Below are 71,116 nucleotides of genomic sequence, written 5' to 3' on the forward strand. Positions count from 1 at the left end.
AATCGAACACTTCCTGGAAAAAATGGTGGAGGAGGTTGAGGTAATTGGTAGCGTACTGCTTACATCAAAACCGATGACACCTTTAACTGAAAATGAACTTCAAAATTACAATTCCACTGAGGTGTGTCCGGTATGTGATCAAAGTTTCACTGATGAGAACAAAAAAATATTCCACCACGATCATTTCAGCGGAAACTACATAGGTGGAATTTGCAACACGTGCAATCTTAAAACCCAGAAACCTAAATTCATCCCCATATTCTTTCACAACGGAAGCGGATATGATTTTCACCACCTGGTGAGACATCTTGGCTACGATCCGAAACGTATAGGTGTCTTGGCCGAGAATGAAGAACGCTATATTAGTCTCAGCAAGCAAGTGTTGATTCCGGGAACGAAAAATACAATCGAGATGCGCTTCCTGGATTCGTATAGATTTCTCTCTGCAAGTCTGGATGCTTTAGCGAACAAACTCACCGACGATCAATTTAAAATAACTAGAGCTAGTTTTCCCAACGTAGACATAGAACTCGTTAGACGTAAAGGGATTTATCCTTACGAATATGTTAGTGATGGTTCTAAATTTAACGACGACGCTCTTCCACTTCCAAGAGAATTTTACAGCAGACTCAGAGAGAAAGGAATCGCGGAAGAAGAATACCAACACGCGCAACTCATGTGGGAGAAATTAGAATGTACGACACTCGGAGACTACCACGACGCATACTTAAAACTGGACGTGACGATACTCGCGGATGTTTTTCAAGCGTTCAGGAAAACGGCAACGAATATTTATAAATTAGATCCAGCGTATTTCTACAGTCTACCGGGATTAGCGTGGTCGGCAATGTTATTCCAGACAAAGGTCAAGCTGGAACTGATATCGGACGTTGACATGTTGCTATTTATCGAAAGAGGGATACGAGGTGGAATGGTGCAATGCGTACAGAGACATGCGAAAGCTAATAACGTACACATGAAAGAAGATTACGATTCAAATCGAGCATCGAATTACATCTTCTACGCTGACGTTAATAATCTCTACGGACATGCCATGGTTCAAAAACTTCCTTACGGGGGATTCGAATGGTTAGATCCCACTTCGATAGATATTATTCATTTCGACGATAGCGAGTGTGGTTTCTTCGCAGAGGTAGATCTCCAATTCTCCGACCACCTGCACGACACGTTTTCGGATTTGCCTCCGACTCCCGAAATCAAATGTCCACCCGACTCGGTTCAAGACAAGCTTTTGTTAACATTGGACCCTAAACAGAGATACGTCGTCCACTACAAGAATCTCCGGTTTTTGATTGGGAAGGGTGTTCAGATAGTAAATGTTAGAAGAATACTAAAGTTTAAACATTCCACGTGGTTAAGACCTTACATAGAAACTAACACACAACATAGAACAGCTGCCACTTCCGATTTAGACAAGGACTTCTTTAAATTAATGAACAATGCGGTGTACGGAAAGACCATGGAGAATGTTAGAAAGCACGTAGACGTGAAATTAATTTCCGATAAGAATAAATGTCGGAAGTGGATAGCCGATCCTAGATTCAAGTCGAGAAAAATTTACAACGAGAATTTGGCACTTTTCAATCTAGATATAAAATTGATGAAATTCAGAAAACCAATTTACGTTGGCGCAACGGTTCTCGACTTGTCGAAACTTTACATGTTCGAATTTCATTACGACGTGATGAAACCCTTCTACAATGATAAAATATCACTTTTGTACACGGACACCGACAGCTTCATTTACAGCATACAAACACCTAACCTATACGAAGACATAAAAAATCCTTCCATGCTTGAGTATTTCGATACTTCTGCGTATCCTCAACCCAACAGATTTGGGATTCCATCTCGTAACAAAAAAGTCCTAGGTAAACTGAAAGATGAATGTAACGGTGATATTATTGTCGAGTTCGCGGGTTTGCGTTCGAAGATGTATGCCATGAGAACAGAGAGTAGCGTCACGAAGAAAGCAAAAGGTGTGGGCAAGAATACGGTGGAGAACAAACTCACCTTCCACGATTACATCGATTGCCTTTACTCACAATCGACGATACTAAGTATAGAACAAAGAATCCAAAGTGTAGACCACGTGATTACAACAAACGAAGTTAGGAAGGTAGCATTAGATCCGCACGACGATAAAAGATGTATTTTGTCTTGTGGAATCCACACGTTGCCTTGGGGACACTATCGTTTAGAAAATAGTAAAAATTGTAGGCAATGCAATTGAAAAAAAAATAAACTTAAATAACTATAACTAAAATAAAAAAAAACTTTGACTGTCTCAAATTATCACATACACAATAAAGAACTAGCAAGGACAATGAATCTCTTTGGTTTCCGAAAGCAAACAATGGAGACTGTACACCGCAAGGCAGATCATGAATTTCTACCTTCCATGTTATCTAAACTCAACGGCCTGTTGATCAATCAATTTTCAAAACATTGCTCTTCTTGCTGGAACAGGGACGATTTCGGATTCGCGACGATCGACGTGACGAGGAAACCCAACGACGGAAAATACAGAAACAAAATCAACGACTTTCAAAACGTTGCAACGTTGTGGAAGGTGAGTTTGTTCTCCACCGTATTCTTGCCCACACCTTTTGCTTTCTTCGTGACGCTACTCTCTGTTCTCATGGCATACATCTTCGAACGCAAACCCGCGAACTCGACAATAATATCACCGTTACATTCATCTTTCAGTTTACCTAGGACTTTTTTGTTACGAGATGGAATCCCAAATCTGTTGGGTTGAGGATACGCAGAAGTATCGAAATACTCAAGCATGGAAGGATTTTTTATGTCTTCGTATAGGTTAGGTGTTTGTATGCTGTAAATGAAGCTGTCGGTGTCCGTGTACAAAAGTGATATTTTATCATTGTAGAAGGGTTTCATCACGTCGTAATGAAATTCGAACATGTAAAGTTTCGACAAGTCGAGAACCGTTGCGCCAACGTAAATTGGTTTTCTGAATTTCATCAATTTTATATCTAGATTGAAAAGTGCCAAATTCTCGTTGTAAATTTTTCTCGACTTGAATCTAGGATCGGCTATCCACTTCCGACATTTATTCTTATCGGAAATTAATTTCACGTCTACGTGCTTTCTAACATTCTCCATGGTCTTTCCGTACACCGCATTGTTCATTAATTTAAAGAAGTCCTTGTCTAAATCGGAAGTGGCAGCTGTTCTATGTTGTGTGTTAGTTTCTATGTAAGGTCTTAACCACGTGGAATGTTTAAACTTTAGTATTCTTCTAACATTTACTATCTGAACACCCTTCCCAATCAAAAACCGGAGATTCTTGTAGTGGACGACGTATCTCTGTTTAGGGTCCAATGTTAACAAAAGCTTGTCTTGAACCGAGTCGGGTGGACATTTGATTTCGGGAGTCGGAGGCAAATCCGAAAACGTGTCGTGCAGGTGGTCGGAGAATTGGAGATCTACCTCTGCGAAGAAACCACACTCGCTATCGTCGAAATGAATAATATCTATCGAAGTGGGATCTAACCATTCGAATCCCCCGTAAGGAAGTTTTTGAACCATGGCATGTCCGTAGAGATTATTAACGTCAGCGTAGAAGATGTAATTCGATGCTCGATTTGAATCGTAATCTTCTTTCATGTGTACGTTATTAGCTTTCGCATGTCTCTGTACGCATTGCACCATTCCACCTCGTATCCCTCTTTCGATAAATAGCAGCATGTCAACGTCCGATATCAGTTCCAGCTTGACCTTTGTCTGGAATAACATTGCCGACCACGCTAATCCCGGTAGACTGTAGAAATACGCTGGATCTAATTTATAAATATTCGTTGCCGTTTTCCTGAACGCTTGAAAAACATCCGCGAGTATCGTCACGTCCAGTTTTAAGTATGCGTCGTGGTAGTCTCCGAGTGTCGTACATTCTAATTTCTCCCACATGAGTTGCGCGTGTTGGTATTCTTCTTCCGCGATTCCTTTCTCTCTGAGTCTGCTGTAAAATTCTCTTGGAAGTGGAAGAGCGTCGTCGTTAAATTTAGAACCATCACTAACATATTCGTAAGGATAAATCCCTTTACGTCTAACGAGTTCTATGTCTACGTTGGGAAAACTAGCTCTAGTTATTTTAAATTGATCGTCGGTGAGTTTGTTCGCTAAAGCATCCAGACTTGCAGAGAGAAATCTATACGAATCCAGGAAGCGCATCTCGATTGTATTTTTCGTTCCCGGAATCAACACTTGCTTGCTGAGACTAATATAGCGTTCTTCATTCTCGGCCAAGACACCTATACGTTTCGGATCGTAGCCAAGATGTCTCACCAGGTGGTGAAAATCATATCCGCTTCCGTTGTGAAAGAATATGGGGATGAATTTAGGTTTCTGGGTTTTAAGATTGCACGTGTTGCAAATTCCACCTATGTAGTTTCCGCTGAAATGATCGTGGTGGAATATTTTTTTGTTCTCATCAGTGAAACTTTGATCACATACCGGACACACCTCAGTGGAATTGTAATTTTGAAGTTCATTTTCAGTTAAAGGTGTCATCGGTTTTGATGTAAGCAGTACGCTACCAATTACCTCAACCTCCTCCACCATTTTTTCCAGGAAGTGTTCGATTACATTTGGCCCGCGGTATATATATGCTTCATTTATTTTATCACGTCGCACAACAACATAGCCGAAACTATTGGGTTGATGAAGCTGGTACGGCGTTGTGGAGGAAATTTCAGGATCCGGTTCGCAGTAGGAGAGTGGTTTGAGGAACGCCTCGAAATCTGCGACGATGATTGCAGGATGTTCCAACAATGCCTTGTGCATTTTGAATTCTTCGACTTCGTTCGTTTCGGGCATCAACATTCTAGCCGGTCTGTTGTCACCACAATAAATTTTATGTTCGGCAAGTTTCTCCAGAGCAATTTGACGACTATGAAGATTTTGATGATCACGTCGGTCACGATCGTCGAACGTGGTTAGGCATCCCGGGCAAACTTCGATGTTGTTTGCATGCTTGGTTGATTGACTTCTGACCAAACGTGATAGTGAACAAATTAGCGTATAGTGATGAACATCCTCGTTGGAAATTAGAAGAAGATTAATCACACAAGCATCGTCATCGTCGATATCGCTTATCCTGACGGGGTGTACAAGATATTTATCTGACGTAAAGGAATATACATTAATAGCGATGCGTTTTCCTGCACGATTTTCGAACTTTGTTATATCCGACAATGTCACCGGGTATTCGATGTCAGACATTACACTTTCAAATTCGGACTCGTATTGCTTGTAATGATAAATCCGTTCTGGATTATTTTTGCAATGAACAGGATGCAGTGCAGCCAACACACACCAGAGAAAACACTTGTTATCGCTGTTCTGTATATTTAACACAGCCCTCTTGTGTTGAATGTTCGGTGGAAGAGGAACGTAGCTAGATGCACGAAGAGGCGAGAATTGGTTCACGTAAACGGTTAATGTGTGAGGACTTCCACACAGAGACCATCCCGACCCTTTAGCCTCGAAATCGTCATGTTTCTTAACCAGCTCGTTAGAAACTTTATAATAGAAGTTGTCCAAATTTTCGACGTCAGCAAAATAAAAAGTCTGATTTTTTGTACGATGATAAAAAATACTCGTTGTGCCATCAACTTTCTCGTATTCGGAAAACAGAACAACGTATACTTTTATAGAGTTGTTTTCAAGTTTATCTTTCAAAATATTTAGTACAGATGTTTTCGTTTCATCCAAGAAACTAAGGATGTCACGGCCTGGTTCTGACTTAATTGAAAAATCCTGGAGTTGGTCGTTGAATGCAGATCTAATTGGTTTGCGTTCATTGGATAATTTAATTTGCTTGGAATTGGAAGCTTCGGTTCCTGGATCATCGATTTTTCTTTTCAATGTTCCTTGTTCGGTCGATGGTTTGCAAATTTTGAGGTGTTTACTTAAATTTGTAATGCTAATCATCTTTCCGCATCGAGCACAAGACTTAGAAGGTGACGAACGATTAATTCTCGAACCTGTTTCGCTACATCTTGCCCTGTGTACCGATAAATTGTTCCTTGAGATTAGCTTCCCACAAGTAACACATTCAGTTTTATCATTTTTACGATTGAAACTGGTGGTGGATGCCATTGCTTTTTCGAAAATCACAGAAATCAAAAAGTCTAGTATATAGCGATACAATTTTCAGGTATGTTATTTATATAGAATTTCTTGAGGTGAAATAGAAAATGCACGATCACGTCAAAATTCAATCTGGTCGAAATTACTATGAAAAACCACGTGAAACACCTTTGAACTTGAAATAATAGATGGTATGTAGCTTCAAAGAAAGTTAAATACCTATTTTTTTTACAAAAACGAGGAGCGCTGCAACAGGACGTCCGTACTCTTCGACTGCTCTCACGAGACTGACTAATCTGCAGTGTATGCCGTCTTATATAATAAAAACGCGGACCATATTGAAAACACCTGTAATAATTAACCAATCAGAAGACGCCACGTTAGATATGACTCATCACATTACGCCATAACTTGTTGCAACATGTTGTGTAATAGTTTACTCCCTTATAGTTAATACAACAAAGGGCATTAGATATGAGTCATCACAAAGTTACGTAATAACTTGTTGCAAAAACGTTGTGCAATAGTATACCCTTATAAGTAATACAATTAAGAGGTATTTAATATGAGTCATCACAATGTTAGTTACATGGTTCTAGTTAGGATGATGATTTTTTTTTTTGGTTTGTTGGATAGGGGTTGAAGAAAACTATTTGTTGTAGTGACCACAGTATTGTTTTTTTGTTTTTTTTGTGTTTTCTGTTCTCTTACGAGAATTAATATAAGTTGCCATAGAACCCTCCAATTCATGACTTAGGAAAAATCTGTTTGCGGATTCATCACGTACGCCTATACGTGAGTAAAATGTGAATAGAACCTATGTTCGGAAATCCAAAATGGCGACCGGAAGTGGGATTATCTTGGAAAACAGTAAGACTTAGGAAAAATCTGTTTGCGGATTCATCACGTACGCCTATATGTAAGTAAAATATAAATAGAACCTATGGTCGGAAATCCAAAATAGCGACCGGAAGTGGGGTTATCTTGGAAACGGTAAAACTTAGGAGAAATCTGTTTGCGGATTCATCACGTACGCCTATATGTGAGAAAAAATATGAATAGAACCTATGTTCGGAAATCCAAAATGGCGACCGGAAGTGGGGTTATCTTGGAAACGGTAAGACTTAGGACAAATCTGTTTGCTGATTCATCACGTACGCCTATATGTAAGTAAAATATGAATAGAACCTATGCTCGGAAATCCAAAATGGCGACCGGAAGTGGGGTTAGGGGCCAGGAATCTTAAAAAAAATATTATTTGTTTGTTTGTTTGCGTCACAATATAGGCGTGCACGCGCGTGTGTGTGGCACATCGTTCCCGAGAGAGAGGTTTACAAAGGTCACGATATACAAACATTTGACCGGGGCTTGGAAAATTACGATAAGGTGCATTCATCCTTCAAGAATAAGAGACTGCATTATTTTCTCATCATGTTGTGTCAGCGCAATAAATGAGGCGCTGAACATAGAAAAAAAATAAGAGTTTTTGAGGTTTGGTGAACCTCAATTAATAAAAATAAGTTTTTGAGGTTTTGGTGAGCTCCAAATAATCAAAATGAGTTTTTGATGTTTTGGTGCTGTTTTCTACACTGTGAAACATCGTCAGCGCAATAAATAAGGCGCGGAACGTGGAGAGAAAGTGGGTTTTTGAGGTTTGGCGAGCCTCACCGAGCCTCACCGAGCCTCATTTTCGGTTCCAGAACCGGCTTAATTGCACTACTAGTTATCTTGGAAACGGTGAGACTTAGGAAAAATCTGTTTGCGGATTCGTCATGTACGCCTATATGTAAGTAAAATATGAATAGAACCTATGCTCGGAAATCCAAAATGGCGACCGGAAGTGGGGTTATCTTTGAAACGGTAAGACTTAGAAAAAATCTGTTTGCGGATTCGTCACGTACGCCTATATGTAAGTAAAATATGAATAGAACCTATGTTCGGAAATCCAAAATGGCGACCGGAAGTGGGGTTATCTTGGAAACTGTAAGACTTAGGAAAAATCTGTTTGCAGATTCATCAGGTACACCTATACGTGAGAAAAAGTATGAATAGAACCTATGTTCAGAAATCCAAAATGGCAACCGGAAGTGGGGTTATCTTGGAAACAGTAAGACTTAGGAAAAATCTGTTTGGGGATTCATCATATACACCTATACGTAAGAAAAAATATGGATAAAACCAATAGTGTTCGGAAGTCATGCAGGTTTGGACGTGACGACGCAGTTCAATAACATAGGTTAGACCAAAAAAAAAACCTTGGTGATTTTATTTCGAGTAAAATGTTGGCAACACTGCGAGAAAATAAGGCTTATGTCTTACAAGAGCAAACTATTAAGTCGAGCCTCACCGAGCCTCACTTCGAGCCTCACTTTCGGTTGCAGCTCTGTCTTTATGGTTCTACTCTAAAGTAGGTCAAAGCACGTAGAGGCTCTCGTGTAGTTTAGCACGAAAAAAAAATAAATAGGTTAAGTTATATCACGTAAGATCGTGGCATTCGTACCAAGTACGAGTGGGAAAAAAAAATAGGAAATTTTACAAAAACATCGCTAAACGCTAAAACATCGACAAAAATTTGTCAAAATATGTCAAAAACTGATTTTCAATTGATAAAAAAGAGGCTACAAATGCATACCTACCAAGTACGAGTGGGAAAAAAATGAGATGCGGTGAAAATTGCACTGAAAAATCGTCAAACGCTAAAACATCGACAAAAAATTGTCAAAATATGTCAAAAAGTGATATTCAATTGATAAAAAAAGAGAATACCTACTAAGTACGACTTTGAAACAACCCAATTACACTACTGTTGGTGCTTTGTTTCAATTCTTGACTCTCATTTTGTAAACCAAAGTGAATTAATGTGGCCAATGAGTTGGGCATTTGGCCTGGTAATATTTATACAGGCCACTCCACATCTTGATGATTACGCGCTATCTAGGTACATATACTTATGTATGATAATAATAGATTGTATTTATATTAAGATTTTCTACATAATTTTGACGACACGTGAATATAAAATCCTGATGGTTTTGTTTTTTTGCTTATTTTATGCTGCATTTCTACCCGTTTAGGGTAATCGTGACGATGAGAGTGAATGATGATTACACTTGATTTAATTTTTATTTTTTAGCGTCGCCTTTCTGCCGATTTTGGCTACTCTCGACGATGAGGATGAATGATGATACGATGAAATTGATGAAGACACTCAGAAACTACAGCTATGCCCAGGCGGCCGGGATACGAACCCAGAGCCCCTGGCGTCGTAGCGCTCTCTGCTAACCACTCTGCCACCGTGTCACGGAGGTCGGCGTTAGGACAATCGTGACAATAGGGATGAATGATGATTATATGAAATGTATGAAGGGACACAAAGAAATACCAACGCCCAGGCCAGGATACGAACCAAGAATATTGTTTGCGGTGGCGGCGATTGGGTTCCAAAACCGGGGGACCAAAGACTGTATATTTCCCTTTGTAGATAAGATTTAGCATAGCCTAGTGCAGGGGCAAAAGTGGCGAAATGTGGGGGGCCAACTGCCCCCCACCCAATCGCCGCCACTGATTATTTGCATTCGATCATTCAACGTGATCGGCCACCGAGGGGGCTACAATCCTACTGAAGCATCAAGTTGTAATGTTTATTAAACCAATTTCAAATAATATTTTGATGCTCTTTTGAGGTATGATTTCTACAGAACAGAAGTGAACTCATTACACTAGCCCCGTCTAGTTCGCTGCACTTCTTAACAACAGTCACACCATATATCCTGAAATGCTTGCTTCCCTGCAAGGCGTCATGTGTGTTGCCTAACTCTACGATGATGGTAGAAATTGCCATTGAAAATTTGCTATTAAAATCCACTCATCCCAAAATTTTCCCGACACCCGTAAAATTCACAATGGCTTTACACTCTTCTGAAATAGTCTCCCGTACTGAAAATTTCGGATTAATTCCTGCAATCAAATATTTACTATCTCAGATAGACCGGGACTAAAAGAATAGATGAATGCGTTCAAAATCTTGTGTTTCACAATGAGAATTACACCAATATTGGGTCCTTTACGCAATACAGGAAGTCTGGCTGTTCTTTCCAGCTTCCCTTCCACAAGGTCAACAGCAAGTAAATGGGACAGAGAATAATCTCGTATTGCGGATACAAGAAACTTCACCACAATAAAACGTTCGTTGGGTTTAGGTCTATAAGACTGGGACTTCTTGGCTCTGGAAGTGAAATCATATTGTGGGTACTTACAAAATTAAAATGCATAAAACGTTATGTTAATAAAAGTGAATGAGCGATAATCAAGTCGAGATACAGATACTGTAGTTAGTGTTCTGGGACATGGTTGAAATGTTTAATAGGCTTACGTAGCCTCGAAACTATTGCTCATATCTAGACAAAAGCAAAAGTTAACCACAAGAAGATTCACGTTAATGCTCTAGAAGGAATTCGAAGCATATGTCATTTTTCAGATTTTGAATATCTTGCGAGTTTTACGAAAGGAGATGAAATTTCAAAAATGTATTCGCTGGCATCGGCCAAGAGTCCAGCCGAGTCTTAACGTAAAGTGACGTAACTAAATATACTTGACATCACGTTACGAATACTATTAATTAACGTGCAGCTAAACAGACTGATGCCTTGCAGTAATCGGAATAGAATTAGCGCAAAAGTTATGGAGTAATGAGAGGAATGTGTGCAATGTTGTTACAAAATGCTCGCAGTAATACTTCAGATATAGCATAACACCGTGTGAAATGTGAGTGGTCAGCGTTAATGAAAACGGTTAAACTGTTCAAGACTGACATAAATTTTAAATGGAATGCACGGGTTGTTTGTCCTCTTAAAATTAATGTCGAGTAAGACTACGTCGGCTTCCTTTTTTTATATAAAAAAAATAGATCACCAGTGCAGAAACACAACTATCTATTTTTAAACTGACGATATACCTTGTCATATTTCCATACTTTACACTGATTTGGGCTTGGATATATATTGTGAAGGCCCGAGGATATAACATCAACTTGACGCCCTAATATACATTTTTAGTTACAACTTTTAGGATATGTTTTTGTCAAAAGGTTAGTTACATATTTCAAAAATCTATTCCCCCCCCCCCCCGTTTTGTGGCCGTTCTCAAAGCACTAGCACTGCCTCATTGCACTAGCGCACGAAGGATTTTCTTTCGGGGGGCTGGAATTGTAAAAGTGGACATCCCATAGCTGATTTCTAGGTAGCGGCGGGATAAACCATAAAATATTTTGCAATTACCATTTTTAATCTTCGTTTTAAAAGTTGTACAAAAGCAAAAATAAATGGTAATCGGAGTTTGCACGTACCACTTTGTTTCTTTGCAGAGTTCTTTAGTGTTTTCATTTGAAAATTTTGTTTTTGTCAAGATTTCGGGTGAGGCTGTAGTACCATCAGCTGCGCCACTGCGTACGACAGTGCCTCATTGTAATCACAACTCTCTATTCTTATTATCCCCACAACCACAATGCATTATCACGATCCGACATGTAAATGCAGCGCGAGATATTGAATCTAGGTGTGCGGGGCTTACGAGGGCTGCTGGAAGATTCTCTGCAATCAATATGAAAAAATACATGTGAAATTCTGGGAATGGCTTTATTGTTTTTCAAAGTATTCACCCTTAAGATCGATACACTTTTGCATACGCACAAACCAATTTTGAAAGCATTCTTTCCGCTCTGAAGCTGATACCTCAGATTCCGCTTTTCGGAATGCGTCAACAGCTGCTTCAGGCGACACAAATCGCTCACCAAGCATCTTATTTTTCATGTGTGAGAACAAAAAGAAGTCATTAGGTGATAAAACAGGTGAGTACGGACAATGAGTCATTAATTCGACATTTTTACTAGACAAAAAAACAACAGTTTGGTGTGCTGAGTGGGAACTGGCGTTGTCGTGGTGAAGAATAATGCGACGATTTGGGTTTGTTTTACGCAATTCATTGATGACCTCTGGCAAACAAATTGTCGTATACCACTCAGCATTTACAGTCCTTTGATCTTCTAAGGCTATTGTTGCCACATGTCCGGTACAACCGAAGAAACTAGCAATCATTTGCTTGGCAGCCACTCCTCGAACGAACAACTTTTGTTGATTTAGGCTCACTTTGAAACTACTGTGGATTGCTGTTCAGTTTCGGGTTCGTATGAATAGATCCAAGTTTCGTCCCCTGTAACGATATAGTACATCAAATTTGACTTGCCTTAGTTGAATTTTTTTAGCTTTTCTTAACACCAATTTACACGAGCCTGTTTTTTAGCTTCGGTCAAGTTGTGTGGGATCCAACAGCTTGAAAGTTTCCGTACGTTCAGATGACCATGCAAAATCGTATGTATTGCTTTCATGCCAATGTTCAAGGATGCCTGAATCTCACGGAATGTCATATGCCGATCTCTCTCAATCATTTCACGCACAGCATCAACATTACCGGTAACAACAGACGTGGATGAACGACCTTCACGAAATTCATCACTGAGAAATGTGCGAACACGCTGGAATATGGAAAACCAATTGTACTCAGTCCTATTGCATGGTGTTTCATCCCCAAAAGACAAATGAAGTCGCTCGATGAATTGTTTCAGTCTTAACTACATTTGAAATCATAAAAAATCATTGCCCGAAAGTGTTCACGAGAAATTTCCATTTCTCACACGAAACTAATACTTTTTTTATATATATAAAAATATTTATTGGTTGTGGGCAAAATCCATGCACCAGTTAACAATTTATCAATTGGTATTATATGTATGCACTTAATATTTACACACAATTATTCCTTTCATAATAAATAGTTACCAAATTTCATTACACTTTTACATAATTATATTCGACTTATTAAGATATTTTGTAATAATATAGAATACCGAGGACTCTGCGTACTTTCGACGTGGGCTTCGGCTACGTCTAGTACGCTCGCATGCGTGACCTTCGGTCACGTTCTGGGCACAATAATGTTATAGACGGGGTTCCTCAATGATCTTAATGACTTTGAAAATGTCTGCATGTTGTATTGGATGATGGGAAACATTTGTATAGGTTTGAAAAGTTTAGAAAGTAACTTTATGTGTGTATGGGCTCTAATAAGGTACAAATATTGAAATTATTATTGTCTATTTTCTTCATAATGAACTGAGTAAGTAATAACCGTTTCAAGATAAGTAGTTGGATGTTTTGCATAAACGAATTGAATAGCGACTAAATTGAAAATGCAGTATTTACGTCTTTTGTCATTTTCACATTTTTGAACGCAAATGGATAATAACTGTTTTCCGTTATTCCCCTCAAATTCCTACCTTGCCTCTGTAATACATTTTGATGCTCGTTTTTTGAAATTCGAAAAGTCTAGCATAATTCCCTTACAGTAGTTTTCGGAGTGAAAATAAACTTTCTTTAAGTTCCCTAGCAACGTCCGTTTCCATGGACAACAACAGGCACGTCAAGCTCTAATGAATTGCATGTCATTATACCCCCTAAACATTTAATTAAAACAAGCACGATGTAGATATTTACGCATTGAGTATAACAATATCTGGGCTGAAACTCCGTATTGTGTAGATGTCACCCTTGTTTGAGCCACCTTTTCAAAGCCAGGAGCCCGACCTTGTGGCCGAGTGGTTAGCACATCGCGCTGCGACACCAGGGGTTCCAGGTTTGAATCCTGCTCGGGCTTGGTTGTTTGTGAATGTCCAATCATCAATTTCATCATTTCATCACTCATCCCCATCTTCGCAAATTAGCCAAGAGGCACAAAACGCGAAGTAAAATAAAATAAATCAATCCAATCCAATCCAATCAAAGCCAGGAGTTGCTTCATCTGTGTGCTATTGATCTGTGAGAAATATAACGTATCTCGACAATTAAGAATTGAAGGAAACAATGTGTGCTGCAAAAAATGTCCGTGGCAACGGTTGCTAAGGACGTGAAGAAAGGGCATTTTCAACCTTAAGGAAGGGCCAATTGAGCGATTTTTTAATTTTCTCGGCCTTTTGGGACGATTTCATGGGGGGTCGTAATCGGGCATTTTTCGCCTCCGGGGCTTCCTTCATGGAGAACATTTATGTCAGTGAGTCAGTGGTGGGATTGGAGCTATATATATATATGGGACTCGCGTACTTTTGACGTGGCCGTTGGCCACGTCTTGTACGCTCGCATGCGTGACCTTCGGCCACGTGGGGGTAATCATATTATAGATGGGGTAATATGTCTGCATGTTGTATTGGATGAAGGGGAACAAGTGTATAAGTTCGCTAATTTGAAAAGTTTCGAAAGTTACTTTATGTGTGTATGAGCTCTAATAAGGTACAAATATTCAAAAGAGTATTGTCTAATTTCTTAATAATAAACTGATTAAGTAATAACCGTTTCAAGATAATTAATTCGCATAAACGAATTCAATAGCGACACTAAATTGAAAATGAAATATTTACGTCTTTTGTCATTTCCACATTTTTGAACGTAATTGGATAATAACTGTTTTCCGCCATTCCCCCCAAATTCCTACCTTGCGTCTGTAATAAATTCTGACGCTCGTATTTTGAAATACGAAATGTCTAGTATAATTCACTTACAGTAGTTTTTGGGGTGAAAATAAACTTTCTTTAAGTTCCCTAGAAACGTCCGTTTCCATGGTGAACAACAAGCACGGCAAACTCTCTAAATAAGTGTTTGTTATTATACCTCTAAACATTTAGGTAAAACAACCACGATGTAGATAATAATTTCGCATTGAGTTTACCAATATATACGTAATTGTATCTGGGCTGAAACTCCTTATTATGTAGATGTCACCCTTGTTTGAGTCACCTTTTCAAAGCCAGGAGTTGATTCATCTGTGTGTTGTAGATCTGTGAGAAATATAATGTATCTCGACAATTAAGAATTGAAGGAAACAATGTGTGCTGCAAAAAATGCCCGTGGCAACGGTTGCTAAGAACGTGAAAAAAGGGCATTTTCACCCTTAAGGAAGGGCAAAGTGAGCGATTTCTTAATTTTCAGCCACGTTGTGGACGCAATCACGTTATAGATGGGGTTCCTCAATGATCCTAATGACTTTAAAAATATCTGCATGTTGTATTGGATGAAGGAGAACAAGTGTATAAGTTCGCTATTTTGAAAAGTTTAGAAAATAATTTTATGGAAGTGCTCTAATATGGTACAAATATTCAACGCATTATTGTCTATTCTCATAATAATAAACTGGGTAATTATTGTCATTTTCAAAATAGTTAAGATATTTCAGATAAACGAATCGAATAGCGACACTATATTGGAAAAGCAGTATTTATGTCTTGTGTCATTTTCACATTTTTAAATGTAACTAGCTGATTACCCGGTGTTTAATGAATTCTAACTATAGCGTAAAATGTAACTAATTTTATTTACAGCTATTTAAAAACACAAGTACAGTATACAAATTATATAGTAATATCTTTTAAAATTCACTATAATATAAATTTAACAACAATTTATGAACGACATTTTTAGTTCCACCCCCAAGAGCAAGAATAAATAAATTAAACGGCATTGGGAGTGTAACTATTCATCTTAGCGGCCACGAAAACCATTGATTCCACTCTAATATCGGACGTTTTACATGTCAGCCACTTCCCACCCCCACCCCAAGGGGTGTCAAGGGTGTCTTGGAGTTAACGGCATTGGGAGCAGTGGCGCAGGAACGGGGGGGGGGTACAGGTGTACATTTTACCCCCCTAAATCCTTAGCCTTACTGTGCATAAAGTGGACTTAAAAAACACCAACTCATCTTACCCCCCTAAATCCGTAAATCTCCTTGTACCCCTTGTACCCCCGTTAGATAATTTGACAGACGCAAGGTGCTACTGTTAAAATAACATATTTTCAATTCCCTCAATAAAAAAGGTTTAGATATATTGTTTATAACTTACAAGCATTATCTTACTTACCACAAAAATTCAAACCATTGTAAACTTATTCTATTCTACATTGTGCTTGCTACTATAATGTAGTTAGTTCTTGGAAACCTCTTTAAGGAGATGGAAATTGTGTAAAATTTCTATGAAATATTGGAATCCGATAAAGTTTACTCTCAGAAAACCACACTCCAGATGAATGCTCCTTTGCGAAAGGGGGGGGGGGGGTACACTTTTCAAAAGAAGTTGTCGCGTCGATTCAAAGATAATATATATATATCTTCATCAGAAGAGTATATGACTGACCTTTTCTTTTGAATTTCAAATGAAATTTTCCGAAACGAAATACTTACACAAACGAGATGACACATAAAAAGGTAAAGTGTTCCCCTGTGCATAGCACCACGCCATGAAGGCGTATAGGGGGTGTGGGGGTAACGCCCCACACTTTCTTGATCCGGTCGTGAGTGGGGGTGATGTGATCAGCATCACGCCCCTGACCGCCTTTACCCCCCAGGGTTTCCCCCAGGTACCCATGTTATTCGACGCTGGGTGTGCGCCGGGGCCGCTTCCACCGTTAGAAAAGTTCCCGGATTTGAACCGGCCGGGGATCGAACCCGGGACCTTGAGCATGGTAGTCAGGCGCGTTACCGACTGAGCCACCGCGGCCACCGATGATAGACCAATTTGTGGGGTACAATGTACTCCTGTACTTCACCCATACTTTTCATTACTTTTTAAGACAGGGGTCCCGGGTTCGAATCCCGCTTGGGCTTGGTTGTTCGTGAATGTCCATTCATCAATTTCGTCATTTCATCACTCATCTTCGCAAATTAGCCAAGAGGCACAAAACACGAAGTAAAATAAACTAAATCAATCAATCAATCATAACTTTGTAAGAGGAAAAGCTATACTTAAACCTATATATTAAGAGATTTTTGAACATAGAGATGATACTGAGACAAGAAAAGCCTGTGTTTCCTCTCAAATTTCGAAACGAGACTGAAATAAATATCTGCAAAATCAAATCGAGGCGATACTTGATGTCCTAGATGATCTCGTTCGAAACTCTGGTATCATATTTGAAGAAATTGGTAAAAATAAATTTAAATTACTGTGTGTCTTATCCAGACATACCGAGTGTATAATTTATTGACTTTTTTTTTAAAATGTCGTGTATTTTGTTTACTGTAATTGCAAAGTTAATCCATTAGTGACAATTGCGAGCCTGTGCTGCCCGGTTTAATCTATTTAGGATATAATTAAGTATTTCGACGGTTCACAACATCGAAAAAGATATAAAGCAGAAAAACGTTATTAAGAAAAGTTCTTCTTTAATGACATATACGTTGTAAAACTTTGAGTGGTGACACAATACTAAACATTTCTTGGGTCAGAACGAGATATATCGCCTTGTAATTGAAGGGTCCAACATGAACAGGGCTTTGGATTCCACTTTAAACTGCAGATTCAGTCCCGATTAGCCCAGGAAGTGAATATACATAGAATACGTTTTAACAACTTCTGAGTGGACACCGAAACTAAAGAAAAGCACGAACAAGAACGAGAAGGACCTCACCACACAGGAGACGAGATGAGGCTCTGACAATTCTCGACTCGTCTTATCTCGATATCATGCCTAGGTAAAACGAAAGGTTTCCCTTTCCTAGACATTAGAACAGGGTGCAATTTGTGATTTTATCAAAGGACGAGAACTTACTTTTACCTAAGTATTAGACATAGTTCTTAGAATTGGACATTAATCGCTTAAAATCTAATTTTCATATCGAATGCAACACAAACACAACGCCATTTGAACTTAAACCCTAAAGTCAAACTGGAAGAAAATTACATTAGTCAAACGAATGCAGGAGATAAATGAGACTCACTGCAGGTCCTATGGTTTGCCAGTTGGCTTGTCAATGGCACAGTGTTATCTAGACTTGCTTCAATTTCTTGCATTTTTTTCTGCATGAAAGCAATGCACTGGGGGTATAAGGAAAGTAATAATATGTTTAAAACTTCTAAATGGCTGGTAGATATTGGTAGATTTTGAATTGAATTCACAAGGTCTTTGAGCGAGATGAGAAATTTTGATTGAGTGATTTGGTTTATTTTAATTCGCATTTCTGCCACTTTTGGCTAATCGCGAATATGATGATGAGATGATGAAATTGATGAAGGGACACTTACAAATAACACCCATGCCCAGGACGGGATTCGAACCGGGGACCTCTGGCGTGGTAGAACGCTATGCTAACCCCTCCGCCACGGAGGCCGGCGAGGTGGGAATGTTTTGGATTTTCTTTGTAGATACGAAAATCTTTAACCGTGATGCGCACATGCTTTTGCTTACATTAAAGTTCACCTTTTCATGTAAACGAGGAATTGACAAGTCACCTTAAAACACGCATATATATATATCTGCATTTAATACTACTACATACGAAAAGAAACCTTGGCCGGCTCTTCATATTGTCCACCGAAGATTGAAAAGAAGAAAAGAAAAAAAGAAAACAACTTTCGAGCGTTTGGCTTTCCTTGCTTGCTCAGAGATCTGAACTATTTCGGTTTTGTATATGTAATTATAGTACTTTCAGTGCTTCAAGAGCGTCATTATGTACAACTAATTATGTTACAAATCACATGCATAACTTGGTGTGGGCAAGAGGGGCACTTACCCCCCCCCCCAAATATTCAGATTTATTGAAATTTACAGGTTTGGGGACCTGAAGAGCAAAGTAGCAATATTTGTGATTTCGCAAACGCCACAGTTATTTAGCAATTGCGTAATCCTGGATGCTGATTTTATGAGATGGAAAACTTTTAGTCTCTATTCCACCAAAGTTAAGCCCCAGGTTTGATTTGTTGAATGATTTGTGTTTCTTAAGTCTACTTTATGCACAGAAAGGCTAATCGGGACTGGACCTACAGTTTAAAGTGGGATCCGAACCACTGTGTGCCTCCACCAGGTATCGAACCCGGGATCCCTTGATTACAAGGCAATGAAGCTACCACTGCGCCATCGGGGAGACCCTCCCAGGTTTGATTTTAGCTCCTCAAAATTAGACCCAATGTCTTATTTTTCCCTCTCAAAATTAGGCCCCAAGTCTTGATCTTTCCCCTTCAAAATCAGGCCACAAGTCCGATTTTATCCCCTCAAAATTAGGTCCAAGTCTGATTCTGACCCTCAAAATTAGGCCATAGTTTGATTCTGTCCACTCAAAATTAGGTCCCAAGTTACGCCCATGTTACAAATAAATGCTTTGTCAAATGTTTTACAAATATTCCAGACTTAGACCTTTTACGAGTTGATCGGGAACCATCTCAACTCAGTATTTTTAAAAAATACAACACCCTATAGATGTCTGAGGAAATACCGAATACATTTTTCACATTTCGAACTAATGATTTTCGTTTCGTTAAATTCAAAATGAGCCCATGAACTTATTTATGCAAATTTTTAATTAAAAAAAAACAACAGGAAATTCGTGTGCTGTTCTAAAATGGAATATTTCCCATGCCTTCACATTATACCTAGGTACTACCTTTGAAGTAGTATGCATAGCACCCTAATATTGGTCGTTTTCGATTATATTTACATGTCACACCCTTCCCATCCCCACCCCTAGGGGTGCCAGGGATGTCTTACCCCCACAGTATTTCATTCCGGATTGTAAGTCATATGTGTACCAAGTTTGGTCATCGTGAATGTCACCAATTAGCTTAGCGACTCCAAAAACTATGGATTCGACACTAATCTTGGTCATTTTTGATATTTTAATTTTCACCCCCTCTCTTCCCCCATCCCGACAGGTGATGAACTTGAAGTGGAACGATATTAGGAGTGTCACTATTCATCTTAGCGACCCTGAAAACTATGGATTCCATACTAATATCAGTCGTTTTCGATTATTTTTACATGTCACCCATCCCCACTCCTAGGGGTGCCAAGGGTGTCTTACCCCCACAGTATTTCTTTCGAGATTGCAAGCGATACGTGTTCCAAGTTTGTTGAAATCGCTTCAGCCGTTCGAGAATTATGCCGGAACAAACATACACACACATACGTCCATTTTTATATATCACATTTTTTAAAAAAAATGTTTTCCGTCATTTCGTACGCTCGGCAACGTTGGTTCGCTTATATGGAAAGTTTTGAACGTAACTTTGTGTAGTACAAATATGAAAAATATTCAAAATTATCTATTTTCTTAATAATAAAGTTAGTAAGCAATAATCGATTGAAGATAGTTAGTTAGATTTCTTGTATACACAAATTCAATAGCGACATTAAATTGAGAAAGCATTGTTTACGTCTTTTGTTATTTTCACATTTGTAAACGTAATTGAAAAATAATGGTTTTCCGTCATTCCCATCAAATTCCTACCTCTCCTCTGTAATAAATTGTGATGCTCATGTTTTGAAATTCCAAAAGTCGAGTATAATTCACTTACAGTAGTTTTCGGGGTGAAAATAAATAAGTTCCCTAGCAACGTCCGTTTCCATGGACAACAACAAGCAAGCATACATGTCATTATACCCCCTAAACATTTAGTTGAAACAAGCACGATGTGGATATTTTCTCATTGAGTATAACAATGTATACGTAATTGAATCTGGACTGAATCTTCTTCTTATGTAGATGTCACCCTTGTTTCAGGCACCTTTTCAAAACCAGCAGTTGATTCATCTGTGTGCTATTGATCTGTGAGAAATATAATGTATCTCGACAGTTAAGAATTGAAGGAAACAATGTGTGCTGCAAAAAATGTCCGTGGCAACGGTTGCTAAGAACGTGAAAAAAGGGCATTTTCAGCCTTAAGGAAGGGCCGATTGAGCGATTTTTTAATTTTCTCGGCCTTTTGGGACAATTTCATGGGGGGGGGGGGGTCGTAATCAGGTGTTTTTCGCCTCCGGGGCTTCCTTCATGGAGAACATTTATGTCAGTGAGTCAGTCAGTGGTGGGATTGGGGCTATATATATATATTGGATGAAGGTGAAGCCAGTAAACAAGGCAGTGTCAGTGGCGCTTGATGTCCACTCCTGTACAATTCCTGCAAAAATGGTTCTCTGTAAGTTTCATAAAGTTTGCATTGAAATATAATATGGTTCGGAGTTGGCCTCAAATATACTTTACTGAAGTTAATATCGAAAATACACACAGAACGAAGGATAATGACGAACTGTGTTGAACCCCCCCCCCCTCTCTTTCGTTAGTGCTGGTTACAGTATGAGGTCAAAACAGAGCTGTAGCCATAAATTAGATTTAACAAATCAAATTAGACTGATAAGGTATAGAAGGGTACGATTCTAGAAGCAAAGAGAGGGCCGAACAACAAAGAAAAAGAACAATATAGGTTGTTAGCAAAGAGATATATATAATTGGTCAGCAGCAACAGAAAAAGAACTAACTACAACCATTTCACGTATTGTGGAGCTTGTTAATATTTTGTCCCACTTTGTAAAATAATTAATTTTCTACTCTATTTAGAAGATAGTACATATACTTTCTTAACTACAAACACGCAACAAATGTACAATAAGAAAGCAAACAAATCTATTTCTAATTTGCAACACGCAGCTGATCAGATTTCATTGCGAAACGAACGTTTATCTTTGTACATTAATATTATAATACAAGACCAATCGTTAGAAGCTATTGTCGATTCTGGTAGTTTTGCTAATTTCATTTCCAAACATTTGTTAACTAATATTATTGGCAACTTCACACTGAGTCCGTTATTAAATTCATATACTTCGATATCAGGTGAAAGATTGTGTTTATTAGGCCAATTAAGCTTAAAACTTTACTATCATGGAAAAATGTATATGATGCCTTTTGTTGTTGGCGATAAGATTAATACAAATATATTAATTGGTAGAGTTGGAATGAACATATTATTTGGTGATTGGCGCAGCAAACTTCTAAATGAGTTTCCTGAAACTGATTATATTCAAAATGAAGATTCTACACATGCTTGCTTAGGTTTGGAATCAAAAGATTCGCTACCAGATGCTTGTTCGAAAATTCAGCGTTCAGGAATAATGGATACTCCAAAGAATTGATGATATAGGTGAATGTTCACGAACATCAAATGTGGTCCCGGGTTCGATCCCCGGCCGGTTCAAATCCAGGAACTTTTCTAACGTTGGAAGCGGGCCCAGCGCCCACCCAGCGTCGAATAACATGGGTACCTGGGGGAAACCCTGGGGATTAAGGGGGTCAGGGGCGTGATGCATATCACATCACCCCCACTCACGACCGGATCAAGAAAGTGTGGGGCGTTACCCCCACACCCCCTATACGCCTTCATGGCGTGGTGCTATGCACAGGGGAGCACTTTACCTTTTACCTTTTTTATAAATACAAATAAGAACGAAATAGGAAACACTCAGCAGACAGAAATCGGCGCGATTAGCAAAAAGTGGCAGAAAAGCGACGCTAAATAACAAAAACAAAAACAACGGAAATGGTTCAATTTTCGCGGCTGCATCTTCGCATGTTGGTAAAAGATGTCTGCAACAGAAGTGTTGGATCTGCAATGTTGCCACGTCCAGGACGAAATTGGCACAGTAAAACACGGTTCTCTCACCAGGCTTGTCGAAATTCATGAGTGGTAGGGTGAAGGGGCAGTGCCAAGACAAGGGAGAGAGTTTGGAAATAGGGGTGGATATGGGATTTTGGTTCAGCTGCCATAGCAAATACATTGATGCACCTGGCTGAGGACAAAAGTGCACCAGAAACTCCAGTTCATCAGATATTGAAATAATTTATTTTGAGTGCATCAACACTCGAGATATTTGCATTCGTCACAGTATATAGGAACCAACCCCTTGATCGACTGTTTGATTTTTATATTATAGGCATATCAGCATATAGGCTATTTTGCCAGTCAGCGTTTTACTTGAGACCAGAAACCACATCATCAACAGCTGAATGCAGGAGTTTTTCTGCAATTTTTAATCTGGTTTTGATTGATTTGCTTTATTTTACTTCGCCTTTTGTACCACTTTTGGCTAATTTGCAAAGATGGGGATGAGTGATGAAATTGATGAATGGACACTCACAAACATCCATGCCCAGGCCAGGATTTGAACCCGGGACCCCTGACGTCGTAGCACTATGTGCTAATCACTCTGCCACGGTGGCCAGCACAATTTTTAATCTGGGTGAGAGAGTGTAAGTGTATATTTAGAATCTTCAAACTCTATGCACGGAAGCAGCAGTCATTATCCAAGATGACAGTAAGTAAGTAAATGCACATATAGGACGACTCCATGTGCATGTAATATGCAGCAAGAAACATTAAGCTGAAATTCGTGTGTGCACATAAATATAAATCAAACCATGTTAAAATTGCAGGTGTGCCATTATTAGTTCAAGATTAAACAACGAGAACTTGGGCGAAAAGAAGTGATTTGTCTTCCCCTACCATCCTACCCACTTTCAACTATATAGCTAGCTACCCAGAGTCCTCCATCAATTCAACATATACGTACATAGCTTACAAACCAACGGTTAAAAATAACAGATAAATTTGCCAAGCCAAATCACATTGAATACGTATACAGGTGATACAACTGCATTGGGTAAAAAAAAATACCTATGCAACCTGAAATTCTGGTATTTGAAAAAGAAAATAGCATGTACAAAAAATATGAAATCATGTCGTCGCATCAATGTAATCAATCATCAAGTCACTTTTTTAGTGCTTCACTTTTCTGAAAATGTTCCCTTGCTTTTATTCCCCTTCTACCGGATGCATTCATTTATATAATATGTATAACCTACTTCCATTTGCCCCAGATGAAGGATTGAACCCAAACTGCACAACAAGTTTATCTTCGTTAAAATCACCTGCTGCAATATCCTCGACAACAAACTGCAGCATTTCTTCCTGAACTTCAGATCTCTTGATAACAGTCTTTGAAAAATGTTTGAAATGGTACGTTTACAATTATGGAACTTCCATAGAAGAACATAGAACAAAAGAACTACCCGTCATGACACAACTCACAATAAATAATTTGCTAACTACGAACTGTTGTTATCTTCAATGCAATTTGAAATTTTTGTTGCAGTTCAGCTTGGAAAAAAGAGGAAGAACAAGTAGGTAGAAAATAAAACAATTTCTAGAGGCACATTTTTTGACAGAAACACGAAATGTGATATAAAACATTATAATAATGGTCATTTTCATGTTTTCGAAAGGTGTGAAGTGCATTTTCCTACCATATTTTATTACGGAATGATTCGAAACGAACTGCAAAATTTAGTGTTTATTTACTAACATGACACTTTCTGAAGTCTGAATTAACCTTGCTAGTTAATTCTGGTTTATATTGGTCGAGTGGGCAGGAGCGTTACTTGCCTGTCTGCTCGACGCGACCCTATGTCGACCTATGTCGAGTAATTGTTTACACACTTTCTACTTGAGTCGAGCAAAGTGCGATAGTGGCTGCAGCTGTTTGGTGCTCTTTTGACAGAATTAACCCATTCCCATCCATGGTTGCCACTGTTGGTGAGTAAAAATAAAAAAGGTCTGAAACTGTTTACACAGGTTTTTGTATATGTATATTATTTTACAAGAAATGAGTACAGTAATACATGAGGACATATCTAGATGAAAACGAACTTGCTTTCGACAGTTGATAAATAGAAGAAATATTTCTGGTGTGTGTGCCGTTTTTCTGAAAGAACTGGGGTTGGAAGGGGCCATATGCCCCTTGTTTCTTCCTATAATTGACACTGCATAAATTCTGCACACACACATGCACATGTAATGGAATGTCCAGAATTTTCGAAAGTGGTGTGTTATGTAGACTTTTTTTTTTAGTAACCAGCCCTTATTTTGTCATTGTCCTGCCCTCCTTTTTTATTTTTATAACAAGGCAAAAGAAGGTGGTATGATCCCCCCCCTCCTCCTCCTTGTGCACGTCAGTGTTCAAAGTACACTTCAACAAACTTTATGGTGTCGGACTCTGACCACCTCCTTCCTATTCATGGTTGAATTTTAAAAGAAATACAATTAATAAGCGAACTTACAATAAGGTTGCCTTTATTCTACCACAGCACAAACTCTACTGTCCTCGGAGAGCATTTACATTGATCGAGTGGTCTGTCAAGTCTGCGCACGACTGAAAAAATCATTGGGGAGGAAGCAAATCGGTCGAGTTGCTGTTCTCTGTGGACAGCCACTTGACTGTCCTGACTACTGGAGCGAGTACTGGCTGCAGTAGTACTCTCCCCAGTTGTTTACACAAGGATAGTAGCTCGTTTTACCCTATTTGTTCCAGCTACTCTCCCATCTTCTCGACTAATGTAAACCATGCTTTAGGCAAATCACGGAAAATTGATTAATTCTGCTGTAAATATTTGAGAAGCAAAAAAAATGGACTCCTTTACACAGGAATAAAATGAATACTCTTGATAACTACATAAATGTATATATCAGAAGGGAAATTCTCATTTTGTGTAATAAGTGTAGTTTTTAAAATTAAATGTAGGGTTATATTCACCATTGTAACACCCAAATACGATTTTATATACTGCTTTTGATCCTGAAATGTACCCAGTTTTGTACTGAAATCTCGTTCTTTTATTCATCATAAATATGTGGCTCTAACAATTTCTTATCAAGTGCTGAAGAAAAACATAAAACAACTCACACTAAGCTGTATGCAATTATCGAAAACCACACATAAGCCACCTGAATAAACGAAAGAAGAAACAATTCTTAAGAATGCTGATGAAACAAACATAATGGACATTATCTTTGTACAGACTGCAGCCAGTTCAGGAGAATAAATGCAGATCAATGATTTCCTGTTGTGTACAGTAATAGATGTCTCACATCAATACCTAACATTTGATTGTTGTTGTTGTTGTTAATTTGGTGTTTTAAGTCCACTTTATGCACAGTAAGGCTAATCGGGACTGGACCTACAGTTTAAAGTGGGATCCGAACCACTATGTACCTCCACCGGGTATCGAACCCGGGACCCCTTGATTACAAGGTGACGACCCTACCACTGCGCCATCGGGAGGCTCACCTAACATTTGATGCTCAATATGACATGACATAATATGACATTCCAAGAGTTAATAGTGTTTTTGGTTGAAAATAGGTTTTAAGAAATGGTGCAGAAAAAAATTAGTACCCCTTTGCAACACCCTGGTATCAGTATCAGAATGTATCGGTTGGAATTTATTTACCGATACTAGCTGATACATTCATGGCATTTTGGTCTTTCATGAGCTCCACAAAAATGCTGCAAAACACTTTTTCGGAGTCTAATTATCCTGAAAACTATGCAAAAGTTTAACTTCTTTTCATTTTATACCTGTTTTGTGTGAAAAAATAATAATTTTGTGATAACATAACATGTAATTTAATATTCTGATGTAATTCTTGAATATCTTAAAGCAAAAATTTTGGTAAAATGATAATTATAATTAGAGTAGAGAACTTAAATGCTAATATTACCTGATATTTTGAAAAAAAAAATAATATTACAATTTTCAAGCATGTATCTGTATCGGTGGGAATCTATGAGAGCATAGCCATCAATATCGGTTCAAAGTGATTTCAGCTCAGCCCTAGTATAGTGTTACTTTCTGTTTTGAATGTTCACTAAATGACACAAAAAAACACATGGAAATACTAAAAAAAAATATATGTAATAAAAGCAATACATTTTAAATTTTTAGTATCATTTATTTACATTGAAATACATCATCATATACTTAAGGCTGCTATTTTGAGTTTGATTTAGTAACAATTCTATTTCTCTAATGCACCAACTTCTTTCAAAATATCCTTTTTCTTGTCGAAATAATCCTTAAACCACGCTATATGCTGCTTTTTCTCATCTGCAGTGAAATATGGGTTCTTGGAGAGGCCAACGCACACAAGCTCCATAAAATGTCTTATTGGTCCTAGCTTTGGACACCATGGCTGCAAGTGTCTCTCAAGAAACACATGCTCGTGAAAACCCACTTTTGCTTCTTCTTCCAATCCTGCAAAACAATTGAAACAAGACAAAAAACCTTTAGTGGATGGAAGCTTTGTGTGCCAGATCTCCAGATGAAACCTTTCAAGCACACAGTTTTCAAACTTTTCGCGAAGTACAAAAAAATTTGTAACTTGAGAACTAGTAATTGTCATAGATAAATGAAATGTATACATTGTGCCTCTCAATAATTAATGTTATAGGAAGAAGAAAATTGAAATATTTTTAAAAATACAGGCCTCCACAATAAGCCAAAGTAAATGTAAAATTGTAGCATGTAGCAGTGGTACATTCCTACAACAATGCAAAGTTATGTTGAAAACAAGCTGATACTTCTTGTGAAAAAAAAATAATAACAATGTACGAGGTCAGACAATTAAGTAATGAGACAGATTTTATATTGTGAAAAGGAAACAAAATAATTGAACATTGATTGTTTGTTACTAAAAGTACATCCCTCCTGCATCAGTACAGCAATTGGCACGGTTGGCCAACGATCGATACGACATTTGCAAGTCTTCATGTGGTATGACTTGAAGATTGGACGTCACAACCTGTTGGCTGGTCCTGTGTTCATCAAAAGTGCGTAATTTCAGCAGCAGCTTCACTTTCGGGAACCGGAAATAATCACAGGGGGATAAATCTGGGGAGTAAAGACGATGATTCAACACATTCACTTGTTTTTGGACTAGGAATGCATAGACAACCACTGCTCTATCGGACCGTGCATTATCGTGGAGTAGGAACCAACTGCCCGGTTCAGGATACTGAGGTCTGATACGGTGAGTTCTCATCCATAATCATTCCGAGCACTACAATAGTAACAACCAATTACACTTTCACCTTCTGGAAAAATTTCATGATGAATAATGTCTTTGCTATCATTAAAACACACAACATTGTCTTTACCCTTGGCTTTGAGAGCTGCATTTTCTTGCCTCTTGGTAAATTTAGTGACTTTCATTCAGCGATTTGTTAGTTCGTACAAGGACCGTAGTAAAAATGCTCTGTTTTGTCCTCCACAATAATAGAATTCAAGAAATGTTTATTCCCGCAAGCAGTTTTCAGAATGTCCTTCATGAAACTTGATGTTCACTCACTGCTCCATAGCTATTACGTGACGACACCCTTGCACCTCCTTCATGGCAGCATAATTCCCAGCATGCCTATCGCAAGTTCATGAGGTGTTGCCAGGTTGTGGATTATGGACCATACTACATCAGGAACACGTTACTTCAGAGATAGAATGCACATGTGGGACAATATAAAATCAGTCTCATTACTTAATTGTCGGACCTCGTATAAGAGTGGTAGTGTTGCCAGCTTACGAAACAATTTCCGGAATTCCAATAGTAGCAATGTATATATTTCAGTAGAAAACTTCTTAAGGGCATGCGATACAATTTCCACGAGAGTCTTCCCAAGCCCTTCTGTCCATGGCAGTGTGCCAACTTTGCTCTCTTGGAGCCAGATCTGGCTCTTTCGTGCACTCTAGCCGGACTCTGTTGCCGAGTGGTTAGCACATCGTGCTGCGGCGCCAAGGGTCCCGGGTTCGAATCCCGCTCGGGCTTGGTTGTTTGCGAATGTCCATTCATCAATTTCATCACTCATCCCCATCTTCACAAATTAGCCAAGAAGCACAAAACCACTAAATCAATCAATCAATCTTTCGTGCACTCGTTCGGCTGTGAACTGGGATGCCCACCCTCCGTGCCCCACTGCCATCTCTGGTTCTGACCCACATAGACCACCTTTCGTCATAATTATACATTTTGCACGTGACGTGATATTGTTATATTGGCTGCATCACCCCATTCTCTCTTATCTCCCCAGCTACTTCTTTATAGCGCAATGTTAGACGTGAAATTGACATAATATTGTCGTCAGGGAATTCTTTACTTTCGATTTTATACCACCATTGATGGATTATTGAGATGGGCGATGCCGTCGGATCTAGATGTTGAAAACTAAGAATAAATTGTCATCAATTTAGAGTTAACGATAATAGCAGTGCCCCACCCCTTTGACAACTGACATTACCCTAGAATAGGGTGACCATCCGTACTGATTTTCGCAGTACAGTCCTTTTTTTTTTTATTAGCTGTCCTGCAGAATGCGAAGCCATGTATAAAATTAAGATATGTCCTTTCTTTCACATATGTCCTGCGAAATGTCCTGATTTCTACTCCGGTCTCCGAAGTCCAAATATTTATTTTCTATTTATATTTTCTTTTGTTTTTTCTATGTCAACAGTTTATGCACTACTTTTCATACTTTTCTGTTGTGGTCGAGCTGGAGAGAATGAACATCCGGTTAGAACAATGCGTAGTTACCACGGCAGAGAAGCGGTTGTAGACAGTTGGGAACAAAAGGGTCAGGTAGCGCCGATCTGTCCAGTTGTTGCGGGGTGTGTAGATTGGAAGTCTCGTTCCTGAAGTGCACGTCTTGTATTTCAACACTGTCGGGTGAAGATGCCTCCTAGGAGGAAATTTGCATTTAATTCAGAACTGAAATCTCTTTATCCATTTCTTAAGAGAGGCAAAAGCGATAGTGATGTTCACTGTGAAAAATGTTCAGTGAGTTTTCAATTGCAAACAGTGGAAGGTCTGAAATAACACTACATCTGCATGTCAAGTTTTAAGGAACAAGTGCGTTCATTTTATTCAACTTGTATTGAATATATTAAGCAGTGGTCCTCTCCCCTTTCTGAAATTACTGTGTTGGATTGGGTAAAACTGGATTCGATGATCGAATGGGACAGAGTGCAAAATAGCGTACAATTTTTCAACAAATGGTCAGGAAAGCAACTTAATGATTCTTATCTCTTTGATGAAATTTCAAATGTAAGAGTGTATGGTACTCTTGAAAAACTGAAAGCATGGAACACTGCTCAAATGAGAGTAGATGCAGAGATGGGTTGAGATATTCAAATATTTTCAGGAAAAATGTATTTCCTTTTATCAGATATTTGATATTGTAGAGTTCAGTTTGTGCCTTCAAGCCACAAATGCACCCACTGAGAGATTTTTATCGTTAATGAATAGCATGTGGACTGCTGAGAAATCTCAATTGAAAACTGAAACTCTGAAACACCTAATAATAACTAAATATAATTTCAGTTGTACCTGTAGTGAATTCCATGATATGACTATGGAAAATACAAAGTTATTACATGCTATTCACTCGAAGCAAAAGTACAGAACCATTAAGGATGATACTTAAATATTGGTACATTTGATTATGAAATATTTGTTAATTTGAAGTTATTGGAATTGTTTTCAAGAAGTGTAAGTGACATGTTCTCAACAAAATTTTGCTCACAACTATAGTTTCTTTAATATGTCAAATTTTAAATACATTTAGTTTTCATTTTTGTTTTATGCCACTCATATACTTTGGGGATTCGTCAAATAAAAGAATAATTATTTTTAAAACTTATGTCCTTTATGTCTTTTTTTTTTTTAAGAAAGTTTGTCATGGTATGTGTGTGTACTGTTTTTTGCTGGTAAGGATCTGGTCACCCTACCCTAGAAGGCACTTTATCCAGCCATCATAAATCTAGCTCCATGAGAGTCAGTTTTAACTTCATTTAAGGTGAAATTTAGTTCTTTTATGTCCATCAGGTTTGGCAACAATGCCAGGAGGCAAGGAAAAAACGCATTGATCATATTGGAGTATGATTTGATTCATCCTCTTGTGAATATAAAACTTCCGATGAAATAGAAAGAGATGTCAACAGGAAGAGGGCAGTTTGAAGATGAATTTCACCAGCGGAAAAGTCTAAACTTCCATTTGATTAGCCGTAACTTGATGTTGAAGTTGATTCCTCATAAGGAATACATGGGATTCCGAAAATTGTTATTCATCATATTTTTCAAACATTGTGTCCAGCTTAATAATCAACATAACAAAATGTTTGCACTTGCAACATGGAGAGAAATTCATACTCTTGGATAGACCCAGGGTTTGTTTTAGTAGCAGTGCCCATTCGGGCGATACTGAAATAAATGCACAATTGGTGCGTAATTGTATCTCCTCACCTTCTCCTCACCTTAAGTCTCGTGCCGGCAACATATTTGTTAAAACACACAATCAGCATGATAAAAAACACTTTAGCAGTTCTTCTGAGCTTTCGATCCCATCTCGGAATCATCATCAGGGCTGGTCGAGGGGCGATGGAAGAGATGCAGTTGAAGTTCCGCTATTCACTGTGTTTGCCGGAAGATGTCATTGCTGTCTTGCAGTTTTTGACATAAATTGTAATTATGGTATATCATGGTACAACACTTAAAAATCCATCTCCCCCAGCCAACAATCCAAACATACAAGTACTTACCAACACTGCAAGAATGCAACAACATCTTCCGGCAGACACAGTGAGTAGCGGAACTTCAACAGAGAGTCTTCAGTCGCCTCTCGACCAGCCCTGAAGAATGATTCTTCTCATGTTATTTACTCTTTTAAAAAAATGGTCACTGTTCTTAATTCCTACTTTAATTTTAGACTAGAAAGTGTGATCACGTTCACTTCCTCACCAAAGAAATGAAAGAAAAGTAGTTTGCAAAATCACGTTGTTTGCTTCAGTTCGTGGCTGGTGACCAACATTATGTATTTCACGATTATTTTAAACCATAAAGTTGCTGACCAAGGTTTTTAATATGGAAACAATGCTTAATTATATTACCATGACTCTATTTTGACCTAGTAGTCTACTCAGTGGGCTACCAAGCCAACGTCTTGACTCCACCACAACTTAGATATGTATGTGAGCTATAATGTAGCCAAACGGTTAGTCCACTTGCCTTTGGTGGAAGTTGAATTTTGGTGTTGACCCAGAATCATGAGAACAATTGGGGAGCTTCTTAAAAAGAAGTAGTGCTCCAGTCTCCAAAGCAGACCACACAAGCAATGGGACTCGATCTGCACTAACCATGAATCACCCCTTGGCATGCACTGGCTCTCAGAAAACTGTTCACCATGGAGTTTGGCTTAGTTTAGATATCCATGTAAATTATGTATATTTCAAGCATATACTTCATAACCTGTCAAATAGCATATGCAAATATGCAATTTTAATCATACACATAATAAGAAGCTATACCTAATAATATCACAATAATACAGGGTCTGACAGAGGAGTTAGACGGTTTTGAAATGTGAATAACACACCTAATTTTCAAAGGTACAGAAATGTATTACTACAGAAATACAGGTTATTGTATGCCAATTGCCATGGCAATTCTTTATGACTTAAAAAAGATGTCCTTCAAGTGACTTCCATTTACGTGTACAAACATTCGAAGCCTCTCCCAGAAGTTGCGGACTGCACGTTGCAATATTTCACCATCAATGTTTGCAATTTCATCTCTAATTGCAAGCTTCAGGTCATCTAATGTACAAGGTTTATTCACGTACACTTTGGATTTGAGGAATATCCACAGAAAAAAATTCACAGATTGTAAGGTCTGGTGACCGAGGAGGCCAGGGTATGTCACCAAACCGGGAAATGACATGTCCTGAAAAAAGTTGACGAACAACAGCCATAGAGGATCTAGATGTGTGAACCGTTGCTCCATCTTGTTGGCACCATATGTCTTGCTGATTTATACTACACCGAAGCCGACGAAGTTCTGGTAAAACGAAAGTATTCATCATTGCGATATAGCATTCGGAGTTCACCATCACACAATCCCCATCTTAATCTTCGAAGAAATGAGGGCGGATGACACCAAATGCAGCTACACCACACCACAACATACCATCACTCGTGAACTGTGAAGCAGCTGTTCATGGGCCGATGACACCAAATGCAGCTACACCACACCACACCATCACTTGTGAACTGTGAAGCGGCCGTTCATGAAGCTCCTGCGGGTTTTCGTTTGACCAATATCTAAAGTTTTGCTTTTTTACAGATCCATTTAACAATTGGGCTGAAAAGTTCATAGGCTGACTCATAGATGGCGTTACTAGAATTAAATCCATGTGATTTTTACTTAGTACTAACCTTCAAAAGATACGTGTATAAATTTCACAGCTGCCGGATAATTAGTTCGTGAGATATAGGTAGCATTGTGATTGAAGCAGCTTTTGTTATTGTGAAAAAATGGATAAAAAAGAATTTCGTGTGTTAATAAAGCATTGCTTTTTGGCGAAAAAAAAATACTGTTGAAGCCAAGGCTTGGCTTGATAAACATTATTCGGACTCTGCACCAGGAAAATCAACCGTTGAGAAGTGGTTTGCTAAATTTAAACGAGGCGAAATGAGCATCGAAGACGATGCACGCAGTGGACGTCCCAAAGAGGCTGTTACCGACGAAAACATCAAAAAAGTCCACAAAATAATTTTAAATGATCGTAAAGTGAAGTTGATCGAGATAGCTGAGATTATTACATAGCGTTGTTGGAGCGTTTAAAGGATGAAATCACGAAAAAACAGCCCCATTTGAAGAAGAAAAAAGTGCTGTTTCATCAAGACAATGCACCGTGTCACAAATCAATGAAAACGATGGCAAAATTATATGAATTAGACTATGAATTGCTTCCCCATCCACCATATTCTCCAGATCTGGCCCCCAGTGACTTTTTCCTGTTTGTAGACCTTAAAAGAATGCTCGCTGGAAAGAAATTTAGCACTGATGAAGAGGTAATCGCAGAAACTGAGGCCTATTTTGAGGCTAAAGAGAAATCGTACTATAAAAATGGCATCGAAAAATTGTATGACCGCTATAATTGTTGTATCGCCCTCAAAGGCAACTATATTGAATAATAAAATCGAATTTTGTCAAAAAAATATTTTTTACTATGTTAGCCTACGAACTTTTCAGCCCAACTGTTAAATGGACATGTGCCTCGTCACTCATAAGAATAATCGTTTCCTTGGATATTTGGAGCATCCGTTCAGCAAATCTTTTATGATTGACCAAGTCGTCATCATGGAGCTCCTGCATGAGCATAATCTTGTAAGGGTGAAATTTTAGATCCAGATGTAACATTCGTCGTACAGAGCGATCTGACATCCCGAACGCTACAGCATGCTAGCTGGCCAACCATCTTGGGCTCCTAACGATAGCTTCCCTTACTCGTCCTATGTTTTCTGGTGTCCTTACGGTTTGAACACGGCCAGGTGGTGACCTATTCATAGCTGATGCTGTCAATCTGAAGTTCTGCACCTACCTGAGGATAGTGTTGCAGCTTGGTACACGCCCATGCCATGCCACATGAAAATGATGTCGAAAAAGATGCTGCATTTTCAATACAGATTCTCCAGTCTTGAAGAATCCCTCCACAACAAACGCTCTATGTTGCACATTCCAGGACTCCATGCTTACTGGGCTGACTAACAATTAAGCAGACCACCAACTTCTCACTGGATCGCCAATTGTTGATTTGAATTTATTTAAATTGTTCAAACGGACAAAGCGCTGACTCAAGCTCTTACATAAATCATTTAAAAGGAAAGGAAAAAGGGCTTCGAATGTGTATAGAAGTAAATTGAAGGCATAACTTATTTTTTTTTAGACGAACTGTCGCGGTAATTAAAAATGGCATACAATAACCTGTATTTCTGTAGTAATACATTTCTGTACCTTTGAATATTAAGTGTGTTATTCACATTTCAAAACCGTCTAACTCCTCTGCCGGACCCTGTATAACACGATAATAAGACTGTGAGCACATCATTCAGATTCAATATGATGGTTATAATATCGCCAGCTAAATATAATACTATGTTGTTGTATGGCAATATGCACTGACTTCGCAGGAGAGTTTATTAAAGTTTGACATATGTGGGTCTTGAATACACTACTACATTTGCGCAAATATTTTATTAAAGTTGATAATTCACACCACCTGACAGCCAAATATGTTGTTTCAGTGGGTGATGTATTAACTTGTAAGGAACACAATAATGTCATCAATTCGTCTACAAAAAAAGTGGGTACTAAGTTTCTATGTAATTATTTACTACCAAGTCTGTCATTTCCCAAAATATGGAAAAGTGGAAATAAGACAAAACAGCATCCAGCCAGCTATATATTGGATTGCTGCATATTTGTACCAACAAAAATTTTGCATAAAATACAAATTTTTTTAAACATTACAAAAATCATTGAACAACTCAAAACTAGAAAGCTGTTTATCATACTGAAAAATACATTGGAACTGCAAACATGGTTTCCACATTAGTGTTGGGTAATTTAATTACGACAGAAGTTTTAAGAAACAGAATATATAAGTATATTACCTTGCTCATTATTGATTGGAAACTTCCATAATTTTCCTTGTTCGGTCCACAAAATCATCTCTTCAAATATATTTGCAGGAGGGTGAGTGACTGACATCTTCATTTCCCTCTCTCTCAATCTTTTCCAGGTTTTCAACACAGGGACTTCAGGCTGCTCTCTCTTTTCCTGCGGATCCTTGGTGGTGAAGATGCCAAGAGGTTTCGCACCAAAGAGATCAATTCTACCCATTGAGCTGCAGGTAACAAAATATACATAAGAAAAAATCAAAAGACTAGTGGTGTTACCTTTTGAAAATTCTGAAGATGTCAGTAAACTATGCATCAGGATTTGCACAATGAAGATTTTTTCCCAACAGTTAATTTTTTAAGTCCACATTACTCACACAGAGGCTAGTAGGGACTGGATTTACAGTTTCAAGTTCAAACGGAATTACTGTGAACAATCTTGCCTCTATTTAGGAGATTGATTGAGGCAAGGGTCTAATCCGGGATACCTGCCGGTTCACCCAAACCGATAATCTTTTGATTACCTGGCTATCACAACTCTCCATAGGGCAAAATTTTACAAATCCCTATTATTTCCTGTTTTCAGGAGTGTTCAGACCCTAGTAATCATGCACACAGAAGGTGAGAGGGCGGCTTCCGAGAAACTGGTGCAATAGGGCACAAATTTGAATCCTTGGAAGCCTAAGTTTCACACCTATTTCTGGGGTTGGCTTTCGGGGTTCGTGGTTTTGCTTTAAACACTAAAACTACCAGAAAGGTACACTAAGAGAACCCCAATTTTTTTTAAAAAAGTAAATGTTCCCTGGTGCCTTCACCAGGAATTGAGTTCAATACATATTGATAGCCATTACACAACTGGTGAAGTCCTCACTTATTGGTTCACGTGCTAATAAACTTGCATCTCCTGAGGAATATACTTGTTTGAGGGGGAGATTTAAAAATACGTGTATATAAAAGAAATAATTAGGGCTTAGCCAATGCACATACAGTACCAATACTGACACACTTACAGTTTCCCAGTGATACCAATGCTTATAAATTGTAACAATTAAAACTTGCTCAAAATATTAATATTAGTGTGCAAGTATTTCAGAATACACCTATATGAATTTACCAGTTTTGCTTTAAAATTTTTGAATAGTAAAATACCTGTTACACAATCACAAAATTAAATTTTTCACACAACACTGGTGCAAAATCAATGGAAACTTTGAATTTTGCATAAGTTTCAGGATAATTTGACTCCATGAAAGTATAACATGGCATGTTGTAAGACCCTGGGTAAAACCAAAAGTATTGATTAATATTGGTAAATATATTCCAACTAACACACACCAATACCAAAACACTGGCATTGGTATCTGTTCTGCTCAGATATAATTGTATCATTTATAGAATGAAAGGAAGTTATTGTTATCCATTGCTGTCTTTCTCAAAAAGGTGTTGGTCAAAAAACATGCTACTAAAATGAGGGTTGGCAAAATTTGTGTTAAAAAAAAAAAAAAAAGTTTTTTGGTTTAAATATGTTTTAATCAAGAACAAAAAAGGATGTTTTAAACAAATAAAATGTTTAAAACTTAATGTCAAGGAGAATTATTTTCTTAGAATAATGGTTGATAACGAATCTGTTAAACATCCAAGGAAAGACGGTTGCTTCTAGTAAAAAAGTAAACACTTGACTACTTCTTAAAACACCTATTTATTTACTCGTAAATCTCATATGTAAACTGTTCGAGAAGGTTTAACTATTCCACAGTTGCCAGGCCCAATTCTATCTCCCTTGTAGCTAATCAATTTTCTGAAATATTGCATTTTATTGTGAATGTAACAACATACATTCACATTAGAAACAATGTATGTTAAGTCCAGAAGAAAACTGTTTCAGCCATATACATTCAATTATAAAAGTGTAAAAAAAAAAATAGACATGTGCTTTGAACACTTGTGTTTTCAAGATGCCAACCCTGACTGAAATACATATAATTACTGCAATAGAATGTTAGATGACACAAGAAGTATAGTGTGTTTAATTTGTAAAATAATAACTCAAAGGAATAAATATATACATATATTCCAATATGTAATATGAAAACATTGAACAATATTCAATGGAAGTTCTGTTATGTCAATTTGTCAAATAATAAATTAAAAGAATAAATATATACATATATTCCTAAATGAAAATGTATTTTCCATGGTATTATTCAAAATGTTGAACAATATTTGAAGTTTTTTCTGTTTTGTGTGTCCGCTAATTTCTGTCTCACTACATTGTCAAGGAGGGAGGGGGGATGGAGAGAGAGAGAGTGTGAGAGTGTATGTGTAAGTTAAACCTACATAGGAAATGAAACTACTGCACACATAATTTCAACGTATGTTGAATCTTAAGACCCCAGTCCAGTGAGCCGCAAGTCCGCCCCTGTCCCAGAGGGCACATGGCTCTGGACAACATTATAACATTACATGTCTTGTAAATGAGAGAAAGGTGAATGAACACACAAACATTCAAGCAAACTGTACAAACCAAAATGTATGTACTACTGTATATTCATTTAAAGAAAATAATTACCCGCTACGGGAACATTGACTGGATCTGAAATGCACAAAAAACCACCAAATTCAAATGCCCGAACACAACTCAGGCTCCCCGCTTAAGGGGTTAAGAGAGGATTAAATAGTACCAAAAGGAATAAGGAAGAAGATATGGTTTATGTCTACGCTTATTGCCTGCGGTGAAACAATCATCTTCAATCATCTGATGTTACAGTGCAAATATTGTGGAATAATCTTTATTAAAAAATGTAATATGCAGTGCGGTATTTGAAAAAAATCAATTGGGGGATATTCCAATAACTTTTTAAAAGCATAAGGTTACATTACAATAAAGCATGCCCCCAAGAGATAAAAAATTTCTACGAATATCATCTTGGTTATTAGTGAATTACTTATTTGTATGCTTATAGCTCAAAGTGCGACTTATGCCTAATTATTAAGGATGAGCCGATGTCGATGTGTTGGTTGGAATTTATAACCGATACCTACCAATAATTTTCCAACATTTCAGCCTTTCACTTTCTGCAAAAGTACCATGAGACACTTTCGAGGAGTCTAATTATCCAGGAAGTTATGCGAAATTTGAAGTTCATTTTTATTTTGCACCAATTTTATGGGAAACAACTGAACTTTGCGATAACGTAACATGTAAATTAATATTATGACGTAATTCTCAAATATTTTCAAGCAAAAAACCTGGTAAGTTGATGAATAATTAGAGTTGAATTCTTATACACTCATATTAATCTATATTTTGAACAACTTTTAATTATTACAAATTTCAAGCATTGGTATCGGCGGGAATCAGAGTGTGTGTCAGTATCGGCACAGCCCTAATAGTTATAGGATTCACTTCTTCATAAATCAAAATTCAATAAGCCATGCACAATTAAAGAGAAATTATCTATCTAATTGTTACAATTTTAGTTTATTTTTTAAAAAATGTTGTGGTGTTACTTAATTTGCATCACAACTTGTAATCTATGCACATGTAATATCTTAAAAAAACAATTGTTGCATTTTTAACATGTACGCCTGTTAATTCTCTTTCAGTTACAGTAATAAAAATGCAACGTTCTGACTGATTATATTTTTATAATTTCAAATGGTCAATTTCAGTCACTGAAATCTCATAACTAATATAGACAAATGAAGAACAATGTGTGACAAATATAAAGACTATGCTGTACATTCTACTTACGCACGAGGCTGGGGTCTCCTAATCTGTTGTCCCAGTAATTCGTCCGTCACACTCTTAACTCCCTTGTAATCTTTTCTCGCACCTAAGATCTGACGAACTTGCTGTGCTCTACTTGGTACTTCTGAATCTGGTTTACTGGTGTCTACTTTCATCTGAGTTAGAAGATCTCTGATAATAAAATGAGTCACATTATTAAAATAATAATAAGAATAAGAAGAAGAATAATGACAACTTATGATTACTATATAAATTGTAAATATCCATTTAAGAATTATAGGAAGGGCACAGAAAAATAAAATAATCTGAATCTAATCTATAAATGGAAGAATTCAGAAGCAGATGGCCGATGAGAAGATTTGATTTGATTTTGTGTTTTAAAACCACTTTATGCACAATAAGGCTAATCGGGACTGGACCTACAGTTTAAAGTAGGATCCGAACAACTTGTGCCTCAACCGGGTATCAACTCGGGACCCCTTGATTACAAGGCGACGACGATCCCGCTGTGCCATCGGGGAGGCCCGATGAGAAGAAAATGCATCTCACAAGATTATAAAAGAGCTGCAAATTTGAGAAGTCTCCACCATATATGTAGCGCTTTTATTACCCTCTAGAGGTTGGATGGTCAAAATTCCAATCAGCGCAAGTATTACTGTTGAGGGATGGTCGATGTACCGACCAGAAGCATGCTGCAGCAATTACTGTGACGTGCCATTTCTTGAAAACTAAGCACGATATTTCAGTTCTGTCTTTTTTATCTTTAGTATACATATGAAGGTATGACATACTGTAATTACAAAACACTATATCCATTGTTACTATTACTAACAAAGAGTACTTTGTTTCCCTACATTACCCCATAATACGTGGATGGATCAGAAAAAAAAGTTACAACAAGCATTCTGTGAATGCACGAATAAATGATAAGTAATTGGTTTACCCGGAGGTGTAACAGATGGCGTCATATACGCGTGACGAATTTCGACAACTTTACATTTACCTTCAGTGGCATAGTAGCCGATGCAATGGCGAGACGCTTGCATGATTGGTCTGACGTGGAAGTGAATGTTGAAAGTGTTATCAGTAGACAACATGTTGCGAAATGGTGTATGTCATTTGACTGGCCATAGTGCACACAGTTGCTGCAACATTTCAGGTGGGAAGTGAGGGAACCCTCCCCCCACCCTCCCAATACAACTAGACTTGGCCCACAGTGACTTTTCCCCCCACTAAAAGTGCATTTGTCTGGAATACAGTTCTCATCCGATGATGACATCCAGGCAGATGCCACAGTGGTTCAATGAGCAGGGACATGATTTCTACCAAGATAGCATCAACAAGTTGGTCCAGCGGTCTGATAAATGTCTCAAATGCCTTGGCGATAACGTGGAAAAGTGATGTGTGTGTGTAGCCTTCTTACAATACATCATCAATTCAAACCAGGCCATACTGTGTTTTTCATTTGTTGTTGTAACCTTTCTTCTTGACCCATCCACATATTATGGGATAGATTTATATAAATGGCTCTAATTTCTAAACTACTCATCTTTTTGAAAAAATAAATTCTACATGTAACAATGAGTAAAAATCAACATTTTAAGGAACTTACGACAATTAAGGGGCAGGGGGAAGCGGTGACAAAAGGCCCAAAGTTTGAGATTTTCCTTAATTACGCAAAATTTCTGAATGCCGTAATTTCAAAGAAACTTTTCATGGTTGTAGGAATGTACCACCACTACATACTTCACCTTTTCATTCACTTCAGTCTATTGAACAGGGGTGTGTCTTATATCATTTTTTTAAAAAAGAAATGTGTTCTTTTTCATTTTACACTAATTATTGGGAGGCACAATGTATAAATTTTCCCCTCCCCCTAAAAGCCCTGTCTTTAAGAAAGAAAACAAAACCAATTTGATATCTCTACACCAATTAGTTCCCGAGCTAAGATTTTTTCCTCTACTTCGAGGCAAGTGTGAAAAGTGCATGCTTGAAAAGGCTCTGTTTGCAAAGTATTTTACCCTTGCACGAGGCACTGCTGTGTAAGGGTTAACATAGGCTCATTCCATGTCAAACATTGAACCTTAAGGATTCAGATTTTTTTTAGATTTTTTGTTTATACATTGCAGCTATCAAGAGGACAAAAACTGTCAAATTTCAAATTTTTTCTACTCTTAGTTTTTGAGTTATTGACTTTCAAAAAAAGCAAAAATCCAAAAATTTGATGACATTTTGAAATCTTTAAACAGCTGTAGATCAAAAACTATTTGACCTAGAGAGCTCAAATTGGAGTCATTCTCTTCTGCTTTTAATGAGCTTTAATTTGAAATGCAACATAACTGTGGTATTTCAATTTTTTAGTTTTTAAGAAACTTAAAAAAATGTTCTTTTGAAGATCCCAAAAACACCATTTTTATTTTTTTTAAAAATAATATATGATTTGAAGACATCAATTCATTATTTGTGAGCAAAATTCCATAATGGGATGGCAATGGGTTCCTATGTAAATTAATTATTTGTATTGTAATGTGTGCGAAATTTGCTAAATTTGTTGACTTCTGTGTTATAACCACAATTATATGCTGAGTGGTAGATGTTGAAATCTTCATATTAGTCTATTTTATAATATTTGGAGTACAAATAACATGAAAATACATAAAACTTATCACTTTTAATATCAGGCAAGCAAAATTGAAAAATGTAGGAGGGGAAGTCATTAAATAACAGGAATTTTATTTTAGACTTCATGGAGATTTATGCACAAGGAAAATTTGTGTTTCAGCACTCAAAGAGGTTCCTTAGCAACACGCCATAAAGGTGTAGTGACAATGGAGAAGTATGCGCTTGCACAGTAGCTCGTACAGCATGGTCTCTCCACTGTTGACTTGCACCATAGAAGAGCTCCAAAGATCTATATGTATAGATCATGGAGTGACACTAAAATGACACTAAAGCAGATAGCCCAGTAGACGAACAAGGAACCCATTGTAACTTTCTTATCCAACTTGCTTGCAACTTTATGAACCAGATTGCAGAATACTGTTACATGTACAGAATTAATGAAAATTTTGTATAATTATGGGTAGTTTTCACAATTCTGAAAACACTGAAAAAAATGCTGAATCATAACAGAATATTATATATAGGGCTGAGCCGATACCGACCAATACTTTTCCGTTTATTGCTCTTTCACGGGTCTGTAAAAATACCGTGCGATACTTTTGCGGAGTCTAATTATATTGGAAATTATGCAAAACTTTAAACGAAAAACTATATTTTGTGATTACATAACATCTATTTTCATATTCTCATGTAATTCTTGAATATTCTAAAGCAAATTTCTTGATAAATTGATGCACATAAGTGGAAATGAATATTTACACACCAATATTGTCAATATTTTAAACAATCAGTATCAGAGGGTATCAGTAAGAGTATCAGTTCAGCCCTAATTATACACTAAACACATTTTTATTCACAGTAATTTGCAAAACAATGGAAATTTAATTTTCTAGATCATTTTATGTTTCCCATGAATATATGATGTTTTATGTGTATGCAGTGAAAAATACTATGAAAATAGAAATTTTACAACCGTGTATTTTTTGTCTTGCCTCATTTTTTGGTGTACTGTTATGTTTGCCATAATTTTAATTCACTACTCATATGAAAGCTAATTTTATTTTCAATATCTTTAATTTGATCATTTACAAAAAAAAAATGAACTTGTGAATCAAATTAACTGGGGATTCTACCACCATATTCTGTAATGTTAAGAATAAGTATGATTGAATACTCCAACATTTTAATTCTGAGTTCAGGTTGCTCTTTGAAAATGCAAATTTTAAGGAAAAATAACACCGAAAAAAAAAAAATAAAACCCAGTTTTTCAAAATAATAATAATAAAATAGCATGGGAAAAAGTCAGGTTCCTATTCATAGAATATCTGGACTTTTCAATATGGTAACCTTAAAACAAAATTTCTGAGCAAACATCAACAATATGGTGGATAATTTTTATATATACAAAAGAAGGAAGAATGCATTTGTAAGAAATATTAAGTTTTAAATGTCTTTGAAGCTATGAGAATGTAATTACACTCTTTGTAGTGTAGGGAGAAGAAAGATGGCCATGAATGAAACTTTCAATAAACTGACAAAAGAAGCAATGGAAATAAAACAAAACATGAAATGTACTCTGAAAGAAACAATAATAATAACAATAAACACGTGTAGATACACATGAACTTGAATATCTAGAACAATTAACAGTACGAAGAAAATGCACGAAGAGATTAAGCCTAAGAATAGTAGTTGCAAGTAAGATATATTATGCTAATAAAAATTTGCAAACAAACAATCAAAAAGTAGTTATATTCTTGTTATTTAGTAATGCTTTTCTGCCACTTTTGGTTAATTGTAATGATGGAAATGAGTGATGATTGGATGGATTGATGAGAGGGCTTAAAACTGGAGACATTGAAAGTCGACCACTTAACAAACTTAGCCATTAGGCTAGCAACAATCTAAAAGTAAAAAATAAATCCTGTTGATTTAACCAATACACCCACAGCTGTGGAATATGGACTAAGGGATAATAGTTTAAAGGCCCTTGAAAAAATAATATGGAGCAGAATACGTTGATCTACAAAAGATCAAAAGGGAATATGAAGTCAAAACAAATGAGCAACTAGAAAGACCAATGAGGTTACAATCTCGAAGAATCTGATGGTTACGACCTGCGAAAATTACATAATAAAATAGAGCATAAGTAAATGGAAACCATAGTCAGAAGGCTAAAAAGAAGACCAACGATATGGTAGGAACAGGTGTGGAACAATATTATCAAGCTACATTAAGTGAATTTTCTTATTTTCAAATATTTGTTTGCAAAATGAAGCTTGTTGATAAATTGCAGCTGTTGAAGGATTTTTTTATGTTAAAAAAAATGTTCTACAGTGGTACGGGGGTGGAAAAGAGTTCAGAAATACTAAGGCAACCTAACTGAAGTTAGTCCAGACACAAATCCTACCAACCTTAAATCTACTGTTGGCTCAGTTGTTTCCTGCTCCAAGTCTGCCTTGTCATCTTCTTCTGCTGCAATAGTCTGTGAGGTAAGTTTCTGCAGTAACTCCGATTCTGTAGTTTTCACATCTCCTCCAATACTTTCTGCAACCTGTTTGGTAGCTGTCAGCAATTCAGGCCCTAAAAATCGCAATAAGTAAGTGCAGCTCAAATAAATAAATAATGGTCCTAAAATAATCATGTTCAACAAGTTTCCTTATTGACACTATGTATTATGTGAGTGCAGGAGTAAATTTAACAACTAGAATGTGTAAATGTAATTGACAGTGTTCATAACTGCACATAATAGGCCAGTTCCAACATAAAAAGAAAAAATGCACAACATTCATTGGTATTTTAAAATAAAAAGAATCCTATGTTAAATTCTGTACCAATAATGAAAAACAAACAATGTGGTTAGCGCACCAGATTTGTTGTATATCACAGGTATGTGCGAATGTCTGCAGGATTTCTTCCAGGGAGGGGCAGGCAAGCAAGGTATTTTTTTTTCCAGGGGGCAAATGAGACACATTTCCTCCCATGATAATGTTGTCCCATAAAAAAAAAAAGAAAACAGAACTGCTCCAGTTTCAAGTTGTCATGTTCCTGCAATGCCCTTGCAATAATTAGCATATATTACTGTGACTGAAATGAAATTGTAATACATAATTTTTATTTGACCTTCATTTTCCAAGGGCATGGAATTCTCCTTCTGGATGTCCATGTAGGTATGTTGTAAGCTCAATCTCGACAACTAGTAAAAAAAATACATTTGTTCATTTGAAGACAATAAAAAGATGATCTCTGAAATGTAACGTTAGAGTAGATATTAGTAATTTAGTAGAAGTACTTGAGATAGGAAAATGTTCAAAGAACCATTGTCACTAACTTTCAATGTTCTTACTGCCCTTGCATTTACTTAGATAAAATAGTAGATCAAGTAAAATACTGACGAGTGCGCACACCACCTTACACTGTGTTCATCAATATAATCATAATGCTATTTTTTTTTTTTTTTAATGAGAACCAGTTTTCTGCACACTTCAAAAAATAACTACATACTTTTTCCAATAAACGCAATATTTCCAAAATGAAACAGATGAACACTTAATGTGGTCCTTAATAATATTCTGCAGTTGATACTAGTTGTGTGTCTGATTACCATGTCGATGAGTGGTTCTTTCGAGTTTTTCAGAATATCAATGTTCTTCTTGAAAGTTCGCATAACCACTTTTTGTACATGCAAAATAATCTAACAGTTATTTTTAGTGGTTTTTATTTGATTTTATCTGCAACGTTTTGTTCTGGTTTCCCAGAACGTTTTCAAGCTACACATACAACACAACCTCACACCAGAAGGTCAGTGCCACCAGAAGGAGGGGAGAGAAGACCAGAAGAGTAGGTTACAGGATGGAGGGGAGGGAAACAGCCAGCTATAACAATTGGAAAAAAATGTGGAAAAACCAGTTTCACCTAGGAGGAAATAAGCACACACATTAATTCCTTAGAAATGTAGAGTGACCAGCCATGTGAGGTTGTGTAGTTGTATGTGTAGCTTGAAAAAGTTCTGGGAAACCAGAACGAAACGTTGCAGATAAAATCAATTAATAGCCACTAAAAATAATTGTGTTAGATTATTTTGCATGGTTCTTTTGAGGTTCACACAACCTTAAATAAATGTTCCTTTTCAGAATTCATTCTCTGAATATAAAAAACAAGTGACTAACCTACAGCTTCTTGTATCTCTTTTGGCGGTGGAGGTTCTTTTGGTTTTTCTTCATCCTTTTTTAATTTTCTACGTTGCATTGGTCTGGCTAACTCAACATTATTTGTAATGGCTGTTTTAGGCTGCTCCTACAGAAGAGAAATTCATATCAATGATGCTAAATAAATTTTGATTATAACATGCCAAAAAATTTGGCTAAAGAAGCATGTTGTTTCTGCATTTTCCCTATTTTACATCCTTTTTCTGCTTTTACATCTTTAGGTTCACCATGACAATAAGATGAATGACAATAAGACAAAATTGATAAGGGGCACAAACAACAACATCCAAGCTACATCTTTAACCTAGAATCTTTGCCAATGAGATCATATATCCATTTCTCAAGGTGCTTAGCAACCGAGGTGGTTCTAATAAGTATGTGGTTAGATAGGTAAATTATATGTGATTTATGTAATTTAAATAAATTAAGAATTTGTATGTACTTCATGGAGAACATATTAATAAAACTATTAATATCAGAGCGAAATAAGTGATGAACAAAAAGAGGAACAATTCATTCTGAAAAATAACTTTTTGATTTATTAAATTTGCAATTACAGAATATAAGTACAACTTGAGTAAATATCTGAAAACAACAACAGTTACTATGTGCCCCTAAAATGGCCACCAGATGTAAAATGAGACTTGTAACAAAAATATTATCAATGTCAATACTCCCGGAAGTAAATTATTTTAAATAAAAAAAAATTCTTACACCACGTGTCAGAACAACCATATCTGACTTAACTTGGAGCAAGAATGTTAAAATCGCAGTACAAATAAAATTAAAACTTACCACTGGTTCGGACAAACTGTGATTTGTGTCATTTAGCTGCTGTGCATGCACAGTTTGTGTGAGTTGTTTGAGAGAACGATCGTGCAACAGACTTGTACAATTAGTGTTTAACTTGTGATTTTAGTGGGATTGTTTCATCCAATACATTGCATTACGCATACATCAAGTGATTCAGGTCTAAGAGTTCTTCTATACATGTTTCATTGTACCACAGAAGCATTAAACTATGCACCAAAGAGCTACAAGTGGGAAGAAGAGAGTCTGCTCATGTCCTACCCCATCATGCTGCATTTCATTACACCACTGATGATGCCACCCTTTTGTGAGAATTTTGAATTTCATGTCTGGATCGTACACATGCTAGAATGTCAAGGGTCCTGGGATCAAATCATGAGTGTTCCAAAGCAACGATAAATAAGAAAATCAAGACTGCAGAGTCGTTTTTACATTTCCAACATTTATAAAATTGTATATAATATCTACGAGGGTTACAGCAAAAGTCATGGCAACAATTTTTTCCCACGATAATGCGGGTCAGGCAAGAAATTGTAAAATATACAATTGGAAGGTTACGATATATGCTAATGTTTAATAAAACATTGTGTGAAGTTTCATCTGAAGAAGACCCTGTTAGAGGGTGGAAACGTTACGTTTTAGTGTATATATTTTTTATACTATACATTTTGCCTTGGTCAGTATTTTAATGTTTTATTAACATGGAAACAAGGCTTAACAGTGTTAATGTTTAATGTATGAATTTTGAACAACATAGAGATCTGTATCAAGATAGAGAAAAAGGCAAAATAAGAAACATCAATCGTTCGTTACAAATGTGTTGCATGTCGGCAGTTGCTTTTCTCCCATGCCCAAATGCTGCTGCCCACCTCACAACAGTTTGGTATGGCAGAGCATCATTTCCTAAAGCTTCCACAAGCTCAATGTGACATTCTCTCGCATTCTTTCCACGGAGAAATGCTATTTTCACATAAGAATGCTGATTACACCGGATCACAATCATCCTGCATGATTGTTAAACAAGCACTAACTTCCCATTTCCCTCAGTTCAATGTCTTGGCAGCTACTGCCTGCATTATCGTGGAAAAAAATGGTTGCTGTAACCCTCGTAAATACTTTAACGTTTCATTTCAGTCACAACTCAAGATTAATATCATTTTCACCTTAATTTGCATCATCAATACAAATTTAAGGAGAAAATATTGAAAATGCACACCATAGGAAGGAGGTGCATATTTACTACCATCAAGTACCTTTGCCATCGACTGCAACAAGGAATTCAACTTCTGTACAGCTTCCATATTCTGCTTTACTTTTGGTGCTTCCAATTTTCTGACCATCTCATCATCACTTGATTCATCAGATGAGGATGATGAAGATTCAGTAGATGAAGTGGTGTATTCAACAGTGTTTTTTGAATGAAGCTGCTTCTGTGCATCTTTCACAGATTCACTATCGACTGGTTTGTTTGAAGCAGACTCTGTTGTATCACCATCTTTCCTGTTTTTGGTTGACTTCAAGCGTTGTACAACTGACCATGGCTGATGCAGAAACCTTCAGAAATAAGAAAAAGTAACTTCAAATTACTCATATGTAAATTATCCATACAAAGTAATTTATAAACATAACCAATTCAGTGCTGCAGGAACATTTTTTTTATTTGGGAGTACAAAATTTGACCTAGGCACAGGCATCCACAAATATTATGCAAATGTGTGGGGTGGGCCATTTTATTTGATAACAGCAAACATCGACTTCAATTTTTTTTAACATCCTTTAAAAAAAATGTTTACCAACAGCAAAACCCAAGTGAACTAACACTGAGGCCGTGCCTCAAAGGTGCAAGAGGGTACTTGAAGCGAGCATCCTCCGAGTATGGTCTTGAAGTCGTGGACAGGAAGTGAAAGTCTTTCGAATTGCACTTTGACTGAAGTGCCAAATAAGATCAGTAGATACTGTGGCGCTGCGATGCCAAGGGTCCCGGGTTTGAATCCCGCTGGGGCTTGGTTGTTTCTGAATATCCATTCATCAATTTCATCATTTCATCACTCATCCTCATCTTTGCAAATTAGCCAAGAGGCACAAAACGCAAAGTAAGATAAACTAAATCAATCAAATCAAGATAAGTAGATAAAACTGAGTACTCGTTGTTTTCCCTGTGTTTAAAACACTTGCTTTTCACCATAGAAATCACATAGCATTTTCAAATGTTCTTACAAATACATTTCCACACATTAGAAGAACTTTAACCAACAACTTCCTGCCCCATAACGTATATTTAATCTGTGTTGCTGGCTTTCTACCTCCGTGATTTTAAACAAATGAACGAGTTTGGAAATCATGTGACCTAGTCAGCAACCATTTGTACTACGAGCTGTGCACTTGTGTACTTCTGTTCTTAGCGCTTTCGAACTGTATTACGTGACGTCACTTCCGTTAAGACCATACTTCAAGTCTGTACTTTGTAGCTTTCGGACAGAGTCCGTAGTATAGTATGTTTACTGTGGTTCGAATTATTTGATAAGGAAAGTACTACTGTAAACAAAATAAACTTTTTGTTTTTACCTGTTAGAAATGAGATTAACTGAACAACAGAATCTTGAACCCAACAATTATTTGAGGGTAGTACAAGGGGTGCAAATTTGATCGATGGAGGGTACAATGCATCTTGTACTCCACATTCCTGTATCACTGTAACCCTTCTTCAAAGTGTTTGAAAATAAAGATTTTACTTGGATCTTTTTTGGTTCGTGGATACGTTCCCCAACTTGTCTTCAAATTTTGTGTACTTACAATAGGGTCATTCCATGTGCAATCATCCAATTGAAAGACAAAAAGTTGCTTCATAGTCATGGATTTGCTTCATTTTTTTACTGATAGATACTTGGTCCAAATTGACAAATATGTAATATTAGACTTATTCAACAAATATGTTGAAGCTTAAAATTTTTTGAAAATTTTCAGAAATTGGACGAACGAACGCACAATATAACACAAAATATGTCATATATCGGAAACTGTGTGGAATTTTGTGATGATTTAGGCATTGTTGGAGAGGAGAAGGACAGTCCTAACAGAAAATAACTGTGTTACCATTCTTACCTGCTCAGAAAGTAGAAAAATCTTTAAAGAAAATAATATGTTTTGGTGAAAAAACACTCCACTTCAGGTAATTGTTTGATAGGGATTCTCAGGTTTTACCACAATGAAAATTGTTACACATCATAATCAATGCTTCTTCAACATAATATTAAAAAATCAGAAAGGTAATATGGTTCATAATAAAAATATCACAGGTTTCAGTATTCAATGTATGAACCATTGTTTCCACTGGCACACAGTTATATTTTTGACAAATGGCCTAAAACGCTCACAAATTACCACTAATATGAGTACACATAATATTGTTAGAAATGTTGAATACATAGGAGAAGCATTACTCTGATGTTTATCCACTTTTAGCTCACAGAAATTGTACTAAGACCAGCGCTTTTGTCCAGAATCCATATGGGCCAGTGAATACCGAATGGTCCAGCACTGGTTGCTTGACAATTTTTAAAAATTGCAGGGGTAGCTCAAAGACCATTTTTTGTATCATTACTTCTGATATTTTTGCCTTTGCAGATAGTTACGATAATTGTGATAACTCAGCTAAGAAAAATGGTAGAAAGTTGTGGTAAAGAACATTGATTTGAGTACATTTCAAGCTTTAATTTATGTATTGTACTTTTTCACCATTTCAAATTAAAATGGTTGAAAATCAAGGCCAAAACTGATATTCAATTTTGAAGACTTTTTAAGATTGCATGTAATTTTTCTTTCCACTCCTCATTTGTTTTCTTTTACTCCCACTGGGAACTTCTGTTAAGAGAGCGGAATTCTGGGAGGGTGATATTCATAGCAGCATGGTGCATGTCGGCTCACAACAGGGAGAAGTACATTTCAATCAACCTAATCAGTAAAGCCTGGATTTCTATGTAATTACATATTTTTTCCTTTATATGTACAAGCGTGGAATTAAAATATATTGACGAATTACATCAGTAGAGATGTCACAGTGAAGTTTTATATTACATATTTTACTAAATGTTACATATTCCTAAGATACGAAATATTTTTTACATAAAACAGTCCTTAAGAGGAAAATCCAATGAACTTTTGGCTTACTAGTTAAAAAAGTATCTTCTCACTTCCCCTCCCCATTTCCAGGTCTAAAAAAATATAGTAACTTAAAAGTGCGATTTGCCTTCGTTGTACGTACATAGCAGTTCGTTGATTCGCCGCATCGTAACAATTACATCAAGATTCGACAGTGTTTCAGTTTCCAGTTTGTAACATGGAGTGGCAAGCAACACACAGCGAACGAAGAGAACCAACAATGGAAGGTGGCAAGTACAACGCTGAGAGGCACTTACCTTTCATCCGTACATTGTAGTGATTTTTGCAGCCGGCGGCGACAAATCTTGAATGAAGTATTGTTAACTCAACCGTAGAATTTCGTATATATATTTCGTCGCCTTTTCATTTTAACCATTGGAGTTTTAAGAAGAGCTTGCCTCAGTATTTAAACAGTGTTTTAGCTGTAGAAAGCTGGAATGGCTCCGCCTACCTCCTCGTTATCTCAAAAGTTGCGATCTTGGATAGAAGTCGATGATGCATTTACTACGGATGGTAAAGTTATTTTTTGTCGAGTGTGCGATAAAAAAGTTGGGTGCACTATGAAGTCTCAATTAGATCAACATGTTAGCACTTCACTTCATGTGAAAAACAAACAACTACGGAGTGAAAAGTAGCAAGTTTTACTAACCCAGATGCAAGAGGATTCTTCATTCAGTGTGTTTTACAAGGAAATGTGCGAATCAATGATTGCAGCAAACATCCCTTGGTATAAAATTCAAGTACCGAAGTTCCGGGATTTTCTGGAAAAATATTGTGGCCGTAAACTTCCTGACGAGTCAACCCTTCGAAAGCGATATCTTCCACATTCCTACAAAGAAACTTTAGAATCAATTAGGGCAGAAGTAGGCAGTTCCTATGTGTGGATTTCCATCGACGAAACAACTGATGCTTTGGGACGGTATGTAAGTAATTTCATTGTTGGAACGCTAATTGCTGATTCTCCATCTACACCACATCTCATTGCATGCAAAGTTCTAGAGCGTACTAATCATTCCACCATAGCACGATTTGTGAATGACAGTCTTAAATTGTTGTATCCGGATGGCATACAAGAAGAGAGAGTTCTTCTCATGTTCACAGACAGTGCGTCATACATGTTAAAAGCTGCTACGGCACTTAAAGTGTTTTATCCTTACTTGATTCACTTTACTTGCTTGGCACATGCTCTCCAACGCATTGCTGAGGAGGTGAGAGGCAATTTCCCGGAAGTCAACCAACTTATTTCTTCCACGAAAAAGGTGTTTCTGAAGTCACAACAACGTGTGCAAGTTTACAAGGAACACTTGCCAGGTGTACCACTTCCTCCGGAACCTATTCTTACTAGATGGGGCACTTGGATCTGGGCAAGTAAGTTTTACAACAAACATTTTGAAGAAGTGAAATCTGTGCTTGACTAATTTTCGGCGGACTCAGCTGTATCGGTACGCACTACTCAAAATCTCTTCAAGGACACCAAACTTGCTTGCGATATGGCATACATAAACAGCAATTTTGGTTGGATTGATACAAGCATAAAAAAACTTGAAACTGTTGGGCTTCCTCTCCTGGAAGCCATGGATATATATATGAGGATGCAAGAAAGAAACTGTCTGCTGTTGGAGGAGATGTGGGAGAGAAAGCTCGAAGAAAATTTGATGCATTGACTGAAAGAAACCCAGGTTACGTCAGCTTATTTACAGTGAGCCGCATTCTCAATGGTGAAACAGTTAACCCTCCCAATGATATTTCTCCCGACCACATTCACCTCCTGAAGTACGCTCCGGTTACTTCTTGTGACGTGGAGAGAAGTTTCTCTGCGTACAAGAACATATTATCTGATCGGCGACAAACATTTACTTCTGAACATTTGGAAATGTACCTGGTAACATATTGTAAGTTAAATAATTAAATACAGTGCCTGCCCCAAAATCAAAGGTAACCTGAATTTTTGTAAGTGCTTTCTGAGTGAAAAATTTGGGCAACGAAAATTTACTACTGAACATTTTGAATGGTGCCGGGTGACATTGTATATTAAATATTGAACATATTCAAATTGTGGTTAATATTTTTGCTCTATAAGAACATAAAAAATACTTAATGTAAGCATTGTAATATTGTAACTTCAATTTTTGTAAGTCTTTTTGAAATAAACATATCCCTTTGTGAGGAAAAAATGTAACAAAAATAGGAAGTAACGTTTGGAATAAATATTTATAGTACATATTTCATTATGAATTTACATATTTTTTACATATTTCAGACATTTTTATTACATATTTATGTACATACTTTAGGGGTTGATATTACATAAAAATCTGGGCTTTACTAATCAGATATGGGCTTTTGTGTATTCATCAGTGTGTGCAAACGTATTTAATTATTGTATAGTATATTGAGTCCATTACAGGACCTGTATGAAATCCAAATTGGGTATGACTTAAGATGACCGGACCCCTCTCCGATTTTCTTCATATTTGACATACTTACTAATTGAGGCCTGCTAATGACAAATCTGAAGTTAAAATTTGTCGGAAACGTCTAGAAATTGCAAAATAATTGTGAACCACTGACGCTAGCCCCACGAACCATTGACATGTGGTTAGGTTAGGCAAACAATGTTAAAATTTGGTGTTGTGGTATTATCAGGAATATATATATTTCCTTGTGAAAAAAAAAAAAAAAATTAGCAAAAATTGACGTTTCCATTCCGAAAACTAACGACTTATTTTTGCTTATTTTGCAATTTCTAGATGTTTCCGACAACTTTTAACTTCAGATTCGTGATTAGGAGGCCTCAATTAGTGAGTATGCCAAATATGAAGAAAATCGGAGGGGTGTCCGGTCATCTTAAGTCGTTCCCCAAATTGTTGCTGTGTCCGTGGTTCCAGCTCTATGGTAAGGCGTTTAACATGGCGTAAGCCCCAGAGGGATTAGTTTATTTTCTTGGTGCTACCGGGAAGGATTCTAAAGATAAAGACAAATCAAAGTTTAGTATTTTCTTTTGTAGGGAAGTAATGTCACATCACAGCTATATTTTTCTAAGAGGAAACATATACATCCAAAGCATTGGCAGAAAATATTTAAGTTAAAAATGTCGGAAACCAAAAATGGTCACAATTTTAAACGAAGTCAAGTTTTAGAAAAATAATGCCTGCTTTGAGTTACCCCTGCATATGGGTTAGAACAACAAAAATATGAAAAATTTTAAAAATTGTCAAGCAACCAGTGCTGGATCATTCGGTATTCACTAACCCATATGCATTCTGGACAACACCACTGGTCTTATAGTGGAACCACAAGTAAAACAACCTGTGCAGACCCGTGACTCCCGCATGGAGGGGAGGGGCAGAGTGGAGCATGCTTCCTTATGGCCCGAGCTGAACGCAAGAAGGGAAAGGTGCACGGAGACTTTTGCTGAAGGTTCTTTTCCTTGTGGTTGCTCTATAGTACAATTTGTGAGCTAAAAATGGATAAACGTCACAGTAATGCTTCTCCTACGTACTCAAAACATTTATAACAATATTATGTGTACTCATATTAGTGGCAATTTGTGAGTGTTTTAGGACATTTGTCAAAAATAAAAATGTGTACCAGTGGAAACAATGGTTCATACTTTGAATACTGAAACCTGTGATATTTTTTATTATGAACCATATTACCTTTCTGATCTTTTAATATTATGTTGAACAAGCATTAATTATGCTGTGTAACAATTTTCATCGTGGTAAAACCTGGGATTCCCTATCAAACAATTACCCAAAGTGGAGTGTTTCTCTCATCACAACATATTATTTTCTTTAAAGATTTTTCTACTTTCGGAGCAGGTAAGAATGGTAACACAGTTATTTTCTGTTAGGACTGTCTTTATCCTGTCCAACAATACCTAAATCATCAAAATATTCCACACAGTTTCCAAGACATGACATATTTTGTGTCATATGGTGAGTTTCTTCGTCCATGCAATTTCTAAAAGTCAAATTTTCAAAAAATTATATTTTTCAACATATTTGGTGGACAAGTCTAATATTACATATTTCTCATATTGGTCCAAGTATCCATCAGTAAAAAAAAATGGAAGCAAATCCATGACTATGAAGCAACCTGTTGTGGGTGTTCTCACGTGAAATGACCCCATAGCAAAATAGTTGTCAGCATTTTCTTGTTCCATACCTTTTATTTCTCTCCCTAATACAAAAACATATTCTCTTCTGAATCTGAAATGAAAATTGAAATGTGCATTCATTGCTAGACATAGGGTAGTAGACATACGAAAGTAGACATAAGGCCAGAAAGTAAACACCACACTACATCAAAACTCATCTTACTAAATTCGAACAAGTGTTCTTGGGTTACCAGCCAGGTTAAATTGGATTTGCTTCAGTTTTGAGGGCATACATTGCTCTCATCTTCAGGGAATATAGAAATGGAGGCCAGTGTAGGTTAATATACATGACTATAATGTGTTTGGATTTTGTTTTCCTATTGGCTCTCTTTGGATCCTGGTGTTATCATTGGCTGGTGTCTTGTTTTTACGGAGGAGTGGGTTCCAGGCGTGACTGAGCTGGAGTCCCACGTCCCTGTTGAGATTGGTGCTTTCCCGTGATATGGCTATGGCTTCCTTTACCTGTCGGTCGCAGTAACCAGCACATTTGAATATTATTTTTGTGTTGGCAAATAAAATTCTATGTCCCTCGGTGATGCTGTGTTCCCCAAGTCCTGACTTATCAGGTTGGAATAATCGGATATTACGTTGATATTCATTCCACTGCTGCTCAATGGTGCATCCCGTTTGGCCTATGTATGGTGTCCCACACTCACAGGGTATTCAGTATACTCCTGGAATACGGAGTTCTAGGTCACCTTTGACTGAACGGAGTAGGGCCTTGGTTTTCAGCGGTGGCCTGTGAATGGTCTTCACCCCATGCCTGGCTAGAATTCTGCTTAACTTCCCAGATGTGTGTCCTACGAATGGTAAAACTGTTATAGTAGGGCGTTCCTGTCCTGTTTTGCTACTGATGGAGAGGCTGAGCGGTGCAGTATCGGTCCTTGTAATGGCCTCGTCCTCATGTTCGGCTTCTCTTGGCTGTGAAGAATCGGCCCTTCCCAGGGCCACACTGTTCTTTGTGCTTGTCTCTGTTGAAATGAAACTGCCTTGTTGATCGCCCTGTTGATATCTCTGATGTGGTATTCGTTCTGATGTAGACTGGTTCCGAGGTGAGTGAATTCTGATTGTAATTCTCCTGGTCAAAAACGGTTACTGCCCTGTGGGCTAGTGTGTTCAGACCGGCGAGGCATTGTGCTTTGTGATGGAAGCTATTGGCATTTAGGTACAGGTCAGTGTGGGTGGGTTTTCTGTACACACTATGTCCGAGGGTGCCATCAGGTTTGCAGTGGATCAGGATGTCCAGGAATGGGAGGTACCCATTTTCTTCTATCTCCATGGTGAACTGGATATTTGAATGCCGTTTGTTAAAGAACTCTAAGAAGCTCTGTAATGCCTATTGTCCATGTGGCCAAATGAGGAATGTGTCATCCACATATCTGTAGAAACAGGAAGGTTGGTTGGGAGCATCTTTCAATGCTTCATGTTCAAAATGTTCCATGTAGAACATGAAGCAATGAAAATGTTCGAATCATGTCGCCAGGAAAGCTACAATTCCTATCATCTTAATACAATTGACTTTATATTCATGTAATTTGCATATGTATTGTGAATGGAACGGTTTTTTATATAATTGTTCTGAGTCATTCGAACTTGACCTACAGACACACACACATAAAGCAAGATAAATTAGAAAATAATTGTGTAAATCTTAACACACATTACACTTTCAATGAAAAACATTAATTAAAAAAACGGTGCGGCCCAAGTTGCCTTTGTTTTATTACGATTTCATCATGCTACGAATGCAATTTTTACATGGTTCGATTTCGATGTACGTCTGTTAACACATACTGCGGATTTTTAGCGATTACGTAAGGTTTTGTTCAATATATGCTTTCGTGGTTAGGTTAGGAAGGTTACGTTTGGTTCCCTTAGCATTAAAATTACATCTCTACATGATTTCTACTAGGGTTCCGATTTACTTCTACATTCATTCCCACGCTTCTATGATATTTACTGTCGCTTGTCGACGGAGAATATCCTTTCCATGAGAAGTGCGTAAGGTAATTTTCAAGTTGTTTTTTTCAACATAAATAACTTTTTTCCGAGTCCAAACAGTGCTCATTACTTTCAGGAAGGTTCAAATTTCGTATGACAATGATTTCCAAAATTCTACGATAATTAGTCTTTGTGCTGGAGAAATCATAAAATAATCGGAACCGTTATGAAAACAAGGACAGAGAAGATGAGGAGATCGTGGTTTTGGGCTAAAACGCTCAGACTTTTGCTTACTTTGATTTTTAACGATATCCGGTTTTAATTTACTTTCATACCTTGCTCTCCTTACTAAAAATGATATATGTATGCATTTATCCATCTCCTTGATCACAAGAACTACAAATACCAAAAAACTAATTCATTGTCTTTCAAGTTTACACTCGTTTTTACGACATTCACATGCTTTTTTGACTACAGGTGCAGGATAACTTGTCCATGGCTGTAGCGATGCAAAGAAAAATGCGTACCCAGCTTAATATTCTTCAGATTATATAATATTTTGATAAATTAATATCAAAATATTGATTATATATAAAATTAATATCCATTATAGACACAAAAATATAACTACACCGTTATATCCTTCTTTTTCGTACAATGCTACCGATAGAGGATATTTTGCTAATATACAGCAACATAATTGTACCACGGACAAATGTGATTGTCTTATCCAACGCTTGATGAAATTTGAGTACTGGACCTTTCCACTACGACGTAAAAAAACGTTATAAATCCATTCATTTTACGGATTGTGACACAGAATTGAGATGTGTAAAATATCTCGGCGATATTTGTTTTGGTGTTTGAAAAATACGACTTCAAACATCGCTGAAATTTACCTCCTACTCCTACGTCACTGAAGTGAAAACGACCCATCTCAGCGAGGCGTGCAGGCAGGGCTTTCTGCTAGCCACATGAACTTAACGTGGGCCGTAAAAGCGACAACATAAAGTCATTAGTTAATAGTAGGTGTGTGCAGGACAGAGTTTTTTGGGTCGTGACGGGATCGGGACGGGAATTTTTTTAAATCCCGACATTCGGGACGGGACGGGATGGGAAATGTTCAAAATTTCCCGAAGCTCTGGAAATCTCGAATTCTACACGTCATATTCACTTTAACAGATTGTTTTCGCATTTCTGATACAAAACAAACAATTTTCGATAAGTTCCAGACATTTACAATGCAGAAGACGTAGAGAATTAACGACTTTTAAAAATGACCATTCGGTATTTCCCGACTGCTCGAGATCCCGAGAAAACGGGAATTAATTCCCCGAAGTCGGGATCGGGACGGGTAATTTTTTTCCCTATCCCGGTCCCGAATTTTCGGGATCCCGCACACCCCTAGTTAATAGTTACTGTGGGAAAACACAAAAGTATCTTAAAATTACAGTACAAAAACGAGTGCTCCATTTCTTGCAGATGCATTATGTGATTATGTCCGAACAGTGGCAGCATTTATTATAATTCAGCCACTCGGTGGAAGGTTTTGCCATTATAATGACAAAGCAATACTACCGTCAACAGTCAATGGCTGAACACTTGAACAGTCTTGTTCATTGCCAATACATTGGTTCTGATTGGGAAGAAATTATTTTTACAGGAATGCCTATTTGGAATTACAATTATTTTCGTCACAATATTTTGTTCACAAATTTTAAAATGACAATACGATTAGAACACTTGGGTTTACACGTCAGTTTCTTCAATAAAAACAGTACGCGGAGCTATAAATTTTCTGCAGTAATGGACAGTTTTCTTCAGTTAATATATATTTTGCAAAATTATGTAAGGTCTTATTCCGCCTGGTAAACCGGATATCCTGGCTACAAATTCTCTAACACAACCTTGCCAAGCAAATTCTAGCAACTACGTTGCTTAATTTCCATATTTGCATGGGCGTGGTAAGCTGTGCCAAACAAAATAAGTCTTTTTCTGTACGAATTTAAAAGTTTTATGTATCATATCTTGTTTAATCTGACAGTGAAGTTGCGAGTGTGGAACTGCACGAGGCATCCATGTTGCTTCGTAACTTCCAGTTAGGCTGGTAACTGCAAGAAGAAGTACCAGTAAAGATAATCGTCACCAGAGTTCCAGTTACGAGCTAACTGTACATTGAAAAACCGAAATTTTCACTAAAGCCCGTATCACACGGAACTGGATTTCCAGTAGGTATGCCCTAGTTGGCGCTGGATTGGCTACCAATTTGCTAGTTTTCAACTCACACGATACTTAGGGCCGGTTTTTCAATGTTCAGTTAAGGTTCATGTTAGCACGTAACTGGAAGTTAGTGAAAATTTCGGTTTTTCAATGTACAGTTAGCTCGTAACTGGAACTCTGGTAGCGATTATCTTTACTGGTACTTCTTCTTGCAGTTACCAGCCTAACTGGAAGTTACGAAGCAACATGGATGCCTCGTGCAGCTATCGAAGTTCCTTCCACACTCGCAACTTCACTGTCAGATTAAACAAGATATGATTCATAAAACTTTTAAATTCTTACAGAAAAAGACTTATTTTGTTTGGCAGAGCTTACCAACGTCCATGCAAATATGGAAATTAAGCAGCGTAGTTGCTAGAATTCGCTTGGCAAGGTTGTGTTAGAGAATTTGTGACCAGGATATCCGGTCTACCAGACGGGACAATCTTCAAACAGTAATGTGGTGTAGTGGTGTCGACCTCCGTGGCGAAGTGGTTAGCAGAGCGCGCTACAACGCCAGGAGTTCTGGGTTCGAGTCCCGGGTAAGGCATGGGTATTTGTGTTCGTTCAGTTGATAAGAGACGAAGAAAGATGTAAGAATTGAAAAGTGTAAAAGTGAGAAAAAGAGTGAATGGTGGGGGATACCTTCGTGTAGGGGGTATTTCCTTTATATATATATAAAAAAAGTGGTTTGCTGAGCGCGCTACAACGCCAGGGGTTCTGGGCTCGAGTCCCGGGTAAGGCACGGGTATTTGTGTTCGTCCAGTTGATAAGAAACAAAGAAAAATGTAAGAATTGAAAAGTGTAAAAGTGAGAAAAAGAGTGAATGGTGGGGGATACCTCCGTGTAGGGGGTATTTCCTTTAATTAAAAAAAATAGTGGTTAGCGGCACCACCTTTCGGAGCTTGTTGTGTTTTGTAATACGAGTTCGAGTCCTGGTCACGGGTATTTTTTTTTCTTGTCAATTATTTATTACGTGTGTTGCATTCAATTCACGCTTTATTGTTGAATGATCTTCTCGGATAAATATTACTGTAAATTTTAAAATTATTTTTACTCGTACCTTCATACTTTTAGAAGTTTAGAAAGCTTGCTTGCTATTAACATGTTGTTTTTTCGCTCAACAACATGCATAGAGAAGTACAAAGCATGCAGTCAAATGTACAATATTTACATGTTAATAATAAGTGTAAGTGTTTATATCAACAAATAAACTAAACTAAACCCACAGCGCTACAGCCTTTGAAGGGCCTTGGCTTACCTACCGCCTGCTGGTCTCCCTCCCACACTGTTCCTCCGTCACCTGTTATATAGCGTGGAGGTCTTAGACCAGTATTGGGGTGACGGGTGATCAGCCCGACGAACCCCCAGCCGTTGTTGTAGGTCTTCTTGACCGGGTTACGCTCACTCACTCGGAGCTTCCCAATTTCCTCACGATGGTGGGTTGCCACCGGCCCTATACGTAGGCCGAATAAATTCCGACCAGAGCCGGATTCGAACCTACGCCGTCCCGCAGCGAACGCTCTCAAGACGAGTGAACGCCTTAACCCGCTCGACTACGGAGGAGGACTTATATCAACAAATAGGTATTATTAATGTCTCGACTTTCGAGTTCTTCACGCTTCTTCTACAAGAAAGTATCTGCGCTTGCTTGCGCCTCATAACATCATTTCCCCCACGTGGAATTGGCCTTTATTAGAAGAAAACAAAATTCGTAGTGCTGTCTTTCGTTAATTTATTTCGTAGGCCTAAGCATACAAAATGGATACGCAGCCATTTTTCCTATCGTTTCACATGCAATAACATGCTTTCGAGCGCGGCGTGCTTGTAGTTCTATATTTAAAGGCCAGGCTGTGTGCCAGTCGACGCGGTTTGAATCTATACTAACAGATGGCGCGCAGATCGATTTCCTGTAATTTCCGTGCTTCAGAATTGCCAACACACTGTTTCGGAGAACGAACCATGGTTTAGTTAACTGGCAGTTACTTTCACATTGAAAAACTCGGTGCTGGTTAAGACTGGCTGTTATCTCCAACTGGCAGTTGGTTAACAGAGAGATTAACAGGACATTGAAAAACTGGCCCTTATCAGCGTACTTGTCGATAGACTTTTGTTCCCATGCGAGGGAAGTTGTAATGGCGGCCGCGTGAGATGTAAACAATGTATTACTTCACATTTTTAAAAGCCGATAACTATTCAACCGAGAGGAATAATGTTTCCTATTAAATGGTTTTAGGTACAAATCAATGGCATTGCTTAAATAAATGCTTTATAGCGTTTACTGTACAGGTATGGAAGAATATTTTAGTTGTTCCAAATGTAAACACCGGGCACACGGTGTAACTCAACGCGCCTTTCATGCTGTAAGTGTTATACATTGCTGGAGTAACACTCGGAAACCACAGACAAAAGCGCTCATTTGCACATTCACAGATTATCTTCACATTGCGAAACTTTGCTCTGATGGCTGTTCCACAGAATCCAGTCGAGGGAAGCAAGTAGCAATTAGAACATGTCCTATTCCTCCAAACCAGTCAAGCAGTCAGCCAGGCGGCCATGGTTGCTACCTAGAAAATTAGTTCAGCGCCAACTAGGGCATTCCTACTAGAAATCCAGTTCCGTGTGATAGGGGATTAACTTCCAATTACGTGCTAACATGAACCTTAACTGAACATTGAAAAACCTGCCTACTTTTACGTTGCTTTTCTGTAATCGACGTTAACCACAGAAGCATCCCCAGGTGTCTCCTAAGGTTCGAGCAAGCACCCCCACCTAACAATGAAAGAACATTCACAAAGAGGAACAGTCTGCCCAAGTCGAGTGTCAAACCTGGAACATTTGTTTGTTAATATGGTTGGTACCGAGAAGAACCGGAGATAGGCTTGTGAAAATCGATAAGAGCCCAAGATGGGTTTGTAATAATCGAGACGCGAAGAAGAACAAACCCTGCGAGACACAACTCTGGAAAATAGAGGAGAGACTGATACTTTGCCCGAGATTCTCGATCTCGTTCGAGACTTTGTTACGATATTGAAAAAAAAATAATCATGTAATCCGAATTTCTTTTACTTTACTAGGCGACTTCCTCAGATAAATCATGCATTTTATGTATAATTAATAATTACTACAACGCCAGTTCATTCGCTGTAATTCTGAATCGAATGTTTGGTTTGATATACAAGTATAGTCAGGATAATATCCCGTTTTCGTGGTCTGGTAGTGTCGAAACGAGTCGTCAAACAAAAAAACGTCATTAAGAAAAGTTGTCTTAATAACTTCTATGCACTCTGAAAGTTTGAACTGTGACATTATATTCTTTTTTTTAGACTTGAGACGAGAACGATAATTGCTCTTCGAAATCGAGACGAAACCGTCGGTGAGACATTTACAAATGAACACAAGACAGATATTAAAAACTCAAAACGAGACCGAGACTGCCATGTCTCGTCTTGTTCCGATACCACCCCTACTGGCAGTGGCGGCTCGTGGTGAACGAAAGTGGAGAGGCGATAGATCACAAATTTGCTCCAGTAGTAATGTGAGTTTAAATGATGAATTTCGTATAACAGCCAACTCGATAAGAAATTGATATTTTCATGTTTACCGAATATCATGTTTTGCGCGATTGCACATATTATAATAAATTAATAATTATTTAACAGTAATGCGAAGAAGGTGGAAGAAGAAATAGAATTCTAACAGATTTAGTCGTAGCATTTTTTAACTTAACAGAGGGGAAAATTCAGAAGAAGGGATATTAATTTTTACACAACTTGATAAGCACGATGACGAATATTTACGTGCATTAATCGTGAAAATTTCTAGTAAAAAAGTTACACAGAAAAAGTTTTCTGTCCAACATGACTAATTGATATGTGAAATAGGGCACTAAAATAAATATCTCACTGGAAAGGTGATATCTGCGTTACCAGAAGCTCTACAGTCAAAACTTCAAACTTACCAGAAATCTTCTTCAGACATGCTTGTAAATGAAATTCATCCTTCTGTCCTTCAACGCGAAATTTGCGAGTGAACTCACGAACTCCCTTCTTGGACACTTGTTCTAGATTCAAATTCGGCTTAGGTTTTTTAGGTTCATTTTTTCATTCAGACTTCTTCTGGATATCCTTATCTGTAGTTAAACTTTAAAATATGCGACACTAATTTTATATTATTATTACATTTTATGAAAACTGTGTCTCTTAAACATATCTTAAATGTAACAAGTATTAGGAAAGAAATGAAGGCTTGACTTCATATGTTTACCGTTGTAGGTCTGTGATATATGATTGGATTTTTAAAAGAATTACATGTAATATTCCGGGATCTCCCGAGTGGGTGATCCAAGGTCTGAATTCCTTACCTGCGTTGTCCCCGCATAAATAACCTCTGACTCAAATTAATGGGCAAACCTTGGAAGTAAAGCCGGCCGGAGAGTGGTACTGAATACATCACTTCCAAAATGGCAGCGATCGAGAATGTTTGTGCCCTACCCTTACATCCCCTAAATGTGCCTTCATGACATGGTGCTATATGCACCGGAGACTTTACCTTTACCTTTGCATGTACTATTCTTTTTCGTATAATGCTGCTATCTTGCATAAAATGGAAACAAGCGTGTTTCAGGCATGATTGACCGAAGATAGTATTTTTATTAGCCTTAATCCGCCCCCCCAAAAAAAACATTGTTCGCCACTTGCCTCGGTTACCGACAAAGTTAATAAATTCGAAGTTCTACACACACATTAGGTGCAAAATTATCATCCTTCATCAGTTTAAAGTCTCCCTTGGTGAAATTGTTTTATTATAGCCGAAAGCACTCTTATAGGCCGCGGTGGCTCAGTCGGTAACGCGTCTGACTACCATGCTCAAGGTCCCGGGTTCGATCCCCGGCCGGTTCAAATCCGGGAACTTTTCTAACGGTGGAAGCGGCCCCGGCGCCCACCCAGCGTCGAATAACATGGGTACCTGGGGGAAACCCTGGGGGGTAAAGGCGGTCAGGGGCGTGATGCTGATCACATCACCCCCACTCACGACCGGATCAAGAAAGTGTGGGGCGTTACCCCCACACCCCCTATACGCCTTCATGGCGTGGTGCTATGCACAGGGGAAAGCACTCTTAGTTCATCTTTTAATTCAGTAGTCTTCATGTGTTAACATTCCGACAAGTTTTCTACACTTTTCAGGCAAAAGATCAGATGGTATGCCTTTATGCTTACTAATATCATAAAATAAATTGAAAATTCACTATGATGTTTAAGTTGCTCAAATATTTCTCTTAGAGCTAGAATAATCGTCCAGGACCTGGTAATAAAAATCAACTTTGTATCGTTTTTGTGGATCTTAAACAGTTTCATCATACTGAAGCTGCATCTTCTTTCGATTTCGGCTCTGTACAGTGTCGCCTATCTTTGGATCATCTATATCTAAATTTGATGCCAATTCTTTCTCATCAACCAGGACTCACAGGTCGCCGCCCATCGACGTGAAATTTTTCACCACTCCTGCTTTTTTCAAAACGCTGATATGTTTGCAAGAAATCATCTAACACATCGTAGATTAATGTCTTGAATACATTTGCTCCTTACATTACGTGGAGTAAAAATTTATACCAGATAACTAGTGAGCAAAGAATGTAAAGCCACACAACTGGTTTGCAATACACTGAGCCTCATGTGCGACCATTTGTACAGTTTTATTGTCGATACTTATTTGAAGGAGCGCATCATACACCTCTGAGTTAAGATAACGAATCTGCTTTTCCACCTTGTGGCACTCAGTGGTTTTCAAGTGAAACTACTGATATGTTCCTTTAAAAGGGTGGGTTGGCATATATTAACTTCCAAGTTATATAATATAATATAATATTATAACTTTCAAGTTTTCAATAGGCTTATTTTTTTCTTCTCTTCAAATTTTTCCGCCCTGAAAATTTGTCGCTCTGGTCGGTGGCACGGTTCGCCCTCCCTTCCACCGGCACTGTGCACAACTACAGCATACAACTACCAAAAAAGCTTCACTTTTCCATGAAAAACGAAGAAACAACAAGTGTTAATACTATCGTCTTCCCATCCGGTCGTTTAACTGCTTCGGGTTGCCAGACAATTTTGCCAATTTTTCAGAAATTTGTAGTTCACAGGTTCCTGTAGCGGAATTTATTTAACAGCCGGCTTGAGAAGAAATTGGACAACTTTGTCACATTATCAGGAATTTTTTCAAACGTGCTAATCAAAACATGTAATTAAATCTACATAATATAGGTCCACATCATTGTAATCCAAATGTACTGTCCACTAAACTCAGAAAAAATACAACGCATATATGCGATAATTTTGCGAGTAACAAAAATCTATAGCTGACTTCCGTGGTTAGCATACCGCATTACAAAGCCAGGGCTCCTGGGTTCGAATCCCGGCAAGGGTATGTGTGTTCCTTGTGAGTGTCCCTCCATCAATTTCATTATATCATCACTCCTCCTCATCGTCGTGATTACCGAAAAGTAGCATAAAGCGACGGTAAATAACAAAAATCAAGCAAGAGTCTGTACATTTTCAGTTACCGATATTTTTTCTCCTCATTGGAAATTGCGTAATTTATTGCTCTACTCTTATGTTGTGTAGCGCGACGTCTACTTATTTAACGTGCCTGACGTCATTCTGGTTCTACGCTACAAAGGTAATGTCAGACCCACAAAAACAATTAAACAAATAAACAAAAGGCAATCATTAATAACCTATTTACCTTTTGTCCCAGGGTAAGTGCCATCAGTCGGAGCCCAAGAGATTACATAGGGTAGAACAAATCACACCACAGGGTTAGTTCTATATATATACTGTAATTTCTATAAAAGAGCACATGCATAAACATTACATCATTGCCCCTTTCACTCATACATTCACTCACGCATTCATATCTCGGCAGTCAAAAATACATGAGTAATTAATACAATAATAGTTCGGCGGCATGTTTAAAGTTAGCTACATTGATTTAAACTGTTCTTAATTTGACATTTACTTTTGCATTTACGGAAAAAACATGTTCCGGTAGGAGCTTAACCTGCACGGCAAAAACACTACTCCTTTTATGTTGTTGTAATTGAATGTTAATCTTTATATGGTTTCTTTTGCGGTGAACTTGGATCACTGTTATATAATTATATTGACAATTTATAGCGTCGTACAATCTGAATGTTAAATACTTTGGATAATTGAATAAATGAAAGCTGTACGGTTTTACATGTTAAAATATATTTGATGCAATTTAATCACCGTAATAAGCAATGACTTGGTAATGTTTACGTAATTAGCGAGTTCATTGGATGTCCCGACGGGGCTAACGAAGCTTATCCATTTTCACGTCCATTCCGGCTTACCTTTGTCGGCTCAGGCTAAAGTCCTCGTGGTGAAGTCGTGGATGTTTGCGGCGTGGTCAATAGATGGCTTCCGGGCGATAAGATTGGATCTCCGCATCTTCAAGGATTGGCAGCTGGGTCGGACGCCCCCCCAGCAGGGCCTTTCTCTGTCTCTACTCCATATTGATAGTACACAGACACGTGCAAAATAACACAACACGGAACGGTGCGACACACAAAGCGGATACTTTAAGCGGGTGGTTCGCGAAAGATTGTGCACGATAACACGCCGAAGAAAATCTGAGTAAAACTGGTGTCTTCCGCTTCTCTGCGCGTCTATTTATTTGCTATTCAAAAGGTTCGTTACTGTACCCTCTCTTGCCAAGCGTTGATAAATTGTCCTCAAATCGTAGCCTCTTGTCCTGCTATCTTCGCCCGTATATTTGGAGTTCTTTGACCCTTCTCTAAAAGCACCTCGAAGAGAGGTTACCCTAAGACTGGGCCTATTGTAACCTGCACGTTCGTTCCGAAGACAGTGCCAGGGAGTCTGTAGCTATTGTTATCCAGTCTAGCTGTTTAACCTTTAATATCGGGCTTAATTTATCTGCTATCAAATTCTGCTTTGGGGATTTCGTCGATGATAATCTGCTGCTGGGCTGTCTTTAATTTCAGTTGAATCTGACCATTGGTAATAAAGTTGTATTTTTATATTTCTTTACCCGAGGCTCGGCCTCTTCTCTCGGGAAACAGGCTAGTCCTTCGCTCTCCGCCGTCCAACTCCCGGTGAACAGCCACAATCCAATGCATATTATTGCTTATTACGATGATTAACTGATTTACCTGATAATTAGCAAGATTTTATCGTTATAATGTCATAATCATAAGTGAATAAGATTATGGAGTGCAGAATGATTTTTTTCAATGGTTGGTAATTTTCTATCTTCCGTTAACTTCATTGCTTCTGGCAACTCTTCATTGTTTACCGGTCTCCGGAGAGGGCCAGTTTTGTCTAGGGGGTTGGTTCGGACGACTAAATCCTCCGTCCTCCCATTCACAGAACCTGTGCGTGTTATACCCCCAGTTCCCTCGCCTCTTTCCCCTCGCGCACAATTCACAATTCTCGCAGAAGAATGAATACAGAACCGACTAACCAACGATCTATAAGCCAGGGGCGGCGCGTGCCTTTTCAGTCAGGCAGGGCACATTTTTCTTTTGGGTGGGGAGGGGGGCAGTTAGCCTCTATATTCCTCTTTAAGGTTTTTGAGGGGAGTTCCTTGATATGGAGGAAGTAAATTGTTCGAACAGTTTGGAATAAAATTAATATTCTGATCAAGATATCTTTCCAAAGAGCATTAAATACTCACTACGTAGGAATACGAAAAATCAGCAACATATGGAACAAATTACATGAATAAAAAAAAAAAAAACTCGAATACTGACGTCGGAACCCTATACGCTTGCAGTAACTAAACTTTGGGTAGATATTGGAATGATTAGGAAAATGTTACAGTGCAGTTTCTCTTCCATTGTCAATGAATTGAAAGGCGTATATATTAAAGTTTCTACATGATTCAATGTCATATTCACCAAGTATCCACTAATATCAATAACACTAGGAAGATGATGCAGCGTTAAGTTCAGTTACAACACTTTACATTTGCCATGTACCCCCAAAAAGTTCGTTTATACTTACGAAGATATTCTGCATGTCAAGTTGCTGGAACACAGTCACAATTACACAAATAAATAAACAGGTACAGTAACTATAAAATCGCGAAAAACTAATTATTTCATAAGCGACCAATACGCACAGACGGAACGCAACGCAAACTCACACACTAACTCAAATCCAAATCCGTATTACAATGGGAAGAAAGGAGGAAAGGAGGATCTTTTTGAAAATACGAGGGACTAGTTTGTGCAATAAAAAGTGTTGTCAACTTTTCAGGTCGTCGGAACAAGCGCGAAGAAAAGCATTTGAGGGATTTTTTTCTATCTTATTGCTGCAGGCTGGAAGAACGAATGAACTGCCTGCCAAGCGTTGGAAACACTGAACGGTGAACGAGGCAAACATGAATGGGCAGGGCACCTCGTTTACTGCCCAGAGACGGCTACGAATTTTGCGCTTTTCCATTGTGAGGGGACCGTCCCTTGCCTATGCTGTAAATGTTTGGATCAGTCAGTGACGTCACGTCTCCGGGCAGAGCTGAGATTGGACTCTCTCCAAAGGACGGAGAAATATACGTAACCTCGCAAAGGGTGCATACCCTGTAAGTCTGGTTGCAGCAACGTAGGGGTTGAGGGAAAAAACAAAAAAATATTTACGCGTATATACCGATCGTCTCTTCAGATGAACTTTTTATGTTAAAATTGTTGTGGGGCAGTGCCCTAGTTGCCCTTTATGTAGCATCGCCACTGATATAAGCAATGGAATATTTACAATTCAGACAATGTAAAAGCTAATATATAAATGTTAATGTAATGTGAGCGGCCGCCCCTGCCTAATGATAAAGTTGTGAGCCGACCAAACCAACGCGCTCGGCTAATGAGATGAAGCAGCTATTTCGCAGTACAAAATTGAAAATATATCGTACCATTTCCGTATGTTATCTTGCACACATTATTTCATTGTAACCATTATACATAAACTAAGTATTGACCTTTTCTGTACAACTGATGTAATCTTCTACATTATATTTTTTTCTTATCTGGACAAACATATTTTATCACAATTTATAATGACTAGGAAACACAAACTGAAATTTCCTTTTGGAAGTAAAAATAGAAAATGAAAAGATGAATACTGTACTTTTATCTTTCTTATTTTGAACTACAGTTTAAATTTCGATACATATATATAACCCTGGGGGGTAAAGGCGGTCAGGGGCGTGATGCTGATCACATCACCCCCACTCATGACCGGATCAAGAAAGTGTGGGCGTTACCCCCAGACCCCCTATACGCCTTCATGGCGTGGTGCTAAGCACAGGGGAGCACTTTGCCTTTAATACATTTTATAAGTTTAAAATTTATTTTTGAAAATTTGGCCAGCAACCAATTTCAGAAGCAATATTTTTCACATGACTGGACAACATGCACGCGGGAGAACTCTTTAATTTATCTCCATTATTTTAATCTGTACAGATCTTTAAACGCCGCACAAGGATCGTTTTTTGAGAACAACGCTGCCGTGCAAATTTGGAAGTCTCGGTTTTGCCTTATAGAACGCAGAGGAAAACGAGAACTTGTAGGGATTATTTTCCTATGGCGGAGCTTTAAAATTGTTGTCAGTAAAATTTAGTGGAAATTGGTTCGAAAAAAGTATGGTAATCAATGCGTACCGAACAAGCTTCTTAATGAACTCGGGTATGCATATTCATACATGAGATTCGCAGGAGTCATTCATTAAAAAAAAATGTTCAACTAGATATGTCAAACATTTAATACAATTGTAATGATAAGGATTTTCATTATCGGCTAATCACATTTGTCGTGTACAATTCTTATCGCTTTGGATATTTCTAAATATTAATGAACTGAACACAATGCACATCATCTCTGCTTTCTTTTATTGAAAAGCGAAAAAGAAACAACACTCGGAAATCGCAGACAAAAATTTTCTTTTGCTAAATTCACAGATTAGATATTACCTTCACATCGCAAAACTTTCGCTCTGATTAGCTGTTCCGCAGAATCTAGCAAAGAAAGTCAGTTGAAAATAGAATACAGCCTAGTCGTCAAAACTAGTCAAGCAGCCAGACCGGCGGCCAGGATTTCCACCCAGGTAGCCAGTTCAGCGCCAACTAGGGGATTCCTACTGGAAATCCATTCCGTGTGATCGACCATTATTCCAATCTCCTCTTCCCTATTGTGCCTCCGCACCCGCTTTTTTTGTGGTGCCGTCACTGGAGAGAAGATACTAGTATTTAGTCCCACAATTATTATTATTATTCTTTTAAATATCACACTGATTAAATGTAATAAACTATATATATATATATATATATATATATATATATATATATATATATATATATATCACATCCTGCCTTTTCTCCCGCATCCGACATCATGATGCATGTCTCATGAGGAAGGTCAGCTTGAGAAATGATCATTGTATGAGTCGTGCAGAGAGTAGACGAGCCGTTTACACCAGGAGAGAAGTTCCAGTTAGTCGCATGATATCGACCAGTGTAAACCAATCTTAAGAAGGAATCGTTTTAGAGTAGAGAGAAAAAAAGGTTATGAAAGAAGTGAGAAAAGATGGGAGAAAGTGAGAGAAAAAAGAAAGAGAAATAAAAAAGCGAGAAAGAATGATAAACAGAGAACGAGAGGGAGGATTTTTGATTGATTGGTTCAGTTCATTTTACTTCACTTTTCTGCCACTTTTGGCTAATCGTAAAGATGCAGGATAAGTGATGATGTGAAATTTTTGAAGGGACACTCACAAAAACGCCCACAACCATGCCAGGATTCGAAACCGGGATCCCTGATGTCTTGGCAAACTGAGCTAACCCTTCGGC

At 37.7% G+C, this 71,116-nt stretch overlaps 1 protein-coding gene across 1 annotated transcript; it reads right to left on the minus strand.

Annotated features, from left to right (window-relative positions):
- Positions 1-26,779: 26,779 nt before the first annotated feature.
- mRpS31 (mitochondrial ribosomal protein S31) lies at positions 26,780-57,455 on the minus strand. Its single transcript, XM_083124771.1, has 7 exons — positions 57,319-57,455; positions 47,976-48,276; positions 45,874-46,000; positions 44,119-44,287; positions 39,086-39,253; positions 35,326-35,558; positions 26,780-27,084 (listed from the first exon to the last, which is right to left on the minus strand). The coding sequence occupies exons 1-7, from the start codon at positions 57,360-57,362 to the stop codon at positions 26,849-26,851; spliced, it is 1,278 nt and encodes a 425-aa protein (XP_082980897.1). The 5' UTR covers positions 57,363-57,455; the 3' UTR covers positions 26,780-26,848.
- Positions 57,456-71,116: the final 13,661 nt, after the last annotated feature.

Source organism: Lepisma saccharinum, chromosome 6 (assembly GCF_977018435.1).
Source record: "Lepisma saccharinum chromosome 6, izLepSacc3.1, whole genome shotgun sequence".
NCBI classification, from domain to species: Eukaryota; Metazoa; Arthropoda; class Insecta; order Zygentoma; family Lepismatidae; genus Lepisma; species Lepisma saccharinum.

Excerpts from the sequence above, each read along its gene's own strand:
- mRpS31 (XM_083124771.1), bottom strand. The coding sequence starts at position 57,362 with ATGGATAAATGCATACATATATCATTTTTAGTAAGGAGAGCAAG. Across the intron at positions 44,288-45,873 it reads AGAGATACAAGAAGCTGTAG|GGCCTGAATTGCTGACAGCT; the intron begins GTTAGTCACTTG and ends TGCGATTTTTAG. Across the intron at positions 27,085-35,325 it reads TCCAATCAATAATGAGCAAG|GATTGGAAGAAGAAGCAAAA; the intron begins GTAATATACTTA and ends ATTGTTTTGCAG.